At 44.2% G+C, this 69,157-nt stretch overlaps 1 protein-coding gene across 4 annotated transcripts; it reads left to right on the top strand.

The window, feature by feature from the left end:
* Nucleotides 1-29,177: 29,177 nt before the first annotated feature.
* On the top strand, nucleotides 29,178-65,242 carry Ankrd50 (ankyrin repeat domain 50). 4 transcript variants are annotated; one of them, XM_029475187.1, is made up of 5 exons: nucleotides 29,178-29,323; nucleotides 30,014-31,311; nucleotides 51,055-51,284; nucleotides 56,961-60,505; nucleotides 62,009-65,242. In XM_029475187.1, the coding sequence occupies exons 2-4, from the start codon at nucleotides 30,797-30,799 to the stop codon at nucleotides 60,500-60,502; spliced, it is 4,287 nt and encodes a 1,428-aa protein (XP_029331047.1). In that variant the 5' UTR covers nucleotides 29,178-29,323; nucleotides 30,014-30,796; the 3' UTR covers nucleotides 60,503-60,505; nucleotides 62,009-65,242. The 4 variants fall into 4 exon arrangements, with proteins under 4 accessions (XP_029331047.1, XP_021014136.1, XP_029331048.1 ...); XM_021158477.2 differs by having other exon boundaries at nucleotides 29,218-29,323; nucleotides 30,435-31,311; XM_029475188.1 differs by lacking the exon at nucleotides 29,178-29,323 and having other exon boundaries at nucleotides 30,050-30,067; nucleotides 30,435-31,311.
* The last annotated feature ends 3,915 nt before the right edge of the window (nucleotides 65,243-69,157 follow it).

The raw sequence follows: 69,157 nt of genomic DNA, 5'->3' as shown, positions 1-69,157 counted from the left end.
TGTGTGTGTGTGTGTGTGTGTGTGTGTGTGTGTGTGTGTGTGATTTGCAAATCCAGAGAGCTCTTGGGCAGGTGCAGCAGGTGCACCACTTGCCAGGAGCCAAGTGGTTTAGTTCAGTGCTACACAAGATGATGTGGAGCATGGTGGACTCAGTTTCCCTTGTGGCTTGGGAATCTTGGGATCTGAGTGATCTTGGGTAATGATTTAAACTTAATGGAGCTACTTCCTCATCAACTAAGTATTGTTATCTGAGGATAAAATGAGTTCATGTGTGTATGATATTTCAAATGATGTCTACCAAGATATTATTATTTGGTATTATTTATTAAATAGGCCCACTCCAAATTGACATGAGATTCTAAGAGATTCAAGAGAAAACTGTGCCCTCTTATTAACACACATGCCGGGATGTTCTGTGAAATGTCCCATGTAGGCTTGTGTGTTTAAACACAGGGTCCCCTGATGATGGAGCTAATTTAGGAGAGTGTGAAACCTTTTGGGGGGTTGAGTCAGGTTGGAGGAAGTGAGTCACTGCAGGGGCAAAGTCCTGCATCTGAACTGAAAACATACAAGTCGTTTTTTATACTACATACTTCCCAAAGTAGGATGGTTTAACAAGTATCAACATGCCACTTGCACTGCAGTGGGTTTTATAAGTTATCTGGAGATTATTTGACTCATGTGGGAAGAAGTTTATAGTTATATGCAAATACTATGCTACTGGTTTGTATAGACTTGAACATTTCAAGTCTAGGTATTACTAAGAGTGGAATCAATCATCTGTAACCACTCAAGTGACAATTCTACTCAAAATAATGAAAACTTTTTGGGGGGTGCCTTAGTTAGGGTTCTATTGCTATGAAGAGACACCATGACTATGGCAACTCTTATAGAAGAAAACATTTAATTGGAGCTGGCTTACTGTTTCAGAGATTTAGTCCATTAGTCATGATGAGAAACATGGTGGCACACAGGCAAACATAGTGCTGGAGAGGTAGCTAAGAGTTCTTCATCTAGATCAGTAGGCATCAGGAAGAGAGACTGAGTCCCTGGGCTTGACATGGACATCTGAAACCCCAAAGCACCCCAGCCCCAGTGATACCTACTCCAGCAAGGCCAGATATCCTAGTCCTTTCAAATATTGCCTCTTCCTGTAAGCTTACGGGGGTGGGGTGGAATTTCCTTCAAGTTACCACATTTGGGTCTTTTTGCAGAGGGATCTACAGCTTTTTACAAGGCTAACTGTATACTGGGAGAAAAGAAACAATTAGACTTTCTGGGTTCTGAGTTGACACTGATTCTGATAGATTCCAAGAAATACTGTGACCCTCCAGTTAAAGTAGGAGCTTGTGGAGGTAACATGATTAATGGAGTTTTGGCTGAAATACAACTCACCGTAGGTCCAGTGGGTCCCCAAACTCATCCTGTGGTTATTTCCTCAGATATACTTAGAAGTTGGCAGAATTCTCATATTGGTTCCCTGACCTGTGGGGTGAGGGCTATTATGATTTAAAAGGCAAAATGGAAACCTTTACAGTTGCCTCTGCCAAAGAAAACAGTAAATTAAAAACCCTGGAGGAAACTGCCAAAATTAGTGCCACCATCAAGGACTTGAAAGATGCAGGGGTGGCAGTTCCCACCACATCTCCCTTTAACCCTCCTACCTGGCCAGTGCAGAAGACAGATGGATCTTGGAGAATCACAGTTCACTACCAAAAACTCAGGTAGTGGTTCTGATCACAGTTGCTGGACTAGATGTGATATCCTAACTTAAGAAAATTAACACATATCCTGGTACATGGTATGAACTATTGACCTAGCAAAAGCCTTTCTCTCCATAGCTGTCCATAAGCACCACTGAAAGCAAATTGCTTTCAGTTGGTGAGGTCAGAAGGATACCTCTACAGTTTTATCTCAAGGATATATTAACTCTCCTGTCCCAAGTCATAACTTAGAAGGGTTTTTGATTATCTGACTCTTCCACAAAATATTACATTCCTACACTATGTCGATGACATGCTGATTGGCCCAAGTGAGCAGGAGGGAGCAACCACTTTGGACTCGCTAGTAACACTTATGTGAGTCAGAGGATGGAAACATATTCAACCAAAATTGAAGGGTCTTCCACCTCAGTGAGTTTCCCAGGAGTTCATCAATGTAAAGCATGCAGAAATATTCCTTCTAACATGAAGAATAAATCATTGCAACTGTTCCATTCCACCACTAAGAGAGAAGCACAATATTTAGGAGGCCTATTTGGTGGACAACCCATTCCTCACTTGGGTGCATTACTCCAGTGCATATACCAAGTGACTCAGAAAGTTGCTAGCTTTTTGTGTTGCCTGGAACAGGAGAAGGTTCTTCAACAGATCCAGGCTGCCTTGCAGGTTGTTCTACCACTTGGAGAATGTGATCCATTCTGATGGTACTTGAGGTGTCACTGGAAGAGAGGGATGCTGTTGGGAGCCTTTAGCAGAACCCTATATGTGAACAACAAAAGAGACGTTTGGGATTTTGGAGTGAAGCTTTATCATTATCTACAGTCAACTATTCTCCATTTGAAAGACATCTCTGCCTGCTATTAAGTCTTAGTGGAAACTATACCTTTGACAATGGGCCACCAAGTCACCATGTCACCTAAACTGCCCATGATGAGCTGGGTGTTATCTGACCCAGCAATTAATAAGTAAGAAATTCAGCAATCTATTGTCAAATGAAAGTGGTATATACATGATTGGGCCCAATCAGGCCCTGATGGTGCAGGTAACTTACAAGAACATGTTTCCCAAATACCTATGGTTTCTCTACTTGTTACAATGCTACCTGGTGCCAAATGTGCTCCTACAGCCTCATGGGGTATGTCCTGTAAGCAGTTGATTGAGGAAAAGAAGCCTAGGACCTGGTTTGCTGATGGTTCTGAAAGTTATGCGGGTACCACCCAGAAGTGGACAGCTGCAGCACGAAACTCTTTTTTTAGAGAACCCTAAATTACATCAGTGAAGGGTGATCCTCACAGTAGACAGAACTTCAGATAGTACACATGGTATGACATTTTGTTTGGAAGGAGAAAATGGCCAGATATGTGTTTGTTCACTGATTCATAGGATGTTGCCTATGGATTGGCTGGATGATCAGGGATTTGAAAAAGAGCACAATTGGAAAACTGGATAGAAAGACATCTAAGGAAGAAATATGTGGATAGATCTCTCAAATGGATGAAGAATGTTAAGATACTTACACCCCATGTAAATCCTCATGAAGAAGGGACTTCAGCTGAGGAAGAGTTCAGTAATCAAGTAAATAGGATGACTGAACCTGCGGGAAATCAACCTTTTCCCCCAAGACATTCTTGTCATTGCCCAATTGTCCCATGAAAAACGTTGCCACAATAGCAGAGGTGGGGGCTATGCATGGCCTTAATAACATGGACTACTACTGACCAAGGCCAGCCTATCTATAGCTGATGCTGAGTATAAAACCAACATCTGCAGACTTACAGAAGGCCTTCTTCACCATCATGATATTTCACACAGTATTGCTTCTGACCAAGGAACTCACTTCACAACCAGAGAAGCAAGGCAGTTGGCCTGTGATTATGTAACCTTACCACGTTCCCCACTATCTTGAGGCAGCTTGCCTGATAGAAAGATGAAATGGCCTTTTAAAGACATAGAGTGCTAGTGAGGTAGCACCAGCCTAGAGAGCTGGGGCAGGGTTTGAATCAGCATCTAATATAAGGTATGGTTTTTCCCATACCTGGGATCCATAGACCCAGGAATCAAGAGGTAGAAAAGGGAATAGTTCTGTTAGTATCACCTCTAATTATCCACAAGGAAAACTTTGCTTCCTGTTTCCACAACCTTAAGTGTGGCTGACCTAGAAGTTTTGATTCCAGAGGAATAATACTCTTGCCACAAGCCACAACAAACCTTCCATTGAAGGGGAAGCTCAGACTCCCCGCTGGCTACTTTGGGTTTCTAATGCTCCTAAACCAACAGGCTAAGAAAGGAACAACTGGGTTAGAAGGGGTGATTGATCCAGGTTACCATGGGTAAATGATATTGCTTCTCCACAAAGAAAGTAAGAAAGATTATGTTTGGAGTACAGGAGAGCCTTTAGGGCTTCTCTTGGTGCTACCATGCCCTGTGATTACAGTCAATGGGAAGCTACAACGGCCTAATCCATGCAGGATGGCAAAGGGCACAGTACCCATCAGGAAGGAAAGTATAGGCCACTCTTCTAGACAAAGAGCTAAGACCTGTAGGTTCTTGCCAAGGGTAGTTATAAATATCAGCCAAGGCTAAGTGACCAGTTGCAGAAAAGAACACTGCAATTGACATGAGTGTTTCTGTTTTATTTTAAGAATGCATTTGTACAGATATCTGTGTTCTCTTTCAGCTTCTTTGTCATGTGTTGTTACATCAGAATATCAATTGTCATCATATTTAAGTTTGAAATATTAAAATAATGTTCCCCAAGAGACATTGCCACACATTCAAAATTTATAATACATCTTCAATTGTATAACAGGTAATTATATCATGCTAAGTAGACATAATTAGTTAAATATATAATGGCTATTTACACCTGGTTAAGTATATGATGTGTTTGCAATTGTGTGTGGGATAATTAATATTATGTTTAGGTGTTATAACGACCTGGTTATTGCTTTCATTTGGAAATCAATCATTGCGTGAGGAGATATGATTATGTGTCAAGTTAACAAGGGGTAGACTTGTGATGGCTATCCTTGATTGTCAACTTGACTACATCTGGAATGAATCCAGAAAACAAGAACACACATGTAAGATTTTTGCTTGGCTTGAAGGGGTGAATCCACTGCTAGTCTAGACCTTTGAGGTAGGAAAACATGTGCCTTTAATCCAGATCTTGAGGCGGGAAGACACACCTTGAATGTGGGCCATAACTTCTGCTGGAAGCCCATATAAGGGCATGGAAGAAGGAAGCTTTTGTTCTTCGCCTGCTTGCACTCAGCTGCTAGCAAGTTCATTTCTTCACTGGAATTAGAGCCTGTTTAGTCAGGATTCCAGCACATACTGAAGACCAGCTGAGATATCCAGCCTTGGGAACTGAGCAACTACTAATTTCTTGGACTTTCTTTTCACAGCTACCCATTGTTGGATTAGATGGACTACAGACTGTAATTCATTTCAAATCCCACATATATATGAATACATATATAATACATACATACATACATACATAAATCCACTTTATACACACACATGAATGAATATTATATATGTGTGTGTGTATGTGTATAGATAGACAGAAAGATAGAGATTGATTCTGTAAGTTTTGTTACTCTAGTTCTAGAGAACTCTGACTAGTACTTTGGGGTCAGGCTTGCTAAAGAAATGGCTCAGTGGTTTAGGGCACAGTCTGTTCTTTCAAAGGACCACAATTCTATTCCTAGCACCCACGAGGAGGCTCACAAGTGTATGTATCTCCAGTTCTAGGGCACCCAGCACTGTCTTCTTGTCTCTGTGAGCAAAAGGCAAGTATGTCTGCATAGACACACATGCAGGCAAAACATGCAGGTCGATAAAATAAAAAGTTAAAAAACACTTAAAGAATAAAAAGCTAACACTCAAAAGAGCTCATAAAAATAACTTGAGGCAAAGTAAATAATGTTTGCTAATGAGTCTTCCAAAAATGTTGTTATGAACATGTTCTCCAAAAGTCTTATGTTCAAATTCAGCCCTAACACAGAATTAGATACAGAACCTTTATAAGATTATGAGGTCATGAGAGTGGGGCCCTCACAGATGGGACTGGTGTTCTATAACAAGAAGCCAGGTGAGCATTCCTGTCCTTTTGCTGCATTTGAGGGAAACAATGAAATGAGAGTACAGAGCTTGGGAGAAAATGCTCATCTGAGCCTCACATGCTGACCTCTTCATCTTAGACTTGTCCTCCTGTTCTTTATAAACCACCAAGTCTTTGGTGCTTTGTTGTAGCAGTGAACTGATTTAAAAGTCAGGGAAATTGTTACTTGTTAGGAAAAATGGTGAACCAGATAACTGCCAGGTGGCAATACCTATCAGTAGCTCCACAGAGGTACTGCACCTGCCTCAAAAAGGTTGTTTGGAGTGGAGCACATCAATACATGGGGGCAGGGTTGAGTTTTAAGTATATGCATATATTAGAAACTTTATCAAAGACTAAGACTCCAGAGCATGGAAGAGGGAACTTGTTTTAGTGGGTGATAAATAGACAGGTGGCTGTGCAGAAAACATCAGCAACTGTTCTTCCAGAGGGCAGGCTCCAGTAAAGTCCAGAAATAAAGACGCAAACAGAAGGTGGATCCTCGAAGAAGGAAAAACAAAAGAAGCTGAAGCAATATTCAGATAAGAGTCCCAGGGAACAACAGGTAAAGTGCTGAGGAAGACTGTGTTCCTTGGAACTTGGTCCATGTTGCCTAGATACTCAGCCGGATGCTTAAAGGATGTGAGTAGAATATAGAGGATGCTAAAATTAATTAATGTAAGGTCTGTCACCTGCGTCCAGTCACTACAGGCAGTGATCTGGGAGTTGTACTGCCACCAGAGGGAAGCATGAAGAACTCAGGACATCTTTGCAAGACACTTGAAGAGCATATCGATCTAACTCACCACACCACAATTAGGAATACTTCTGCAGAAATGTCCACCTGGACAATGAGAGGATGGAGAGCTTGATTTGTAAATATATTTTAAAGGTGTAGTGTATGCAGATAAAAAGGATGCAAGTCACTGGCAACACTAAGAGAATGTTAACATGTGTTTCTAAGGAAGTGTGTGTGTGCGCGCGCGCGCGCGCGCGTGTGTGTGTGTGTGTGTGTGTGTGGTGTGTTTGTGCATATGTATAATATGTGTGTGATGGTGGTAGAAGGAAAAATCATGACCTTGAGAGGGAAAGTGGAAACATGAAAGGGGCCAAAAGGGAGAGACAAAGGGAAGTGGCACATATAGAATATATTCATGTAGGGGATGTCTCAAAAAAAATAAAATAAATATTTTAAAGGTGTTTCAGACAGCATATGAGTGAAATAATGAATTTTAAAATTATGTACTAGAATCATACAATAAAAGGTATAACACCTAACACATATTTGTGGCTTGAGTAATGTTAATAAATTGTATGGACTATATCACTGTTGGACCTGAAGACATGGCTCAGCAGTTAATATCACATACAGCAAAGGACCCAAGGTCAGGTCTCTGCACCTGTGGGGTGACTCTGAAATTCTATTCCACTTCAATTCTAGAGACACAAGACACCTTTGGCCTCCTCAGCTGTCTTCTCAAGTACACATACACACACACACACACACACACACACACACTTAAAATAGCAAAAGTACATGTTTGTCTTAATTAGGGTTTTATTGCTGTGAAGAGACAGACGATATATCCAAGGCAACTCTTATAAAGACAAGTATTTCATTGGGGCTGGCTTATATTTTCAGAGGTTCACTCCATTATCATCATCGTGGGAAGCATGGCATCATGCAGGCAGACTTGGTGCTGAAGGAGCCAAGAGTTCCAAAGTCAGCCAGGAGGAGCTTTCTTTTCCAGGCTGGGTGGAGCTTGAACATAAGACCACAAAGCCCACCCCCATAGTGACACATTTTCCCCAACAAAAGGCCACATCTATTCTAACAAGGACACACCTCTTCATAGTGCCACTCCCCATGGGCTAAGCATTCAAACACATAAGTCAGTGGGGGCCAACTATTCAAACCACTAAAATGCTCAAATACATTACCATAATAAATATATGATATCAGTATTTATGAACTGTCCCTTCCATCTACTGTCCCACCCCTATTCAGCTCATCTAAATCAGCAGATGACCTTCCTTTAGGATTTTCCCATTCTGGAGTTGATGTGGATATACACAGGAGCTAGTATAGCCCCTGCCATAGTCACAGAGGTATTACATACAAAGGGGCAGGGCACAGCTCTGCTGTGATGACTGCAGCCTGTTGTGATTGTGTGGTTGTTTCATATGTTGGTCTGGTGTGATGATGGGGTGCAATGGCACCTGCCCAGCACATAAGTCCTAAGCTAGGTCTTCAGCACTGCAAGGCAGAAAGCTCTCACCATATGCGAATTAGACTCTAGTTGAATACTTAAAGTAAAACTACACAATCATCAATTAAGGAAAATGACAGTGGCTTCTGTGAAATATAAGGCATAAATAGTATTTGTAGGAGTGGTCCTCAGCAGAAAAGAAATTAAGGAGCAGATGAAGAGGGGACAGAGGGGTTCCTCTAGTGCAAGCCATGTCTTCAACATCCTGACTCTCTTCAGAGAGATATGTAACAGCAGTTAACATTAATGGGATTGACTTTGGACGAGCAAATGAGAGACCTTGATGCTTAGGGAATTTCAGCAGCTGTGGGTTAAATCTACCTGACACACTTATGAGCGCAAGCATGAATCCACAAAGTGGATCCCGGTGAAATCCAATTTCCTGGAATCCACTTAACTCTGGCTTCTTTTTTAAGGGTGCGTTCACAGGTCTATTATTTCCTACACAAGGAGAATAGTTTGAACTAACGACTTTCTTTCTTTGTTTAACTTTATACTTACTAATGAAAATGAGCTTACAAGGGAACATGGAGGAGTTCATTCAGTCATATGTGCAGTGTTTGGTCCCAAAAGTTAGCGGGATATCAATGGATGCCATGTTGAGACTCATTATTTCCCTCCCTGAACGATGAAGCTTCACCCACAGATACTAGTTCTGACCTCTAGTTAAATCTTTCTCTTCATAAAGGGTAAGGTATTTGGCTTCATGCACCCACTCTAGAGATGAACAATCTTCAGTAGTAACATAACTAAAATATTTTCAATTGCATTTTGATACAGAGTGAAATTAATTAAAACACTGTTTATATATCAGCATCATTCTACTGGGGGAGGAGGGTTGTTGCCCTTTGGAAACTAGGTCTTGTGGCAATGCAGCTGACGGTGACCTTGAACTTGAGACTCTCCTCCTGGACTCAGCCTCCCAAGAGCTGGGGTTAGGGGATGGACACACTATTCCACTTGGTTCATCCCAGATTAACAAACTTCTCTGAAGATATGAGAACAATGTATATACAGCAGGAAAGATTACATCTCTTTCTGTTTGTCTCTTTTGCCTTTTCCCAATCTTGTAACTGAATCAACTAAAAACAAAAAGACAAAGAGGTGAAGGCTTTTATAAATAAGTAAATTAAGGAGGAACAACAATATGAACCAACCAGTACACCCAGAGCTCCCAGGGACTAAACCACCAACCAAAGAGTACACATGGAGGGACTCATGGCTCCAGCCACATATGTAACAGAGAGTGGCCTTGTCAGACATCAATGGGAGGAGAGGCCCTTGATCCTGTGAAGGCTTGATGGCCCAGTGTAGGGGAATGCCAGGACAGGGAAGCGAGAGTGGGTGGGTTGTTGAGCAGAGGGAGTGGGGGTGGGACAGGGGGTTTTCTGATGGGGAAACAAACAGAGGGGATAACATTTGGAATGTACATAAAGAAAGTATCTAATAAAAAATAAGTAAATTAAGTTCTGAGCCAGAAATTGAGCCCATGCTGACAATGTTAATATTATATTATAATATTAATTCTGTTGTTAATATTAATATTACGAAAAAGACCAAGAGAATAAAAGGCACACTGGGGAGGCCATGACAGGAGGGTCCTTGGGGCTCACTTGGTAGCCAGTTCAGCTGAATGAATGAGCTCCAGGCAAGGAGAGATCCTGTCTCAAAAATAAGGTGATGCAATCTGAGGCATAAATACTCAAGGTTGTAGTCTGGACTGTACACACACACACACACACAGAGAGAGAGAGAGAGAGAGAGAGAGAGAGAGAGAGCACATACATTCACATATACACATTCACGCACGCACCCCTGACCCATACCATACATAGTCACATACAATCACCTCACCACAGGCACCCCTCAACACACACACACACACACACACACACAGAGGAAATCCATATATAATAAGCTTCAGAAGTCTTCAGCAAAGAGCAGCATCTTTGTAAAGCATCTGCTACTACACATTAACAACAGTAAGCCAACCGCTCCATGGAACAGTAACTAGTAACCTTCCCTGGGCTCCTGTGATTTCCTCCCACCCCAAAGCACTTTCCCCACTGTGCTCTGGTCTTCCCCCGTCCCCTAAGAGCCTTGCTGGCTGGATAGTTACACTGGGTAGTTACACTGGATGACTAACATTGACCTATTTGAACAGTCTAGCACAGTACCTCAAAGTAAGTAAGCTCCCCTTGTAAGCTCATTTTTCTCTCCCCTATCTCTCCCAAAGCCTCATTTGAAATGAATGGATGTTACTGGGAGCTTCTGGTTGGTTCTTGATACACGAGCAGCCATGGCATTAGGAATTTAAATGACTCTCTTATTGTTGGCACTCAAACCTTAAAGAACAGAGTTACAAATTAAACAGGTTACAACAGCAGCTGATAAAGTGTGTCTAGCCTTGAATTCGAGGGCAGGAGTCTGGCTCTCAGGGCCCCCGGGATCCTGTTGGGGCCAAGAGGAAGGAGGGTGTAAGGACTAAATGGATTACATCACACTTAATTTCTCAGTGGGTTTGGCTTACTAAGCATTTGTGGATGGCACCATTTGAAACATGCTTTGAATTGCAGATGTTTTATAGCGTATGCACTATATTTAACTTGTTTCTTTAGGAAACAAAAGGATGCTTGTGAACTGCATGAAGCAGGAAGATTGAGGGGCTGGGAGAGGTCCTCCATCAATAAGACATTTGCTTTCCAGGACTTGAGTTCCATATCTGAATCTATAAGAAAGAGTTGGAAGTGGTGGGTCCCAGCACAATCGTGCTGAAGAGGTGGAGACAGACAGATCTCTGTGGCTGGAGGGTCAGCCAGTATAGTCCACTTGGTTAGTTTCAACCCAGTGAGAGATCCTACCTCACAAAAAGCAAGATGGTCAGTGTTGGAGGTATTTTTTTAACCATTTGAGTTCCTATATCTCTTACCCTTCCAACCTTTATTCCATCCTGATCCCTTCCAACCCCCAACACTAGATAGGAGAGAAAGAATGTTAGATTGACAAAAGGGTTATAGACATCTTAAGATTACTTCCTGCTAGTTAGGCTCATTGTGTCCCCAGGAGCAGGTCCAATCTTCAGAGGCAGGGTATCTCCAACTTTTTCTGGTCAAACAGCAAACAGGAGCAACAGCCTTCTCCGTGTGCTTGAGGCTCTCTCTGGACTCTGATGTTTATATCCTTGCCAGAGTCCCCAGAATTAAACCATCTGCAGCTGGCAATGATCACGCCCCTGCTACTGCACGACGCAAATCATAATCACTTGCTGTGCAGCAGCCTCTTATCCCATACCTGGGATGAAAACAAGTACATATTCACATAACATAACTGGGTTTTTAAAGAAACCAAAACTCTCACTACAGGACAGTGTCGGAGAAACAATAACATGGTCGTCCTCTGACCCCTGTGTACATGCATATATGTGCATATGAATAAGCACACACACACACAGAGAGAGAGAGAAAGAGAGAGAGAAAGAGAGAGAGAGAGAGAGAGAGAGAGAGAGAGAGAGAGAGAGAGAGAGAGAAAGAGAAAGAGCATCACTCTTTATTGTATAGGGGTGGAGGCTAGTCCAGTATAGTAGCAGGAGAGGCTAGGGAATGTTAGATCAGAGAAAAGTCACAGGAGAGGTGATTTCTTGGCATGTATATACTTTTTTGTTTTTTGTTTTCCTGCAAAGTGTAAAGTGAACTCACTCCATCAGTAAAGGAGAAGTAAGTAGTAAAGTATCCCAAGAGTGGAAAAAGTTTTAGACAGATGAAAAGTGGGTCAGGGACTAATTGAGAAGGGTCATGAATAACAGCAGAAACCGGGTGAATAACTTACAGTCACCTCGCCTCACTGGAGACCTGACATATCAGCTGTTGGCGTTGTAATTAAATCCTCATTCATAATATTAATGAGGACTCTTTCAATACGGGTGAAAGGCAAGTGCTAATCAAATAAGGAGTAATGAAGTGGAAGAAGCCAAGGTGCAGAGAGGTGTTTGGGAACCATGTCCCCAATGCCTTCATCCACCCCCACCCCCAGTTCTACCCTTGGGAGTCATTCCTGAAATCTCTTGGGACTTGTCTCACTCAATCTCCTTTGCAAGTTCTGAGCCTGCAGTCAGATACACTGCAGATTCAATCACCCACATGTGAAAATAATTGCATCTGTACCTAACATCGGGCTTCATTCCTTGTCATAAGTCAATGGGCAGTGCTTGGAAGCTACACTGACATACTGTGACGATGAAGAAGCTTACAGTATGCAGTCTCCAGCAGGTTATATGCAAACACTATGGCACTCTCACACACACACCCCCAATACACACACCCCAGAGGGAACCCAGGGCCATTGTAGGTTAGGCAAGCACTCTACCCTTAAGTTACATTCCCAGGCCCATCCATAAACTTCAGAACCTACAATTGAGCCAATCCCTGATAGATATCTAAGGGTGATTGGACTCACCAAGGAGATGGCAAGGGAACTAGAAAAGTGATATCATTGGCACACAAAGCATGACAAGATTGCGGGCATGCAAATACTTAGTACAATCTCAACGGGAGAGCCGAGAGAGAGAGAGAGAGAGAGAGAGAGAGAGAGAGAGAATCCCTAGCTGCACCTTAAATGACATACACGCTTCACAGTGATTCAGTGTGCTATTTAATTTTCTTGTCACGGTGGAAGGGTTATTTTAGCTCATGGCTCCAGACATACAGTCTGTCACAGTGGGAAGGCTTGGTGCTTGGTGGTGGGACTAGCTCCTGCTGATTATGGTGGAAAGCTGCTTGCTCACATTTGGGAATTCAAGCATCAGAGACAGGTGGGGTGGGGTGGGGTGGGGTGGGGTGGAGTGGGGTGTCCCTTCCATCCTTTATACTCTGTTAGGAATCCTAGGTCCCTGCACGGAGCTGCCTGCATCCATGAGTAGGCCTTTTCCACTCTGTTTTCCTCTGTGGAGCAGCCTCCCCAGCAAGTTGCAGACATATTTAACATGGGCCTCATTAGCATCCTGCCTAGAGCTATTCAACTGAGTGCAACCCCAGATAGGGATGACTTCAATATAACACAAAAAGAATAAACTTATTTTAAAATATTACAGTTTTTCTTTTTATAATATTTTTATAGCTTGATTGCAAGGTTCTCTGGAGTGTGAGCTTTGTAGCTAACAAGGTCATGTTGAAATTTTAAAATGATAGGCTGTCCTGAAAAGCTTTCTCCTTTCTCTTCCTCTTCTTCTTTCATTCATTCTTTTCTGAGACAGGGTCTTACTACATAGACCATGCTGGCCTCAAATTCACAAAGATCTGCATGCAAGGCATTTCTCAGTTCATTCAAGGCAGGAAATGGGTATCAGTGAGGAGAGTCAGAGCCTGAGGGAAAAAAATCTAGAGAGAAGGAGCAGTATAGAAAAAGGATGGAGAGAAGAGGAGAAGGGAGGGAAGGATGTAGAAGAGAGGAAGGGAGGGAAGGAGAGGGGAGGGGAGGAGAGGGGAGGGAGAAATCTACTTCCCAGTTGAAGTCCACAGGACCTTGACTGAGGGCTCTGCTTGTGGACGTTGTACATCGTGGTGCGGAGCCTAGTGCGCACCACGATGTACAACGTCCACAAGCAGAGGGGAGGGGAGGGGAGGGGAGGGGAGGGGAGGGGAGGGATTGCATCTCCAAAAGTAACTCTTAGCAGTCTTGTGGATGGCAAGAACTCAGGAAGGATTAGGGTGTTCTCTACATAGACAGCCAGGCCCAGGTGCCAGGCTTCACCCACTGTATTGAGAACTAAAGTGCCCCCAAGGACTTAATTATGTTAATTACATCCAAAATCTTTACTTCTGCAAAGCAGAACATACAGTGAGTACAACCTCAGTTGTAATGGAGAAACGACGATAATAACTTGAAGATCATGGAGGTTTTGAATTCCCTAAAATGTCTTGAGTGCTTTTCTATAACTCCCATCTATAATAGGAGAGTTGTGGACCTCATGTAGCCCATTCAATTTATCCTGGGGCATATAATATATAAATTATCACATGTATTAATAGTATGCTATATTTACAATATACAAAATTGTGCATTCTGAGAGGAAGAGAAAGAGAGAAAGAGAGAGAGGAAAAAAAACTTGTTTTCCTTTAGAGCAGAGATTTCAAGGGCATTAGAATAATAACCATTACTCAATTATTCCCGTCGCTGAAACAGGCTATCAGTATGTTTTATGCTGACAGATTTCAAAACCACAAAATGTCCCATGGACTTTTAAGTTTTGTGAAGTAATCGTTTTAATCACAATCTAAAATCCTACATCTCTGTTCTCATCTTACCTTTTAATTCTAAAAGAAAACCCTGGCTGTGGCTGCTGGCTTGTGGGCCATAATTTTCATTCATGGCTCTCCCTCTGCATGAATTAAGGCAATGGTTATTACCCCTTTTCCTCCTCTAAAGGTGATTTGATAATCACTGAAAGTGGAATAAAGAATGACTTAGTACTTGGCAGCTTCAACGCCTGTCTTTCCTGTAATTCATATTCATTCATCAAGTTACTGAATGGTCATGTGGAACAACTAGATCCTCACAGAGGAAATGCTGAAGAAAATACAGCCTGTATGTGGCTTCCAAAGTGTGGGGTCTGAAGTGCTAAGTGGGTTAGTGCATGCGCAATGCATAGGGAAAAAAAGAAGGCAGTATGAAGTGTTTCCTGGGCGGTGACTCTCCAGAGAGGGCTATTCAATGAGCCCTGCATACAGTAAAGGTGGCCAATGCTAAAACCTGATAGAATGGAACGGCGATCAGTTAGAAGACAGATTGCTCTGCAGTAGTGTAGGCTACAGTGAGGACTGGAAGTGGTGATCCGATCTGGTGCTAACACGTGGCAATGAGGAGAAGATGTCTATAAAAGCCTGGTCGCAAAGGTGATTTGTCCAGCAAGTCCACACATGCCTCTAATCTCAGCCCTCAGGAGAAGGAAGTGAGAAGATTGGGAGTTCCAGATCTGTTCCAGCCTGAGCTACGCAGTGAGAACCTGTCTCAAAAACACAAGGGATGGTTTGGGATGAGTACTGCCAAAATACATTGTATGGATAAAACAATATTCCACTAAGAAAAGAACCAAATCAAATAAAAGGTCCTTGGGTGAATAGGGAGATTTCATATAAACAATAAAGAGAAGAAGGGAGGGGTGTGGGGTAATGCCTAGTCTTGTGATTTGAGCAGCCAAAGGGAGAATGTACCCAAACAGTGACAGCGATCCAAGAGGAAGAACAGATTTGTGTGGGATGAGGAGATATGTTCATTGAGATTACAATGAAAACACCGTGGTGCCGCTATGTTACAGGAGAGTGTTTTTATAAAAGCAACTCTGTGGCTCTCTGGGCTCTGCAGAGCACATGTCTTTATTCAACGAGAGTTACAGAGGAATAAGAATGCCTGACAGAAGAGTAACAACACAGGGTGGGCGGGGTGGGGGTGGGGTTACATGTTGAGCACATATGGCCTCTGCCCTGAAGGAGATCACAGAGTGTAGGAAAAATCACCCAAATAATTAGTGTTGATTTTCTAGAAAGTGCCCTAGTTACAATGTGAGACCAGGTAGGTATGCCTGCTGACTCCATTTCTCAGCAGTGGAAGAATTTAGACATGCTGTAGGTTTGGGAGCCTATGATGAAATTATGGGGATGGGGGTGGGGGTAAGACCTCAATGGTTGGATTAGAATCACACAGGCTTTTTGTTCCTTCAAAAGAATGGTTGACTTTACCCTCCTGGTGACAGGGATTTGATAAAACCTCAGAACTTTTCAAAGAAAGGAGTGAAATGATTTCCAATGAACACCCCTGTAGCAATATGGCAGATGAATTGGAGAAGGATAGGTAAGGAAGACAGAGTTGTGGTTCCCTGATAAAAATAGAAACACCAAACAGATCCCAACCGTGGTGATAAGGAATCAAATGTGGACATGCTTATAGAAATTAGGATGAAACATGACAGGGCTGAATGCTCAGGGTGTGCTTAAGAGTACCGGGAGGCTGAGAATCGGGGAGTGGGGTGAACTGATGTTATTCGGGCCAAGTCTAAAGGCTCTGAACCATATGAGCTAAAGGACCGGATGCTGGAATTCTAAGTCCAAGGACAAATGCTATGGAATGGCTGCAGAGGGTTGTAAACCTCACAGATCCAAGGCCAGGAATTTTGGAAGAAAATTTATGCTTTTCATGGTGGTAGTGGGGGCGGGGGTATCTCAGGACATGGACAAACAGACAGGTTATCCTTTCTGCCCTCTTATTCTGTCTGACTCCAATTCTTTAGATGGTGCCAGATCCTCTGAGCTTGATGTTCCCCTAACTATCTGCCAACTCAGGCACCACTCTCCCCTGGATGTCCCTTCACAGACACTCAGAAATAATGCTTAACCAACTGTCTTGGAGGATTTGTGGTGGTACACACCTTTCTTCCCAGGGAAGGCAGAGGCAGGTGAGTCTCTGTGAACTTGAGGCCAGCCGGGGCTACACAGTGAGATCCTGTCTTGATATAAAATCCAATCAACCCCTTTCTGCAGCTAATTGGAGTTGCTGCTCTCCTGCCATGGCCTTAATTGCTAAATGGTGACATGAATGAAGATAGTGACCATAGTTTTATATGTTCGTGTGTGTATGTTCATGTGTGTGTGTGTGTGTGTGTGTGTGTGTGTGTGTGTGTGTGTGTGAGTGTGCAGGCACATGAGCACATGTTTCTAAACCACATTAAAGGGTTCTAAGATAAAAATCAATTTGCTTTTTCTTTATGCTGATGTTCAACTGATAGCTAAGGGGCTGGTGCCTCTCTAGATCCAGCTGGAAGGTGCACCAGTGGGACTGTAAGTCACTGCATCTCACCACTCCACAGACAGAGTGAAGAAACAAAGCCAGCTTGACTTAATGTCACTGCCAAGGGAAGTACAGAGGTTATTTTTACTAAAAATCTCACAGCTGGGTGTATTTCCTGCTACATATCTGTGTGAACCCGTTACCTTGGTAACCGCTCAGTGTGCTCTGAGCGGTCAGTTAACTATACAGTTTTCATGAACACTGCACTGAACTGTCAGGGTGAATAATATAGCAGTCATCATACTTTGTTATCCAGTCTAGGGAGTGTAGTGTAGGTTTTCTCAACAATGAAAGACATATGCCTGTCATCTACAGGAAAACAAGTGGCAATATTTACTGCTGATGGCAAAATATAGGCTTTCACGCTGCAATAAAAGTCTTGGAATAGAGCTGGAGAGATGAGTCAGTGGGTAAGAGCACTTGCTGCTCTTCCCAAGGACTTGACTTTAATTTCCCCCACACACAAGGAACTCACAATGGTCTGTAACTCCAGTCCTGGGAGATCGGATGCCCTCTTCAGTCACCAGATGTGAACTTGGTGAATGAACAGGCAAAACACCCATACATGTTTTATTTATCTTTGTCAAAGTGGCCAGAATTTTTAAATTGATTCTTTTAATAAAAGGCTACATACAGAGCAGTGTACAAAGTAAAGGTTTCTTTCTGGCATTTTTCTATGTACATGTCATCATGCCTAGTCCTTATCCTTCCTTCTCTGCTCAGGCAGCCTCCTCTCTCTCTCTTTTGAATGAGACTTGTGGGAATCCCAAGATGTGGGTTTTGATTCCTGTCATTCTGTATACTCTATAAGAGAATGTGTCTACCAGCCTCAGTGAGTATTAGCCACATCATAACAATTCAATGTTATGCATTCACGTCTGGAAAAAAACGCCCATCTGAAGTTTAAGGCAGAGCAACTGAATTTATTTTAATATGCCAATAAAACATACTGTGATAGTGCAAGACAGACCAACCAGACTTAATTGAATCAGTCAATTAAATGAATTGTCGTGAACTCAGATCCCATTTTGAAATTTAATGTTTAAGATGCCCCTGGTTGCCAAGTTTTGGTGCAATATAAAGCAAAACATTAATTGTTATATGAAAAAATTATTATAACTCTGTGTGTCTTTTTAAACTACATGTTGAGCTCAGCTTGGCTGTTGTATGTAAATACACGAGTGTATTTCCCAGGAGGCAAAGATCCCAGCTGTCTTTGATTACATCTGCCATTAAAGAGATTTGTTAAGGGGGAGTACTGAAGCCTTCTCATGGTCTTCCCTATTATGGCTTTGAAAAAAAAAACTTTTATAAAATTACATTATTTGTATTAGCATGTAATTGGCTTATGGTTATTTAAACATAATATATTTACACTCTTTGTTTTAATAGAGCAAGTACATTCCCACATGAGCATAGTTTGGAAGCTACATAAACATGATTATTTAATTATGTTAAACTATAAATGTGTGCTGAGGCAAAAAAAATAAAAATAAAAACTTGATGACCCAACATAGAGAATGAAAATAAGAAAAACAAGTGGCCGGCCTTAACAACTTATTCAGTAGAGTTAGATTTCAAATGTCACAGGTGTTCTTTTGACCTGCCTCTCTGGCAGAAGATTCCTGCCCCAGTGGCTTCCAGCCAAGAGAACAACAAACTTGGGGGCTTCTTGCGCTGGCAGTCATCCAGTCCTCCTGTGTCTTCCTTGCAGATTCAGTGTGCCCTGTTTGGTTTTGGTTTCCTTTGTCTTTAGAAAGGCCACACTGCAAAACTATTTACCCCCAACTCTATGATCTTCACTATCTCTACTCCGTATTTCAAAGTTATCATTGGCATTCGATGGTAAACATACTGACTTTCAAATCCTTGTGAAACCAAGGAAGAAGTTAGTGTCAGAGGTCATGGTGCAGAAGAGAGTTGGGCCAGGCAGGCCTGTTCAGGGGACAAGAGCAGAGGTGAACATTTGAAGGTGACCCTCTCCAGAGATGAGAAATGGGATGTGGAATCCTGAAAACCATCACACTGAAGGGGTAATGTATGAGATGGACCAAAAGAACACTGCAGAAGAAGTCAGCTCAACTAGCAGGGGTCTCTCTCAGAAAAAGTGTAATGCTAACATTGAATGCCAACCTGACAAGTTCTGGAATAATGCAGGAGACAAGCCTGAGCACGCCTGTGAGGGTGATTCTGATTGGCTCATTTAAAGTGGGAAGACATTAATAATGGGGAGTACCATTCTTTGGCTTGGGTCCTGGACTGAGTAAAAAGGAGAAAGCAAGCTGAGTGCCCGCATCCATCTGCTTCCTGACTGGTGCTTCTGTTGTCAGGCTTTCCCCACGATGATGGACTGTGTGGGCCAACATAAACCCTTCCCTAAGTTGCTTTGGTGAGGGTATTTTGTTACATCCAGGAAAGTAGCTGATAGAAAGTCATTGTTTGAAGCATCAAGACAAAGCAGGGGGACGGGGGGGGGGGGAAGCCTGAGAATTAGCACATCTGAGGATCATTAGTGACATCTGTGACAGCAGTTTTTGTCAGAAGTGTGGAGGGGGAAACTTGCCAGAACTTAGATGTTGGAAATATTGGAAATATTGAACTTGGCGTAAATATTCTCCAAGATTTTAAGCTAAGGAAAATAGCACTCGTTCTTGCCTTCACTCATCCACCTGAGCTCCTGAGTGCTTTTTGATGTTTGGATTTTGCTCTGTTATTGAGAGACAACAGATGAGTTCTAATATGCAGAGCTGGGCAGTCCCTGGATTCCTTTGCTAGGATTGCCACCAGAGAAAGCAGTGGCCAATGATATGACCTACAGAATGTATCTTCTGGCTCTGGAAACCAGAAGCCTAAGACTTAGGCACCAGCAGGGGTGGCATCTGGCCAGGCCTTGACTTTGGTTTGACAGTGGCCATGTTGACACTGTGCCTTCACTTATCCATCCTTTATTCGAACATCCCTGCCTCTTCTTTTGAGGCTCCATTCCTACTGGGTTAGCGCTTGTAAACACATTTAACTTGAATGAACACCTATAGCCTTTTCTCCAAACACAGCTGGGCATCAGGGACTGGTTGAATTCATTTGGGAGTGAGGGAGAGGGGTCATTCAAAGAAACACCTGGTATTAACTGGCTGCATGTCTGCACTAACCAGGGAAAGTTCTGCTTTCTAACCAGAGAAAGTTCGAGTGAGAAAGCCCTCAGCCAAAGTGGCAGCTTAAGAGGCAAGATGAACTTCAGAACTCATGTTCTGAGGGTCAGAGGCTGTATATGTGCAGTGTGGCTCAGGCAGAGAATGCACACAGTAGAACAAAGCACAGAAGTCACAAAGCAAATACTGGTGACAATGTTGTAGAGGGACTGCTGCAGCAGGGACAGTTACAGAGTTAATAAGATGTCCCTCTTTGCATATGCATATATGCATGAATAAGATGCCCCTTTATGCATATGCATAGATTTCAGTATTGGGTCTCAAAAGTTCTACTTTCTGCATTTCATTGTATTTCATATATTCATAAAATACCCAGTTGTGGTGAAATAAACAAAGGTGAATCCACGGAACAAGGCACACTCAATCAAGATGGTGCCCACCCAGAGACAATGTCTCTGCTCTTCATTTCAAGTGGCGAGACTAAGGCCTCTTGTTCCTTTTAAGATTATTATTTTTCTTATGTTTGTAGATATGCCTGGTGAGCATAAACTCTGTGTATCCAGATGCCCTTGGAGACTTCAAGAAGGTGTTGGGTCCCCTGGAGCTTTAAAGCACTATAGGTGTGGCAGGTTGTTAAGGGGCAATTGGAAACTGATTCAAGCTGGGTGTGGTAGCACACACCTAAAATCCCAACCACTGAGGCTAGAGAAATTGATGAGCTAGAGGCCAACCTGGGCTACATAGTGAAACCTTATTTCAGAAACAAACAACAACAACAAAAAAGAAAACAAAGAGTAATGAGAGGGAGGAAGGGAGGGAGATAATGATGATGATGAGGGGGGGGGAGTAGCGGGATGATAGAATTATAAACATTCTCATCCAGAGATGGGAAACTTAGAAAATAGTTTAAAGCTGATCTGGGGAAGGCCTGGGAACATCCTTTGTGGTTTAGGTTCTAGGCCGCAGGGATTTTCACTCTGAGCCCTTTTCCTCCTCCATGAAAAGTGGTTTGTGTCAGCTGAGTGGTCCTGCCAGCCTCAGCTTCCTGCTGGGATGGAAGGTTTGGAGGCTATGCTATAAGCATGGACAATCTCCTGGGGATGACATATTCTCAATCATATTTGGGGGTTCCTGTGGTTGTTTCCAGGTTTAGTCGTGGAGACAGAGTTGTGTTCTGAGACAGTTGTGTTCTTTGTGGTTTCTGCTGGGACCAGGAGGGACAGTGGCAAATCTACCTAGGGGTGCATGGGTTTGACTGATATCCTGGAGGCTACATTCAGTCTTCTTGATTCCTTGGGGTTTTTACTCTTTCTGGGGTTAAAAAAAAAGGTCAGCCACCCATTCAGTCTTTGTCTGAGCCCCAGTTCTGAAGCTGGGGAATTCCCTCCCGTGCCATCAAGATTCTGATAGCCTTTCACAGTCCTTTCCTAAGCTGCACTCATACTAAAGCAAAGGGCAACAAAGGGGATGGTTTCACCTTTGACACTTGGCAATCTGCACTGCTCTGCATCCAAACTTAGCAAGTCAATGCTTCGCATTACACACAGTCTCAGGAGCTAAGGTCCCTAAGCCTGCCCCCACAATGAGTCATGAATGTCCCTTCTTTCGGTTCTGATAACATGGTCTTCCTTAAGGCCTTCACACCCCTTCTCAGGCAATGCTTTTGTTTGTTTTGCCTTGATTAGTTTTGGTTTTGTTGTTGTTTTAGTCTGTGTTTCCAGTAACCAGCATTCTAAGGCTGTAAGTCTTGTCTATTATTCTTTAAAATGTCAGTGGCTTTTGTTCAGCCTCGCCACCCCACCCCCAGCCAATCCCTCTCATGTATCTGAGAATTTGCTAGCATAGCCTTGTGGTACTGGGTTCTATTGGTTTTCTATGGTGGGCAAACGAGTTAGCTAAGACTCGGCATCTGCTTACATATGGTAGCACCTGCCTATCACCCCACAGTTTCAGCCTGACTCAGATAACTCTAGGTTTATGGAGTTCAAATCAAGGTGCTGGCTGTGGGACTCCAGCTTCTGTTTCAGACTCCTTCCTGTGGCTGGGAGATTTTAGTATCCTAGAGATGTTGTCTTCAGGTCCCACTTCCTGTTGGCGGTTAGCCAGGCTTCCTGCCTAGCTCCCTGGGTCATTGTCCCATGCTTGCCTGTGCCCATTGCTGTTTCCAAGCCAGCAGAGGTGCACTAACCCCTCCTGCTGCCAGACACTGTGTACTCAGAACACTTCCTGAAACCCGTCACGCTTCTGGGATGGAACCTGGCATGTTTCATTTGTATGCAGTATCCTCTTTATGGGCACTCCTTCTGATAATCCTGTGTTGACTAATTGTCATCCATTTGACACAACTGGGAAGAGGGAACTCAACAAAAGAACTGTTTCCATCAGCCTGGCCCTTGGCCATAACTGTACGACATTTCTTGATTGCTAATTGATACACAAGGGCCCAGCCCATGTGTGGGCAGTACCATTCCCAGGCAGTGGACCTGGGCTGTATGAGGAAATTAACAGAGGGCTGGAGAGAGCCATTGGTTGCTCTTCTAGAGGACCCAGGTTCAGTTCTCAGCACCCACAGTCCCAGGAGATCTGATGCCTTCTGTTGGCTTCCTATTGGAGCCCTGCCTGTATGTGGTGTACAGACATACATGCAGGCAGACAGTCATATAATTTTTTTAAAAAAAAAACGATTCAGTTAAAGAGATGGAGAGAGAACTGAACAAAAACGGGAAGTAAGCAAGTAAGTAGCATTCCTTCATGGTTTCTGCTTCAGTTTCTGACTTCAGGTTGCCCTGGCTTCCTTTCAAGATGGACTATAAGATGTAAGCCAACTAAACCCTTCTCTCTCTCAGCTGCTTTTGGTCAGTGTTTACCACAGCATCATAAAGCAAATTAGGGCAGTTCCCTGCAATGAACTTTTGGTTTCTGCCTTGTCCTCAGGGCACACTTTGATTGCAGTGTTTTCTTGCAGCTCTGGCTTGCAGCCTTATCAAATGGTGGCACCTTGTCCTTCTGGACATTCCGGAACTGTGTGAGTTTCTAGTCTGTGCTGTGTGCACACACGCACACAAAGCACAGCTTGTCTCTTATCAATCACAGAAAAGTGCCAGTTGCTTGTATGTGCATGTGACTTTTCTAAGATCTTCCGGAAACAAATAATGAATGCATAGAAGAATATAAGGGATAAAATAGTCTCCATTTATTTTACTTGAAACTCAGCCAAATTAAACTACCATGCATTATGATACACACTCACAGTACCAAGATCATATCAAATAACAAACTTATCTGGGGAAGATACAGCCAGTGCCAACTATTATGTCATATAGTAAATTACCTTTGAAAAACATTTATCTTAATAGGTTTCGGTACATATTAATTTTTAACACTATAAATTAAGTAAAAATTTGACTTTCTTGTTTGATGGAATATTCCAACCAGTACTCAAAGTTTAAAAATTAGTTGATTTTAACTTTCTTAGTTTAAAATAATTTAATCTTCAAAAGTGCCAAATTTATGAACTAAGACCCACTTTCTGGAATTAGCTGCGGATACATGGCTATTTTGTTGGGTGTTGATTTGTAGAACACAGTGCGTGTGTTCAGCTCATGCTCTCCATGTGTATAGCTCAAAATCCCAATCAGGCGGTACTTGCCACCCACAGTTGGCATCCCTTCCCACCCCAATTAACATAACCAGTCCCCCACAGTTGCTCTCAGAGGCACACCTCCCAGCTCACTCTCATGTACATTGACTGGAAACTTGTTAAAGATACTTTTGACGGTTATTTTGTGTAGCAACAAGAAAACTAACAATGTAAATGCAAAATTCATTCGTTCCATACACATATTATACTCATGGCTGGAATTGATTTTATCCCATATTCTCAGCAATGCTGAACTGGGACTGGGACCCAGCCTGTGAAGGCACAAGCGGAGGTTCCCACTTGTGAAGAGATTTCAGCACTTTTCATGTTTGGAACATTTCTATCCCAGATTCTGAGTTATTATGTTTAACCTGTGTTTGTGGATCGCTCTGTGACTTCTCTTATCACTCAGCAGGGTACAGTTCTGACACTATGGTCATTTTGTTAGCCCTGAAGTTCCCGAGGACTCACAGGCTCAGTTGAACAATCCTGGCACTGGACACAGTGTAGTTCACAGTGCTGGAGCTTGTAACATTGGGACATGAGTATTTCCTGAGATGTTGAGCTGGCTGGGACTGTCCTTGCTGGCCCCTGAAGGGTTGATTGCTCTGCATAGCCTCTCAGATTAGGTAATGACTTTCTTCATGATGATTCTTAAATGTGAGCCTTCCTAAGCAGGAAATCCAGGCCTGGAGCTGGTATACTTTCATGTCTGTCACATTCTAATGTGGCCACAGGATACATAGAGAAGACTGTCTAAAGATACCCATTGCAGGGCCAGGGTGCATCTTGACAGCTACCTACGAGACACGGGTGGGTAGCTGGGGTTGGGGCAGGGGATTACCATTTCTGCCTCCCCTTTGAAGAACGAGAATCTTTGCACTTGTAGGACATGTTCCATGTTCTTCCATCAAAGCCACTGCTGACAGGACAGTTTTACAGCCTTGTTGGTCAGGCTCTGCTCTTTAACAAACTCCTTGCTCACTTGGAATTTCAATTTTTGCCAGAAGGATTCTTCACAGCAGGATAAGCTTAGGCGACATTCAATGAAAGTGAAAGGAAATTTTAACATCCACCTAATCAAAAATATAGGCTCCTACCTATGTTGACTTAAGAAAATTATGAATTACATCTTGGTGGCTAGCAAACAGCCAGCCTAACTTTAAACAAACAGGAACACACCACCCAGACACTGCAGCAAGGGCAGGCCTCCTGTGGTGTTGCAGGTCTTTTGGATCATGTGCATCAGCATCATAGTGCACCTCAGTGGGGGCTGTATAGAACAGGACCTGAAGCACCCACAGGAGCCTCTGGAGACCTTAGGAAAATGTCTGCTTTCTTAAGTCTTTTTTTTAAATCATTATTATGTAATAGCATGCATGTGTGTGTGTGTGTGTATGTACATGTAGGTATATGCATGTTACTGAAGGTGTCCCCAGAAGGTAGGATCCTCTTGGAACTGTAGGTTATGAGCCAACCATTGTGGGTGCTGGGAACTGAACCCCAGTTCTCTGCACTCAGCTCTTAACTTCAGAGCCCTCTCTCCAGCCCTGGAGGAGAATGTCCTACCAGATTTGTGACTCTCACAGATGCTAGCTTCAGTTTATTTACCCGGGTGCTTTCTAGCAAGTCATGTTGGTCTTCCTTGTAAAGGCAAGCTACCATCTGAAGTTATCAATGTGGCTCAGCAGATAGCAGTGGTTTTGGAACAAGGAAAAGTGAGGTGTGCTGCTGGGATCACAGACGCCTGAGGACAAGTGATTAAACCGTGTCTTTCATTTCCCTGGGAACGTTCATGTTAACAAATTATATGCAAGCTAATGAAGTGATTAATTTAGCCAGTTTCCTTGCTGTCTCACTGGAGGATGTGGAGCAGACATAATAAAGTTACACAAGTTTACCTTAACAGATGGCACTTAACATTAGTTTCAAATTGGTATAATTCTGTGTGATTATTGCTATGTTTCGCTATGACCATATGGCACGGGCCACATAGGACTCGTGAAGGTCACTTGTTACTAAGCTGCTTTCCAAGGTTCTCAGATATCTAAAATGTGGCTCAGAGGATGCTTGTGATCAGACGAGACTCTTCTGTGAAAGGAAGAGGGTGATTGGAGGTTGAAGTCAGATCATTAAAGCTGCGTGCAAGATCAATGCTTGAAATATTGTTAGAGGACCCTAACTTGAAGTTTAAAAATCCCTTTCTGCCTCTTAGAGGTGGACAAGGGTGAGCTCTAAATTCTCACTACGAAGCCTACTGTGGGTGCAACACTAGGGTCTCCTGACAGTTTATACCCTGTCTAGCTTTACAATCATCTGCTTAACTGTACTTAGAAGGTCTTTACCCCACTGGCCTACCATTCTACAAAACACAACTTCTCTGGGATCTCTCCTGTCCTTTGAGGGAAAACACATGAACCTCTTAGGTCTTACAAGCAAAAGCTACCTTCAGTGTGTTTTCTAGAAGAGGGCAGGCAACAAAGCACCTTCAATATATAAAGTTTATATAGGCACTCCTCTAGAAGGTACTCGGGAAGACAGCAACAACAGGATGTCCCATTATTAAGCTCAGGTCCTTTGAGGCAGTGTTTTAACTAAACTGCCCAGACTGGCCTAGAACTCTTAGTAATCCCCTTGTCTCAAGCTCTGGAGTACTGGAATTCTAGACATGAGTTACCATATCCTTCCGTGGTAAAAATCTTTCCTAAGGGCTCCATTTCTGTTAAGTTCGCTCGCATAACCTATATGTTCCATGCATGTGCAAATAATACCTGTACTAACAGCAACATTGAAAATCATGTGAGATGGGTGTGACACCTTCTTTACTTGACTTCTAGCCTCTGCCCTGTTGAGTGGTGTGTGGCATAATCTATGTAGAATTCTTTAAATCTGTGGGGAAACAGGGAATGCCACTTGGAGTAATTTCTTCCCTAGCCCATTCCACAAGAAAATCACTTTTCTTTCTAGAATGGTGAGCTATCTAAAACAAAATATAACTTCACAGGAATGGCTTGTGCTCTCTTCTCTCTCTCTTCTCTCTCTCTCTCTCTCTCTCTCTCTCTCTCTCTCTCTCTCACACACACACACAGGCAGTGTGGCTATATACTTGTGAACTTGTTCTATGCTGTGGTCAGCCACTGTCTCCCACACTTGGGACCTGTGCAATGTGTGCCTTCCTGAGATTCAGTGGGAATCAAATGTAAGCTCTCTGGAATATATGCAGTAAAGACCATGTCATCTGGCAAGGAAGCACACATGAGGCAGGGTTCTTCAAATCTGTGGCATAAGCAGAAAATGCCCAACTCCTTAAAGCTTGACTTTGTGAATAAGCCCCAGATCTACGCCAGAGCACAGACAGAAGTCCTCTACATTTTCAAAACAGTGTACTTAAACTCTCTAAAATCTCAGCTTTGATGTTTGTGGCCTCTACCTGCTGAAATGACTGAAATTGGGGCTTAGATAAAAATGGATATTTTTCTCTGCCACAGAAAAGAACAAACATTCTTTATTGTAAGAGTATAAATACAAAAGGATCAATTTGAAATTTTATTGTCCTTTCTAATACCTTAGTTGGTAGGTGAATTTTGGGTGGGAGGTGCTGATCCTAACTTGATGAAACTTTGTTTTATATATAAATTATTAAAATGGAAGCAATATAACTTTGCAGCATATAAATCTGCTTAAAACAATAATATAAACATAAAATTTTAAAGTATGAGCTTGTTTTTCAGCCATAGTTATTGAAGGATATAACTGTGAATATGGATAAGAAACAATCTATGAAAATATTCGGAATGAAACATTGTAGTTTTCAAATAAAGAAATTTGAAATGTAGACTACTTTATTTACCCAGTTTGCTTTGAGCTAAATAGGGACCTCACCTCTAATAGGGGAACAAAAAAAATTCAATAAAACATAAATTAAAAGAACAAATTAGTGTACAAGTGTCAAATATGTTTGAAGGTGTGAACAATTTATGCAACTCTGAAGATTTAAGAACATTTTATTAACAAAGTAATAATAAGGAAAACTATTTTTAAAATGTCTTTTCTAAGAAAGATGCCAGTTTCTTCTGTTAGAGAAAATATGGCTAAGAAATTAAACACTGTGTGTGAACCAGCAGGCTTGGTGGCACTCAACTTTAATCTCAGCACTCAGTTGGTGAAGGTAAACAGATCTCTATGAATCTGAGGCCATCTTGGTCTACATAGAAAGTTCAGGCCCTCCAGGGCTGCCTCAAAGCAAACCTAATGTATATATCAAAAGTATCTACTAATATTAATTCTAGTAGTTAGGTGATTAATAAATATGAACTTGATAAAATTGTATGTAAGCTATTGTTAGTTTTTCTATTAGGAGAAACAGAATGACAGGTGAATTGTGAGCTATATATAAATGAAAAATTAATATTCAAATGGGCCTGAAGATTAATGACAGTTATAGCTTATGATAGTCTTTCAGCAGGCACGATCCATGCCTTGTAATCCTAGCACTTGAGAGGTAGAGGCAGGAGGATAGCCAAGGTCAAGGCTAGCCTATGCTACATACAAACACTGCCTGTTAAGATCTGTTTCATGTCAACGGGGATGGCCTACTAAACCAGGTTTCTCTACCTTCTGGTCCAGGTCAAAATTATTCCGTCAATTAACTTAGCAAGTAGATTAATGGAAACTATATATACAGAATAAATTATAGCATATATTAAAATCTCTCCACTTACCGACTTGTCCTATGCTATTAGAGACACAGGCTAAGTAATGACTAACGCAGTTTAAGCAGAAATCAACCCAAATTTAGCTTTATAAAAATCAGCTTCATGAAGCTCTGGAGAATACTCTTCTTCAGGTTCACTTGCAACCTGGACAAGGTGCCAGGTACTACAGGTGTAGGGAGTTAAGCAGACACGAACTAACGCCCCGCCCCTCTGAGTCGCCTTCCTAGAGAAGCACGGAGCCCGATGCAGTTTAGCTTTCTCGGAAAAGCCCAGGAACCACCCGCACAAAGCGGCCACGAACCCGAGATTGGGGGGCGGGGAGGGGAAGGGGATAGGACGCCAACCCGCACTGAGTCACCCACCTCACAGCGACCAGGCTCTATTCGGGTGCGGAGGACAGGGGCGGAGCAGGGCGGGGCCGTGGCGCGTGGGGCCTGAGAGGACTGGCTGGGTAGATGAGGCGGGGCTATGGGCTGGGCGGGGCCTGGAGAACAAAGAACGATTGGGTAGGACCTGCGAGAGGCAAGCCAATAGAGTGGGGCTTAACTAGGAGGGGCGGGGTCTACGCGGGACGTGACCTATAGGAGGGGCGTGGTCCTTGAGAGGCGTGGCCTGAAGGCAGCGGGGCGGTATTGGGCGTGGCCTGTGTGGGGAGGGCCCTGTGTGGGTGGGGTTTGCGCGGAGGGCGGGGCTGTGGCTCCGGCTGAGACAGTCTTTGCGCCGGCGGCGGTGGCGGCTGTGGGGGCTGGGCGGAGCGCCGCTGTGCGGGGCGGCCGGGCTGGCGGCGGCCGGGAGCCGCAGGCGGGTGCGAGGAGGAGCGCACCGGGGGCCGGGACGGCGGAACGGTTGCGGGGATCCCGGGAGCGTGGAGCTGGAAGGACTGAGGTAACCGCGGGCAGCAGGCCGGGAGGAGCGGCCTCTGTAGCGGAGCTCGGGCCGGGCGGGTCAGACCCTCTTTGGATTCCCGGGGCTGGAGGCGGCGCCCGTGGCGGGACCTGGGCCGCGCCCTGCTCGCGCCGCACCGGGCAGCACCTCGTTCCGAGCCTTTGTCTGTCAGCTGAGCGGGGGCTGGAGCGGCGGCAGAGAGCTCTCGGGGAAGCAGGCGTCCTCCTGGGCCTGAGTGGGAACTGCCTGCCCGGGCTCAGCCGACCTTCTGCGGGAGCAGGTCCGGTGCAACCGCAGCCCCTTGCTTCCCTTAGGGTCTGTAAACTATCAACAAAGAAGCCCCGCCGGACGGGGTGCCTGAGCTGCCTCAGTGGCGCTCTTGCACAGCTAGCTACACTGTGAGGGCTTTCAGGCTGAAATCCAGGGTGTTGCTGTAGGTGGCATAAAGTACCATTTTGTTTCCGTTTCGACAGTGAGGCTTTCAAAATCTGGGTTAATTCTGTTTAAAAAAAAAAAGTGTCTTAGAAGCATACTCATGGAGGAAGAAAAAGGTATAAAGAGGAAAATGGGTTTATTTAGGGGGTAAGCATGTATGTAACTTTTTGAAAGTGCTTTCTGGGGGTGAGTTGTAACGAATAGGTTTTAACGTGGTGTTTTGGACTAAAGACATTTTTATCTGCTTCATTTTAGTTTGGGGAATTTTTGACTACCTGGGCACAGGAACACGGAGGAACCTGAAAACAGGTCTATTAAGAATCTGTCATCTCGAAAAATGTATTTTATGAATGTTTTCCATTAAGAAGGTGTCAACAGAGGTTTGCGATTTTTGCCACATAAGAGACTCTAATTTGAAACAGTTCCCTGGCTGCGGTCAGATGTCTCAAACTGGCAAGAACTAGGCTCTGGGCTCGCAATGCTCATCCTTCAGCGAGAGAGACACAGCGCTACCTACATCCTGTCTAAATGCAATCTCTCTGGTGCCACTTAACGTAATGGATGGCTTTTCTGCATCTCGTTCTCAGATAGAGCACTGAGGCTTGCTTGCAGTGAGTGCTGTGGGGGCGTTTTCTACAGATCCATCAAGCACTGGCTATTCTCTTCTGTTTTCCAGATGTGTTTTCTCATTTGTGTACTTGAAGCATCTACCATCACATGAACTCCAGATTGAGCCATAGAGTTCTGTGACCCCAAAAGATACAGGAATGGTGTTGCCCAGCTTCCGGACAAGCCATTTTTACATCCTGCTGGACAATTAAGCAAATACATCCTTTGCTAATTAAGGCTATGGAACCAAATAAAGACGTGCACATTCCTCTGCCAAATGAACTCCGAGACTGTTGAATTTCACGACAACTGGTCATTCCCAGTTAACTCACAGATAAGTTATGCCCAAATGGATGTGAAACCTGTGGTAATGTATCCAAATCCTAGCCCACACTGAAGATTTAAACAATACGAAACCAAACAAAACCTATGATGACTAATCCTTGGGAAGAGAAAGTCTGCAAAATGGCCCAAACGAGTCTGCTGCAAGGGAAGCAGTTTTACTGTCGGGAATGGGTTTTCCACAAACTTCAGCACTGCCTCCAGGAGAAATGGAGCTGCTGTTCGGGTACAGCCAATGCACAGTCCCTCGTTGGCAACGCTGGGAATAATGCTAGTGCCATCTCTGGAAAGGGGGCCTCCTGGGGCGTGTTGCTGGTAGGAGGGCCTGGCAGTGGGAAGACGGCCCTGTGCACTGAGCTCCTGTGGCCAAGTTCGCCCGCCAGCCTGCAGAGAGGTCTGCATCGCCAGGCTTTGGCTTTCCACTTCTGCAAAGCCCAGGACTCAGACACTTTGTGTGTTGGAGGGTTTATCAGAGGTCTGGTAGCCCAGATCTGCCAAAGTGGACTCCTCCAAGGTTATGAGGACAAGCTAAGAGATCCAGCCGTCCAAAGTCTCCTAGAGCCTGGAGAGTGTGAGAGGAACCCAGCGGAAGCATTTAAAAGGTAACAGTGGGAAGGTAGCCATGCTTGCATTTGTATCCATCCAAGTCTGAGATCCCTTGACTACACTATACTACTCAGTCGTTGGACTTAGATCACGGTTTGTCAGTACACATCGTTAGTTATACAAAAGAGAACCAAGCTTAAGCTTGTATCATTGCATAGTGTGTAGCTTAAAAGTGAGCCTTAATTTTGCTGACTTAATAACAGAATGCTGCTTTCTTCTACAGTGCCTGTAGATGGTATGGGGTATTTGTAATAAGATGCAGCAGTTAGCTGCTGGGACTCTGGGGTGGGATTTCAGCAAGGCTAGCTTTTGTCATAGTAGTATTGATAGTTTCTTTAAATAAGAAGTGTACTTTGTCTAAAACAGAGTCCTTAGGAAATTTGCTCATGTTGTGGGATTTATTATCTTATTAACTAATAGAAAAGTTGAGTGACCTATGGTGATATTTATAAAATAGCGAACATTTCAACTATCTTAAGTGTTTTGAGTGATGAAGATAACCCATTTAAGAATCTCTATGAAATTGGTGGGTGGAAGTGAGTGTGTTGCTTTTGAAAATGGTTTCAGATGTAAAACTGCATTCCAGGAAATGCCAGTCCTTGGAGATACATTTAGTTTGTCAGTCTCTTCTCATTTAGAAGTTGGCATATTGTCCTCTCTGCCTTACTTCTGCTTGAGTCTCTCATCTCCCTATGTACCTGTTTCTCCACACTGCCTAGTTCCTCCAGAGCCAGGTGTGTGTTCGGTTCTCTGCGCTCTGGTGCCGGAGAGGTTTGTGTGTCTGGAGGAGGGATTTGCAAAGTCTCTCCCGAACCAATGTTTGTTTTTATGTCCTGAAATCTAAAACTTGTACAGGTGATACTGAAAGTATTTGATAATGATAGTAAACATTGTGGTGGTTGCTGTGATGTGTGTTACAAATGTTAAGGCATGTAATTTTCTTAAGGATTCTGTGATGTGGGAACCTTTATTCCATTTTCTTGACAAGGAAACAGAGAGACAGCAGAAGGAAATTATCTAAGGTTATATAGGTTGCAAAGTTACATAATGATATTTTATATCTACACACACATATATATATGATATTTACATATACTTATATGATATATATGTATACATATACATACATATATGTGTGTATCTATCTCAGATACACACAGATAGATAGGTAGATAGATAGATAGATAATTGTAACTAGAGTTTGAAGAATTTGATGAGTAACAGTTGTGAGTGGAGAAGTGGAGAGCCTGGAGGTGTGTGTTTAGTACCATATTCAGATGGCCCATAGAGTAACAGGAAGAGTGGAGTTTGAATAGAAGATGCCCCCATAGACTCATGAGTTTAAAAGCTTGATCCGCAGCTGGGCACAGCCCCGAGGTGGGGCCCAAGTAGAGGAAGTGGGTGACTGAGGGAAGGTCTTGAATTTTGTAGCTCCACCCCATTTCCTCTCTACTCTCTGCTTTCTGACTGTGGACATAATGTGACCATCTGCCTCCAGTTACTGCTGCCATGCCCTTCTCCCCTTAAGTTGCTTCTTGTTGGGTATTTGATCACAGTAATAGAAAGTCATCAGTACAGGGAATGTGACCAGGAGGGTAGTGACTGAGAGGTGTGCTGTTATTCTAGACCTTTAAATGAGTATAAACGCAGTCCAGGAAGACACTGGACAAGTCTTCTGTTAGCCATCAGATTCAGGGCAACTACTGCCTGGAAGCTGCTGAGGAAATCAGGACAAGCCTGTGACACAGACTCAGCCAGGTTGTAGGTTTGGTAGAGGGCACCCTATGTGAATGCTTTGCATGATCAATGCTGTCACCTGAAGCACTGCATAGGGGCTGTACATAAACACCCCTCTCCCCTTACTGCCTTTTCTGAAGGGAACTATTAATGGTTAAGGAGCCAGGTGTAATTTGTTTTAAATGATTCCATAAGCTATCTGAGTGATGTCATAAACAATCACTTCTAGAATATAGAGCCTGCTACTTGGGAGTTCAAACTCTTGTTGGGTGACTGTATGTATTCTCATCCCAAACAACTTTTTCTTCATAATAACATTAATTTTCCTGAAAACATTCAGGGCATTTTCTCTCATTTAGACATCGGTCTGTAACTATTTTTTCTGCCTGTTTGGAAGTTTTTAACTAATTGAAGGGATGGAAGCCAAGTTAGGGCCTTGGATGAAAACCATACCCACACTGCCCTTCTGATGGACAGGGGTGCCAGTCCCTTGGTGGTGCCACCTATACTTCCTGTGTGTCTGCTTGCTTGACTTTCTCCCCAGTCATCTAACAAGAAGTAACCCCTGAGCTCCTCCATCTTGGGTCTCCCACCCTTTAGATCTGTAAGCCGAGTAGGCCATGGTTTATACACTTCCCACTCTGGTATTTTGCTACATCCGTACAAAGTGGACTTAAGAGAACCCACTTTAAGTGAACTCTTTAGAAAAATGTATTGGAATGTGTGTTAGATTTGGACATGAATAGACACCATTCAACAGGTCACCCAGGAGAGGACTGTTGTTTCTAAGCAGTTACTTTATTTGGGGAGAGTTAAAAGTAGATAATTAAGGGGTATGCCCTATTTACTAGTTAGGATTTCTGTGATGAAACATCATGACCAAAGGCAACTTGAGGAGGAAAGCATTTATTTTCTTATGCTTTCATATCACTATTTATCAAAGGAAGTCAGGATAGGAACTCAAACAGGGCAGGAGCCTGAGGCAGGGGCTGCTGCAGAGACTACGGAGGAGTGCTGCTTACTGGCTTGCTCCTCACTCATGGCTTGCTCATCTGCTTTCTTATACAGCCCAGGACCACCAGCCCAGGGATGGCGCCACCTGCAATGGCCTGGGCCCTCCCCATCCATCATTAATTAAGAAAATGTACTATACGCTTGCCTACAGCCATCTTATGGAAGGATTTTTTTCGACTGAGGTTCCCTCCTCTCAAATGACTAGCTTGTGTCAGGTTGACATAAGACTAGCCAGCACGGTGTAGAAGTAGGTAATTGATAAAGAGTTAAATGAAACAGAAATGTAAGCCTAGAGAAGTAGAATTATCCTTTTTCTTTTTGATAAAATCAAAGCCAGCTTTTGTAACCTTGCTTAACGTATAAATCTTGGTAATATCAGTGTCTTCGTGAATTCACAGGAAGCAGGGCAGCAATCTACACTTGATGAAGAAAAAAAGGCTTAGCTGGAGAACTGGCTGAGGAGAGACTCAGTCGTGAGCTTTTTCATCTACTTGACTTTTGCCCCTCGGTTTTACTTTTTATCTTTTTCCTTGTATTCTACTCTCAGCCCTTGGCTAAACTGTGCAGTACTGCTGCTTAAATCTTACACGAGATGATGTATGGCTAATTTTATTGCAGTGACTTTTGATCACATGACAATGCCTTTCCCCTCAGACATGGCATGCTGTGTCTCAGATGTAGTGGTCTAAAGTACCCTTCTCATTCATTCGTTCACTCATTCATTCATTCATTCATTCAGAAGCAGACAGTGAGAGCTGTGCTGAGTTCTGGGTTGAGTTGAGTTAGAGAGAAAGCAGTGTGTGGTGCAGTTGCAGTCCTGCCTTCAAAGAGACTAATCCCCATTATGGTTGGAAAACTGTGACAGTGCTCATATGGCACACTGTGGCTCATAGAATTATTTCACTTATTGAAGAGACAGAGAAACACATGATTGCTTGTTTCTTTTCATTTTACTTAGTTTGCAGTTAATTGTATATATTTACATTTTTTCTTTAAGTCTATTTTTGTGTTACTCAAAGGAAACTAAGATTATTACTGCTTTCATTTGTATTTGTGCTGAGAACTGATGACTGATTTCTTTCATTCTGTTCTCCTCTGACCCTAGGTTTTCAGTACAAAGCTGTGTCCTTGCCTTCAACATGGCTCCTTCTCTAGTGTTTAAACAAGTAAATCAGTGCTTCCTGTCAGTTCTGTAATCATGAGCACATTTCAGTCATTTCTGACCAAATGGTAACTATCTCTGTAGGAAGTAAGGCCTGGGGGTGGGAGGTGGACAGTGCTTCAGGTCTCCTGTGTGCTTTAGAAGCAGGTCAGAAGCTGTCCTTTCACTAGGCTACAAACTCCCAGCTAGGCCTTCAGGGTCTCTTAGATTTAGGTGGACACAGAGCTCAGAAGCCCTCATCTCTATCCCTGCCTTTATTTCTGAATGACACTCTGCAGGTGTCCCTTTCTTTCCCTCTGGTATCTCAGATTAAGTGTAAATGGATTAGAATTGTGAAGAAATATTGAAGATAGATGAATGGCTGTAGGTACTTAGAATTTACATGAAGGGCTATGGACTTGCAAACGAAGATCTCAAGCTGAGAGATCAGTTCCTACCCCCCAGCCAACAGAGCAGGAGTCCTAGTGGGTCTGCATCTTCCTGGTGCTTTCATCTGTCACCTCCAGCTTCTTACCTGGGCTCTCCTAACTCATTCAGGCATCCTTTGTTCCCCTCTCTCTTCCCCATCTCCATGACATCATTCATGCCTGAGGAACTTTTCCTGCCTACTGTAGTGCTTAGTTAGCACTTTGCATGATGTCAACAGATGCTAAGTAATTATCATTTAATGAATGCAGAATGCTGCTTGCCTATCTAAAATATTCCCTAACATAACTGAAAGGCTGAAGCCTTTGAATGAGTAAGAAAAATGAAATGTTTTATTGTTAAGACTGATTCTAAATGCAGAACAGACTAGTGTGGTGATTTTTAATTTATTAACCTGCTGTGCGAATTGGCATTAATCCAGATAATTTGGTGGCAAGATACCCACCTCCCATCTCTTCAACAGAGGGCTCAGAGCAGAAGGCCCACTCTCTTGTTCTCTTGTGTGAGCTCATGGCAAAATATTCTTTTTCCACCACTTGTCTTTTATAACTTATACTGTGTAGGATAATTGTCATTTTCAACCTCTTTTAAAAGTATTTTGAAAATTTAAAATATGTGCATGTTTATATATATATATATATATATATATATATATATATGCATCAGAACAAGTCGTGAGGTCTCTGGGAGCTATAGCAGTAGGCAGTTATGAGCCAATAGATGTGAGTGTTGGGAATCGAACTCGGATCCTCTGCATGAATAGTCCTTTTTCTTAACAGCTGGCTACACCACCTTTCTATCCTCTTCATATTCCATTCTCAAGTATTTTTAAACTGAAGGAAGATCCCTGTTAAGATGTCTTTTTGTTCACTGTTTAAACACAGCAAAACCATAATTTCATTTACAAAACTTTGCAAGTGTCATTCAGGCAAAGACCATCTTCACCTTTTACGCTATCATTTAAACTATTTGTGTATGTATGTTGTGTTTATTTACTTATAAAAGCATTCGAGTTATATATAGCATATGTTTGTTAGTGGCTGTGTGCACATGAGGTGTCCACAGAGGTCAGAAGAGGGAATTGGATCCTCTAGACCTGGAACAACAACTGAATGTGAGCTGCTGTGTGAGTGCTGGGAACTGAACTCAGTCGGAAGATCAGTGAGCATCCTTATTCCTGAGCCATTTCCACAGCCACCTGATCATCTTCCTCTAGGACAGCTCTCCATTCTTTGGAGCCTTCCACTTCCTTTCAGGTTTATCGTCTTGCTCCAAGCTGGACCCTGAGTGCTGAGTGCCTGCAGTGCTCTCTGTATGCATTACATGCTCTGCTTACTTCTCTTCCAAGGTTTCTTTCTTTTTTTCTTCTTTTTAACACTGTGTGTGTGTTTGTGTGTGAGAGAGAGAGAGACAGAGACAAAGACAGAGACAGAAAGAGAGAGAGAGAGATGCTTTACATATATACACACATTTAATAAATAAATGCAAAACCCCAACAAATAATAAATGCAAAAAACAAAACAAACAAACAAACAAACAAAAACCTACAACAACAAGTGTTGCAGATACCATCCAGAGATATCTAAGTTGATACATGCCAAGGAATGAAGTAGGAAAGCAGGTGAAGACTTTGTTTTCCAAAATTAAGCTGCCATGTTTCTATAAGAGCAGAAGGCTTTGTCTGTGGAGGTGAAGTAAGGTGATTTATAATGCAAGCCATTAATCCAAGCTGAAGTGTTTCAGGCCTTGGACTTAACTGTGCAAAGTGTAGAGTCTCCATGTCCCATGTTCAAAGCCAAGGCTTCCTTGAAGCCCTGTGACATAACACAGGCATGCTGCCAAACATACCCTGGATCTAGTCTAAATTTTATGGTGGGCTAATTTGGGGTTTATTGTATATTCAGAAATCAAAGTTATGTTCTAAAAGTTATGGAACCCCATATGGAGTTGCAATCCACAACTGAAGCAACTGAGTTCTAGAGCCATGTCTGTCTTCCGTTTTCTCAGGATTGAGGCCTGTGCCATGGTGGCAGATGTGGCCTGAACAGGGCTTCAGTTCGGCTTTTTCTCTGGTGTTTCTTGCCATCACCATGGTAACGGAACTGTGGTGCGAGTGTGCTCTGGTTGCCCTGCTGGCCCAGAGATGATGGCAGTTAAGGAGAGACAGGATCCCAACTGTAACCTGACCCCATGCCTGGAGTAGATAAAATATACACATAGACACAGGAGAGAGTGTACATAATTGTTATGGGAAGGTATAGACCATAATTATGAAAATAACTGCAAGGCTAAGAAGAAAGGAGTATTTCAAATGGAAGTCATTGTTTGCATTAGAGATCTGGGAGTCTCAGAGTAGTCAGTGTCACTCATCCATTCACCCAGTCTGTCAGCAACTTGTTCTACCTCCAAGATGAAGCCAACACCTCCTGTGTCCACTTCCCACCATAGCTAAATCCTATGTTGCCAGAATTACAGCAGCCTCCCTGGACCGTCCGAGATGGAGTCATGTCATAGTACTTCCTCACTTAGACATGCCAGCCCCAGCCGCTCCTAACACCAGTAGAGGAAAACCGAGCACTCCTGGGTCTCCTGCTGGCCATGGCCTCTGACCTTGCCCTGTAATACTTTGACCCTCTTCCTTGCTTTTGAGTCACAGTGTCTTTATCCCATTAGATTATGTTACAGCCAACACATTTTTCATGGCTGTTCCTCCTGGAATCACTTCTTTGTAACTTTACCTCCTCAGAACCTTCCGAAGCCTTCCTCCTCAGACCTTGTCCTGTTTTCCTGCAGTGCCAGTGCTCATGCTTAGGGTGTAGCACCAGGTAGCCCCCTCCCACCCATGCCCACCGAGATAGATATGCCTCCTCCCTCAGCTGGCCCCACACCCCACCATCCCACTCTGCTCTTTAGTCCTCAGTGATCATGTGAGATCGGGGGTTATTCTGTCTAATTTTAACTTTGACTTTCTCACTACTTTTTTGAGGGAGTACAGTATGTGGTTGCTAAGGTTAGAATATAATAAGAGCCAACCACTATTAAACTAGTAGCCAACTACTTGTTTTAATATAAGACATTCTAATTTTGGCCACGTCGATATAATTTTTATTGTTTAAACCACATTCAATTCTGAAATACTTCGTTTTTGTGTGAGAAACAGTTTACACCTATAACTATAGGTATTATAGAGTTGTTGATGATCAAATCTCTTTTATACCATCCCCCTGCTATAGCCAGAATATTCCTATATTCTGGGGGGATGAAAGTGAGAACAGCTAAGGACTCACTGTTACTCTCTGAGAGGTACAAGGCCTGAGATGTCTGGGATCTTATAGAGGGACAATATGGACTGTGGTGTACAACCAGAATCATTAAGCAATATCTTAGTGTGTGTGAGTGTGTGTGTTTCTAAAGATTTATTTTACTTTTCATGCATATGTGTATGTGTCCGTGTGAGCATATGCCATATGAGTGTAGACATTGAAAGAGACTAGAAGAGGGAGTAAGATCAGTTGGCGCTGGAATGGCACTGTGAGCCAGTTGATGTGGGTGCTGGGAACTAATATATACAGCCTTAGCTATTGCAGTGTTGCTGAGGCAGCTGTTGTACTTTGGTTCATTCATTTCTTTGAATTCATATTGGGTGGGAGGAACACACCAGGTCCTGTCCTAGGGCATGCAGTTAACAGATGAGGCAAATATTCTCTTTATTGGCTTATTTTTGCTAGCTAGCAGAGGTGATTAGTGAAGAAATTAAGACTATAGGTAACAGTGTTTAATAGAAAACCAACGCAGGGCAGGAGCTAGGGCTGGGAGAGTGGAGGGTTGCTCTATCACATATGGCTACTTAGGATGTTTAGAAGGAAATTTGACCGGAGCTTCAGACCCAAGAGATACCAAGTACAAGGTCATAGCCTCAGTAGGAGTCGGTTTAATGTCTAGGAACACAGAGACTGCAGAATTGAGAATAAAGGACTATTTCTTCTGCAAGCGTCACAGGGGCAGACAGTGGGAGACAGAAACAGCTAGAACCCTGAGAGGCCTTTAGATAGTTGCAAGGACATTAGGTTGGTTTGTATGGTTTTGTTTTGTTTTGTTTGGTTTTGTTTTTGTTTTGTTTTTTGAGAAGATTGGAAGTCATGGAAGCTCTTTAGACAAAAATAATCTGACTTAAGGTTTTATAAGGTCACACTGACTGGTGTCCTGAGAAGAGGGTAGCTGAGCTAAGACAAGGAAGGCAGTAAGTGGCCAGTGTGGCCATCCGTGTGCAGGTGCTGGTGGTTAGACTTGGGAGAATGGAGAGCCCAGCAGACATGTATTCTGAGTTTGGTTTCAGATTGACCTGAGAGCTTGTTGGATGTGAGTAATGACAGAAATAAAGCAAGATCTGCCTCTTGGGATCTTGGATTGGAAGCTGGCAGGCTGGAATTTTGAGTTACTGCAAAATAGAGGCTGAAGGGAGGAGCCCAGTGAGGGCTGGAAGCTGGAGGGTGCAGTTCTGAAAAAGCTGAACTCCAGCATCTAAGCACAGAAGGCGAGCAAGCAGTTCAGATTCAGCCAAAGCTTGCCTGGGATGTTGCTGGCTTCTAAGGCTACTAATGAGCAGGCAGAGTAATAACATGGGGCTCAGAACTTGACGGGGTTTCTGATTAGGGGTTGTTAAAGCATGAAGAAGGAATTACTGCAACAGGGCATAGGGCCATGCACAAAGTGTCAGTGGTGAAGTATTCCTGTGAGTTGAGGATCATGTGTGGGAGTGAGTGGCAGGTAGATCATCTCCATAGCATGAGAAAGCTCCAGCCACTGGCATTGTGAATGAATGCTAGGGCTTAGTACCTGGGAGACGGAGGCATTTCTGCAATGCAGGGCTGACATCTAGCAGAATGCTGGAGAAGCTTTGGGCTCGTGGACTGCTTGCAGATGGCAGAGAAGAAGGGTGAAAGGAGTACTAAAGAGGAGATGTGCTGCCTGATTTGTGGGAGATTGGTGGAATGTTGGCAATTGTTGTTGAGTAGGTGCGGTTGGTAGAATCTGAAGAACAGACAGACGAGCAGAGGGAACATTTCCAGCTAGGGTGTGAATCTGCCCCGCATGGCCGTGGTTAGAGGAAAACTGTGGAGCTGTGAGGCAGAGTAGGCTAGTTTGGAGCTCTCTAGTGAAGTTGTTGTGTGACACATGCCTGTGCTTCTATGGTACTGTGTCAGATGGTATGGAATGGGTCCAGAAGCTAGAATGCTGAAAGTACCTGGGTTATCTATCAGGTCTGTCTATCTATTGTGTCTTGTGCCAGTAGGTTACTACTCCACATTCCTATGTTTTAAACATGTTTTTATTTGTATGTGTATGTATATCTGAAGTCAGGTCTTTAGATCTGGCAGCAAATGCATTTACCCATGAAGCCATCTCACCAGGTCCATAGTAACTACTTTGAAGATTTTATTGAGCTAAAGAGGTGACTCAGCAGTTGAGAGCACTATCTGCTCTTCTACAGGACCCTGGTTCATTCCTAGCATCCACCTGGCAGCTCACAACCATATGTAATGCTACTTGTAGGGGATCTGACACTTTCCTGGTCTTTTAGGCCCATACATGGTGTATATACATGTACTCACAAAACATTCATGTACATAAAATGGGGGAAAGAGGTTTGTTCTTACTTTTTGATTATGTGTCTGTGTGTCTGAAGTGGACTTTTGCATTTGAAATCAGGAGATGGTTTTGGATTCCCTGAGCGAGAGTTACAGACACCAACATGGTGATGTGACCTATCCTCTGCAAGAATAGCAAGCACTTTCCAACACTGAGCCATTCCTCTTACCTCTTAACCTCATAATAAATTATTTAAGTGTGTGTCAGTGTATTGACATGTCACATGCCATTGACATGTCACTGACATGTAAATCATGTGTCAGTTGGATGAGTATAGCAGTATCCTGATAGTGCCTCTCATCAGTGAAGGCCTTTCCATCCTTGGGCCAGCAATGCTTTGGGACTCAGCTGCTCTGGGTTTCTTTGTGATCTTTGCCAAACCCCTCATGCACTTGTCTTCTTTAGTATAGTTTGTCTCACTTTTGAACTGGTCCTGGAGGAATCTCAGCTCCTTGAGGCTCAGAGGTTCTGCTCTTCCTCAGTGATGCTTCGATTAGCTCTTGTAACCTCCTGCCCTTTCCAGCCTCAGATTCCTCCAGCTCTCTTGAGTGTTGCTTGTGTTGAAAGTAAGCAGAGTTCTCTTTCCAGCATGTGGACTGAGCCTTCCAACTGGCCTGCAGACACACTTGGCCTACTTTCTTCAGCCCTTTAAACACCATCCAGAACTTAGCAAACACACCTTGGGGAAAACTAATCTTGTGTGCTGAACTCTTCAGATTTGCACTTTGCTCTTTAAACCAGACTGGACTGACCTTCACCAGCCCTGTGGGTTTGATTCCTAGCAGAGTTTCTTGGTGAGCCAAGCAGGTTTTTAGCCTGTGTCTGAAAACAACAATATAATTTTTCTAAGTCATTGGGTGGTGTTGTAAATGACTTCTCTTTAGACATCAGTACTAGGTCTGGTCTCAAATGGCCACTCTCTGGCCATCCTGCATAACCTTTATACCCATCTTCTGTTTGGATCCCCAGACTCTCCATTCTGTTTGCTGGCTCCCCAGGCCTTACCATCTTAATCCTCAGTGTTCCAATGAGAGTAGCAATTTGAAAGTTAAAGTCACTACCCCAAGTTGGTGTCATGTTTTCTCTGTTCAGCATTGAAACAGAGGTGTTTACAGTCAGCTCCTGGCTTCGTGAAACTAGCTTTGCTCTCTGTAGGTCCAGCGAGTCTCTGGCTGTCACTGCATACCTGGAGAGGTTGGGCTCTATTCACTCAGAGCTGAGCTTCTGATGCTTGTGTGTCTTTTTGCCTGCTGTATGTTCTTTATGCTTTCATATTCCATATTTACCTTGGTTAAGATTTCAGAAACCGGTCTGACCTTGTTTTAGTTATCAGCTGGTTGTTGTTACTGTTGGTTCAGTGAATGAATAGATAGTATTTAATCCTCAACTGATTTGAAATAGCAGCTACCACTATCATCTTCTTTCCCCTCTTACAAATGCCTTAATTTATTGGATGGGTGATTTTCTTTCTAAGAAAAGAAAACACAATCAAAGTTTGTTGTCCCAAGAAAAGACAAGATGAAAATTATTGGTAATTTTATTTTCTGTAAATAAATAAATAAAACCTCTCAGAAAACAATATTTTTATTAAAGTCTGGATTTTTTTTTAAAGAATTGAATAATTTATTAGCAAAATGACTGGCAGATATGTCAGTATGTAGTCCAAGATCATTTAGAACATGCTAGATCTAGCATTTCTTGCTACATAAATGACCTTCCCACATGTTAGGCTGGGGAGCTCCACCATTGAGCTAGCCCCTTAGCTCTTATATGGATAATCCTCGGACACTGACTTTTGAAGGGAGGAGATAGACTTGAGACTCTAGGATTGGAAGTGTGTAGTCTCACACTCTGTAAGTGGCAACATCACAGTGACAAACCCATGACAAAACCAGTTCAAAAACAAAGGCTGGTTAGGCTCACAGGCTTTGAAGTTCTAGTCACTGAGTGAGGGAGCCCATTATGCTTAGGTCTCTGTTCTGAGTGGTGCTATCCAGCAGTGGTGGAGCATGTTCAAAGCACAGGCGCTGTCCTTATGACTGAGTATTGAAAGAGAAGACAAGGCCAGCGTCCCAGTGACTTCTTTAAGGGCATGCCCTGGTGACCTGAAAACCTTTAGCCCTGGAATTTAGTGTCTTGTGTGGATTTTGAGTGTTAAATACTTGAGGATCTTGGTTCTTTATGCTCCCCTGGAATCATAACAGCTTAGTTTTAGTACCTGTCATGCAAGTCACTCACCATGACACATGTATGGAAGCTAGTGGACTCTCATCGCCTGTCCTCATTTTCCCATTTGCCACTGTGCACTCCAAGACTTCAAACTTCTGAGGATTCTCCTAACTCCAAGTCCAGGTTTTCTTTAGAAGTTTTGTGTTTCGAGGTACACACTTCACATGGGCAACAAGTACTGTACCCACTGAGCCATCCCCTTCAGCCCTATAATTCAGAGTTTTCGATCACACATTTTTAAGCAGAAATGTGACAACCTGCCTGTAAAACCTCAGTCATGGGCCACTCATCACTGAAGCAGTACTTTGCTGAAGCCCAGAGAAAGAAAGGCTCAGGTGTGAGTGTTTAGAGAGGTGTACATATCCACAGGGTGAGGCCATCAGGAGCAGATGCATTCATGTTCTGTATCCCTAGGAACTCTCTGGCTCCTCGTCCTCATCCCTCCTCCTGCTCATTTTTGCTTGTCACAGTCTTGAGCCTGAAGAGAGTTCTGTATTTACGGAGTAGAATCCAGTAATACTATTATGGAGGAAGCAGAGTTAATACTGAGACAGTGTGATTTAGATGCGTGGGCTCCAAAGTATTGTGCCTGCCCCACTTTCCACTCTCTCATAGACAGAGGTCAGTGACTTTAATGTCTGCACACCCCAGTTTAGTAGAGGATGGTTCTGGTATTCTATTGTATATAAAAATACCAGGAATTGTTTAACAGCACAAGTGCTGAGGGGATGGAGGTTGTCCTAGTGAGGATTGCTGTTGCCACGATATAACACCGTGACCAAAGCCGCTTGGGAAGAAAGGGTTTATTTCATCTCACACTTCTAGGTAAGTCTATCACTGAGGAAGGGCAGGGCAGGGCAGGAACCTGGAGGCAGGAGCTGATGCAGAGGCCGTGGAGTGGGTGCTGCTTACTCGATTGCTCATCATGGGTTGCTCAGCCTGTTTTCTTATAGAACTAAGGGCCAGCAGCTCTGGGGTGGCCCCACCCACAGTGGACTAAGTCCATCCCTCTTCTAACAGTAATTTAAAAATGCCCTGCAGATTTGCCTACAGCCATCTTAAGGAGGCAGTTTTTCCGTTCAGGTTACTTCCTTTCAGATGACGTTAGATGGTGTCAAGTTGACATAAAATTTGCCAGCACAGGGAGCCTCACTATAGTCTGTAACCTTTTAAAATATATTTGCAAAGTTAATGCAACCTACGTGAAATAGTTGTAGTCATTTGACTTAGGCTTTGTTGTTGTTGTTGTTGTTTTTTGGCTTGTTCCATTTTTAGCTACTGTTTTTTAGCTGCTGTCCCCCACCCCAATATCTGAGTATGTGTTTTTGTAAATGCCATTTAAACTAAGTGTTCACACACACACACGCACACACACACACAAATTTCTTTTTCAGAATTTGGATTTTCCTCCTCAGCATTAGGGTAGCAACACCGCTCAAGGTCCTGCCAGCTGTGGTTTGTACCTCAGCCATGTCCTAACACTGGATATAAATGTTTGTCAGAAGTGGAGGAATCGGATCACTCTGCTTCGGCTTTATTGAAACTGGACTCCCGGAGTTGGCATGGGTACTTCTTAGAACATTCCTTGTGTCTGAGAAGGTCAGGTCTCCACTGTGACATGGACTGTCACAGTGTCACGTGACAACCCTGCCGAGTCCGTGGATCACAGATGCCCAGCAGCTGGGTTACCTGTTTGGAATACATGACGGTGCTTATCTTTGTAGGCTCAGGGTGTTCTCTGGAAACATTTTCATTTGTGTTTCCCTAGAACCTAACCCTAAAAGAAATCACAAAATGAGCTGTTTTCCATCGCTGTGGAGAGGGGTGATCTCACAGCACCCTGTAGAGAGGGACAGCTGGTAGAAACAGGTTGTGTAGGTCCAGGCATGGAATCCGATTCAAAGTAGGTAAGAGAGTAACATGTAAGTGGCTGCAGAGTAAGCCCTGTGTTGGGATGTCCATAGAAAGTGTAGTAAATGGATAAATTATAAGGAATTCACTTCCATGGTGATGGATGCGGAGAAACTGCAAGGTGTGCAGCTAAGAGGCTGGAGACCTAGGAGAGCTGACCTGAGTCAGGGCAGTGGGTGGTGCAAGTTCTCATTGCAAAGCTCATTTCCTAAAGACCCAAACAGATGAGTTTTTGAACCTGAAGAGAGAAGTAAAATGATACTTCTACTCAGGCAGTCACACAGTTAGCCATCAGCTGACTGAGGGAAAGCCAACCTTTGGGACCTTAACCTCAGAAGCATCCAGAACAGAAGACCATGTGTGGGCATCCTGCGGCCCAGGCAAGCTGACACATAAAGCCAACCACCACAAGCCCACAGGAGCTGAGTGGAAGCCAGAAGTGAGTCGTCTGTGCTCACATCTGGGAATGAAGACACTGTTCTGGAGTTGTGGGTATCTTATTCTTGAGTGTTGTGAGGATTTTATACATTTTGGATAGAAATCTTTATAAATAAATTCTTCAAAAATATATTAGGCCACTCAGTCATTCACCCAGCAAACATTCATAGGTGATCCTTCCGAAGGGTGAGCTATTGGGAGGGCAAAGGTCAGTTCACCTAAGCATCCTTTCTCTTCCCTAGGGATCAGGAAGGTAGATGCCACACTACCAGTTCCTTGGTGACCTGATTAGTCCCAGTTGTTGAGGGCTTTTGAGCAGTGTGTGTTTGCAGCACCCTCCCTGTGCCAGGTTGCAGAGTAAGCAGTTCTATCCCAAGCCCTCTGTGTGTGTATTTGAGCTGAGCTCTGGGGATAGAGAAGAAAGTGAGCATGGTAGCAGGCATATGAGGAGGATTCTGGCACGAGAGAGAGGGTCTGTTCAAAGGCCCACAAGCAGGCCCGCAGAGTTGGAGGGAATGGGCAAGCAATAATTATTGGTCAGGGCCTGGAAACAGAAACCTGTGGTTGGACTCAGCATGCTGCCAGGGCAGTGTGGACCTTGTAGCTTGAGGGGTAATGATGGGATTGAAGGCCCTGGCCAGGCCAGCCCATGAACAAAGGGCTTTCTGTTTAATGACTTGCTCAGCATTAGTGTGTGAAGAGCAGAGTCAGCTGCAACTGAGAACTCAGACGCCCACACCAAGGGACACGTTACCAGGAGAGATTTATTATATTTTTCTTGCATATTTTATTGTATATCATGTTAATTTTTTTGGTTTGCATGCAGTAACAGTGACTCTTGTACAGTTGTATGGTTTTGATGACTATCAAGTCAGTGGTATAAAGCAATCCTGTCACTTCCAGAATTCCCTGTGCACTCTTTGGACTCTTTCCCACATCCAAGTTCTAGACCACATCCCTACAATCTTTTTTGGGAACCCATTTTGATATACTAAGACACAAAGCCTTTTGCATCTTGGTCCATTTTCTTGGAAGGCAGGTGATCTGAATTCATTAGCCTGCTGTTTCTGTTTCCTTTTTGGTTGGAGTGGCACCTTCTTGTGTGATGTGTGCAGTGTGTTCTTTTCCCAGGTTGCATAGGTCCGTGGGTTTATACTGCAGGGTGGGTTATCAGTGGAGCTGAGGAAGCACTGAGGTTCATTCAGATGCCCACGGGACTGTGGGTGGTAGATACTGAGAACAGAGATCTTTGGTGCATCTGATAGATGTGTGCTTGAGGGGCTGCTGAACTAACCTGCTCTACTGTTTCTTTGTTGTTGTTTTTTAACCAACCTTTGCGTTCACAGCAGACAAAGTACTAGATAGGGCAAGGTGCAGTGGTCAGTGTACAGTAGGTAGGGTAAGGTGCAGCAGTCAGTGTACAGTAGGTAGGGTAAGGTGCAGCGGTCAGTGTACAGTGGGTAGGGTAAGGTGCAGCGGTCAGTGCACAGTAGGTAGGGCAAGGTGCAGCGGTCAGTGTACAGTAGGTAGGGCAAGGTGCAGCAGTCAGTGTACAGTAGGTAGGGTAAGGTGCAGCGGTCAGTGTACAGTAGGTAGGGTAAGGTGCAGCGGTCAGTGAACAGTAGGTAGGGTAAGGTGCAGCGGTCAGTGTACAGTAGGTAGGGTAAGGTGCAGCAGTCAGTGTACAGTAGGTAGGGTAAGGTGCAGCGGTCAGTGTACACTGGGTAGGGTAAGGTGCAGCGGTCAGTGCACAGTGGGTAGGGCAAGGTGCAGCGGTCAGTGCACAGTAGGTAGGGTAAGGTGCAGCGGTCAGTGTACAGTAGGTAGGGTAAGGTGCAGTGGTCAGTGTACAGTAGGTAGGGTAAGATACAGCAGTCAGTGTACAGTAGGTAGGGCAAGGTGCAGCAGTCAGTGTACAGTAGGTAGGGCAAGGTGCAGCAGTCAGTGTACAGTAGGTAGGGTAAGGTGCAGCGGTCAGTGCACAGTAGGTAGGGTAAGGTGCAGTGGTCAGTGCACAGTAGGTAGGGTACGGTGAAGTACTTGATGTATAGTAGGCTTGTTAGATGTCATTATTTTGTTTTCTCTTTAGACTGTAAGCATCCAGAGAACAGGCCTTTGTTCCTTAAGGTCCCCCTGAGCCTCGAAGGTGATCTTAGCAGATCTAAATAAGTACAGTGTAGTCTGAAAAATAGATGGCTTCATTGTAGTGTTCACTGCTGCAAGGAAAGGTGATGAAATTACTACTTTACAGTCTTTCAGACTGAGTATGGGTTAGACCTTCTCCACGCGTGGATCTCCTGTGAGAAATGTTCATGGAATACTTTTTATTAGCTGCTCTTCTGCTGCTGTGCTAAAACGCCATGAGCAAAGGGATCCTGAAAAGGGAGGGTTCTTTCAGCTTACAGTTGTAGTCCATCATGAAGAAGTCAGGGCAGGGTCTGAAGCAGAAGCCATGGAGTAGTGCTGAGTGCTGGCTTGTTTCCCAGACTTTCTCCCAGGATTGTCTGCCCAGGGCACACTCTCACTTCAATCACAAATCAAGGAAATGCCCCCACAGAATTGCCTACAGGCCAGTCTGATGAAGGCCCTTTTTCACTTAAGGTTTCTTCTTCTTGAATTAAGCTTAGCTTGTGTTAAGATGATAAGAAAATAACCAATAAATACTATTAGCCCTTGTCAACTTGACACACAAACATATAACTATTAAACCATTACCTTTTCATTTCCGTTTGTCCCCATGATGTCATTTTACTATTTGCAACGTGAACCAATGTAACTAAATATCCTATAGTCTTTTTTCTTTTTTCTTTTTTTTTTTTTAAAGTCTAGCACTTTGAAAAGTTCAGTTTTTAGGTTGGGTTTTAGGTTGGGTTTCTGTTGCTGTGATGAAACACTATAACCAAACAACTTGGGGACAAAATGGCTTATTTGACTTAGATTTCCATATCATGGTCCATCACTGAAGGAAGTCAGGGCAGGAGTGCCAACAGGTCAGAAACCTGGAGGAGGTGGGAGCTGATGCAGAGGCTATTGAAGAGTGTTGTTTGCTGGCTTGCGATCACGGCTTGCCAGGACTACCAGTCTAGGGGTGGCCCTGCCCACAGTGGGCCCTGTCCTCATCAGTCACTAATTAAGAAAATGCCCTACAGTTGGATCTTATGGAGGCATTTTCTCAATTGAGGTTCTCACCTTTTAGATAGCTCTAGCTGTGTCAACTTGACATAAAACTAGCAAGCCCAGAAACTTTGGATTTTTAAGGAGACTTGGATATTTTAAAGAGACTGAATGTGCTAGTCAGTTTTATGCCATCTTGGCACAAGTGAGAATCATCAGAGAGGAGGGAGCCTCAATTGAGAATGTGCCTCCATAAAATTGGGCTATAGTCAAGCCTATAGGTCATTTTCTTAATTCATGTGGTAAGGTGTAGTCCACTGTGGGTGAGGCCATTTTTGGGCTGGTGGTCCTAGGTTCTATAAGAAAGCAAGCTGAGCAAGCCTGGGAAAATCAAGCCGGTAAGCAACACTCCTCCATCACCTTTGCATTAGCTCCTGCTCCCAGGTTCCTGCCCTGCTTGAGTTCCTCCACTGCTTTTGATGATGTATGGAACTGTGAGTGAAATAAACCCTTTCCTCCTCAAATGGCTTTTGGTCATGGTGTTTCATCCCAGCAATGGTAACCCTAACTAAGTCAGTCTCATAAGTGAGTACCTGTAAAAACTACGAAAACAATAAACAAACAAAACCCTCCAAGAATTAGGGCACAGGCACAGATCAACACAAAACCAAACTCCAGCAATGTAGATAGCTTAAAGTTCATCTGAGACTCACAATTTTCTGGGCTCCAAAGAGTCGAGGCATCTCTACTACTCCAGCTCTGTCAATGCACAGCATACTCAGCTTGTCTTAGTCTCAGGCTTGTTCCCTTCCACAGCTGCTGCTGTCCTTGGTGGTCATCTCATGATACTGACATCTCAAAAATGCTGAGGTCTCCATTGCAACCTTTACCATAGTCTCTCTGAGATGTTTTCAGGGATGATGACCCTGCCACATGGTGCCAGGATTCATCTCTACATGGCCCCTTTAATCCTGGGGCTTTTTAAGGCAACTGAGGTTGTACCTTTATCAATGGCCTCTTCTGGCCTCTCACAGTGCCAAGCCTCAGCTGTTTTCTATGACCCTTTATGCCTTCAAAACCAGTACCATGTACACATTGCCAAGTTCAATTGCTAGCACCCAGGTACAGACTTAGCCTACTCTCCACCACAGCTTATGTGTGCTGACCCTGAGGGAACGCTTCCCAGAGACTTCACTGAGCTCAGTGATGCTGGTCTCTCCTTTATCACAGCTGATTCTTCAGCTAGCCAGTATCTGTTGTCAAACTGATTAGCAAAGGGAAGGTTTCATGTTAGTAGTTCTGGTCTCTTGGTATCAATGTCTGTGTTATTTAGGTTAATATCACTGTGATAAAGACCATACCCAAAAGCAACTTGAAGAAAGGATGTATTTCATCTTACACTTCCCTGAAGCATCATTGAGCAGAATCAGGACTAGAACTCAAGGCAGAAACTGACTCACAGATCATGGAGGGGTGCTGCTTACTCACTTGCTCATCGTGGCTTTCTCAGCCTGCTTTCCTATACTTCCCAGGAGCACCCACCCGGGGGGCACCATCCACAGTCCTCCACTTCACTGATTATCAAGAAAATGCAATACAGTCTTGCCCACATACCAATTTAATGGAGGCATTTTCTCAGTTGAGGCTGCTGCTTCCCAGATGACCCTAGCTTGTGATAAGTTAACCAAAAACCAAACAAGGGCAATAGGTTTCTTTCTCCTATGGTGTCTGCAAAGCTTAACTGCCTTTCTGTATTTAGCACATTCAGAATCATCTAATCATTTTATTACTGACTCAGAACACCAGGAAGGGTGTTGAAATCCAGCTTGATCCAGTTCCTAACATCCTTAATTATGCTGAGTCACAGCACACACACAGGCGAGTGCGTAATACAGTGCACACTGTACTATGGAAGCTGATGCTTCTAGGACATGAATTACATAGAAGATACATTTTTATCTGAAATCTCTTTACTTTTATAACATTATAACTAATCATTTGAACTATGAATTCCATTGCCCTCTCTGTGACATTGACCTGTTTTGTGACTGTCTTACAGGTGTGTGCTGCTCCCACTCCTGGGGATGAAGCCACCCCCGCAGAGCCTCTACCTGTTGGTTGACTCCGTGGACGAAGGCTGCAATGTGGTAGAAGGGGAGCAGACATCACCCAGCCTCTCGGGGACTGTGGCAGAGCTCTTGGCTGGTCACCACGAGTTCTTTCCCCCATGGCTCCTGCTTCTCTGCTCTGCCCGAAAGCAGAGCAGAGCTGTCACTAAAATGTTCAGTGGTGAGTGTTGTGTCCTGGACACAGAACTGAACCAGGAGGGGTTCTTGTTGGTAAACAAGTCCTTGGACAGAGATCTGAGTGCTACAGAAGCCTTCTCAGCCTCTCGCCATCCCCGCACCTTAAGATCATATTTAAAATAAGGTGTGGTGTGCTTTAAAACCGCTTACATTGGCTTTTCCAAAAACTCTTTCCCTGAGCTGAGGGGATAATTCAGTGAGTAAAGTGCTTGCTGTGCAACCTGAGAACCCCCATACATAAACAACAACAAACTCAGCGAGGTATGAGCACACAAACCTTTAATCCAGTGCTGGGGAGACAGAGACAGCCAGACCTCTAGGGCTCACTGTCCCACCAGCCTAGCCAATCAGGAGTGACCCCTAAGGTTGTTCCTTGGTCTCTATAGGCACATACACATGCCTGAATGTATATGTATACCAAAACGGTCTTTGCCTACTTCCTGTAGTAAGACCTAACTTAGTGATTAATTAGCTGTGCCGTTTATCAGTAGTTCTATGCACTTAACAGCTCATTAGTCAGTAAACCAGTATCTCTACAGTGGCTCCTGAAGTCCTGTGGCAGGTTTTCATATGTGAGCCTTTCTTCATGACAGGGCTGAGTAGAGCTCTTCGTATAATCTAAGGGCAGCTGCAGCAGTATTTGTGTGAAAGCTTTGGGTGAGCATGATGGTCGCCAGTGCATATGGCAGCTCCTTTGATGGGGGAGGGTAAAGGTGGTCTCCTTCTCTAAGTCATCTGGTAGCATCAGCTCATTTTATGTTCTATACACATTATGAACTTTTTGAATTCATTTTTAAGTATGTGTGGGGGCATGTGCACTTGAGTTCCTCATCTTGTCTAACTGGAGTTACAGGCAGCTGTGAGTGGCCCAGTGAAGATGCTGGGAATCAAACTTGGGTCCCCTTCAAAAGCAGCACATCTCTAAGCCCAAGCTATGTCACATGTTTGCACAAATGAGTCACTATAGCATGTGCACATTAGTGCTTAGACTGTCTGAGTGACCTTGGGTTGCTTGCCTAAGCTCCTGCTTCCTGTCAGTAACGTGGGGTCCTGTGAGGCGAGCTATGCCCAAGGCATGGTAAGGGCTCTAATTCTAGTCATCTCATTCTCATTTGTTAATAAAAATCAGTTTTGACCTGAATTTTTAGTATTGCTTATAAGCCTGGGTCTTTGACTTTATCTGCCAGGTGTTTATTGTGAACACATTTTGACTAGAGATGGCACCTCAGTTGAGGAAAAGATTGGCCTATGGGACATTGATCGAATGATGTGTGAGGGCCCAGCCCTCTGTGGGCAGTACCACCTCTGGACCAGTACTCCTGGGCTGTACAAAGAAAGCAGGCTGAGAAAGCTTGGGGGTGGGGCCTATGGGGCGGGGCAAACCAGTAAGCAGTGTTGCTCCATGGTCCTTTGAGTCAGCTCCTGCCTTGAGTTCCCTACATGATGGAGTACAAGGTATAAGATGAAAGAGCCCATTCCTTCTCAGGTTGCTTTTGGTCATGGTATTTCATCAGAGCAGTAGAAACCCCGAGGACGAGGACAAACCTCCTCGTTGTGCTTTCCCTCCTCTGTCCTTTGGCAGCAGGTTGGTGTGTTCTCACTGCAGGATGATCATCTTCAACCTAAAACCTCGAGTCTAAAATGCAGGAGCTGCTTGAGTGCATCCAAGGAGAACTCCAGGGCAAGATTCTGTTTTGTGTGTTATTTAAAATATTACCCAAGCTTTCAAGCTGTGTGGATAAATGTGCATGTGAGACAGATGGGTTTTGTACTTAGAGATGGTTTCCGTTCTTCTTATGTATATTCAGATATTTCAAAATCTGAAACATTCCAAACTGCTTCCGGCCCCAGGCACTTTGGATGAGATACTCACTCAGTTGCCAGAGTGGCATGGTCAATGACCCTTTGTGCTTCAGGCTACTTGTAGTCACTGGGTGAGGCTGTGTGTCCTTTGGACATGGGTCACTTGTGTTTGTTACAGTCTTTCATACACACACAGTGATGTCCATGCCTGCCTCTGCCTGAGGACTCCCTCTGGTTTTCTTCATCCATGTTGCCTTGTCTGCGGTATAGGTTTGCACACAGTACTGGAATGTCCATCCCTCCAGCTTCTCACCGTCTTCCCACTTCGGTCACAGCTCAAATAAGACACGCACACACAGACTATGTTTTCCATTCTTGTTTATTTGTGCCTTCCTTCTACATAGTCACATACCCACTCTGGTTTTATTTTCTTCATGGAGCTAATACCACTAACATTTGTTGGGATTTCATGTGTATATTTAACTAATTATCCTCTCATCTAGGATACAGTCTCCATGAAAAAGGGTCCTGACTGTGTGGGCCTAGACTTTGGTCCTGTAAGGATTCTGACTGTGAGAGCACCTGTTTGTAAGCATGGGGTCAGGCCCCTGTCAGGGCACCGACTGTGTGTGCACTCATTTGAAAGCAGAGACTCAAACCCATTTGTTTGGCCAGCATCAAGGAGTGTCATGCCCACTGAAATATTTTACCAAAAATAGAAAAGAGGTTTAGTGGGGCCTGGGAAGATGGTTCATTTGTCAAAGCACCTGCTCCAGAGCCCACATAAAAGAGCTGGGTGTGATAGCCTCCCTGGCCAGGCGGCCCCGCCTCCATGGTGAGTTCCTCAGAAGGCTCCTGTGGGCCCTTCCCTGGCATGAGTGTGGTGCTCAGTTCCATCCCCGGGACCCAATAAATAAATAGGGTCATTTTCAGAGGTCAGGGTAGTTACCTTGCTGGTCAGTGGACGGTCTTGGTTCCATGTGTTAGTTCAGTTTCTCCCTCAGGAGCAGCAGCTTAATCAGAGCTTTACCCGTGCTGGCCCAACTGACACTACTGAGCTACACTATAAACTAAACCTTCTGCTCTCATTTCTGCTTTGTTTCTGCCACTAAGTCTTGCCTTGGCTGGAATGGGCCTCAATCTGTAGATCTTGAGCCTGTGACAGTCTGCCTGCTTCTGCTTCTATGGAACTAGGATTGTTGGCACAAGCTGCCCACCCCATATTAAACATATAATTTTTACTGGTGTTAAATATAAATTCTTAGTAAATCAACATCACTCTTTAGCTTTGGGAAAGATTTGCTTTCGAGTTGTAAATATTTTGTACCCTTCTGCACAGCATCAGTTCCACACTCTTGGACTTCCTCCTCCCATCTCTGTCAGCATCATGCAAAGCTCCGACTCTGACCCCATTAGTCACTAGTCATGATGAATGACTCAAGCAGCTTTCGTGCTTGCACTTAACTCACTTATAAGGTAGGAAAACCTCCATCACAGTGCACAAGCAAGGGGTGTGTGTGTGTGTGTGTGTGTGGGTGTGTGTGTGTGACAATTTACATCCCAGGGGTAGCCCTTGCCCAACATTCAGAAGCCCTGGGTTCAGTCCCTGGTACTGTACACACACAAGGAGAGCTGTCTCAATGGCATTTTCTTTTGCCCTCTTCAGAGGCATCAGGCCTGGCACTGTGGAGGCCTATCCCAATTCTGGTTTTGTTATCTCAAGTTTTCATCAGATGACTTTAGTTAATTAGCTTAAATTATAGATATTTCTGCATAATGGGTTGTAATCTTTCACATAGATCAGTCTGTGTGCACATCACTTTGGAAACTTTAAAACACTATTATATACCACTTTATTAATCTTTATTAGCGATAGGCCTAGAACTTGGTGTGTAGCCCAGGCTGACCTCAAACTCACAATCCTCCTGCCTCAGCTTCCCAGGGATTACTGGCATGCACCACCTCACCAGGTAAATTCCTTTGTACCTTAAACTGTTTCAGTGACTTTGTAAAGCAACAAAAAAGAGAATATATAGGAAGAGGCTTGGAGGCCAGTCATCTCTTCAGGCCGGGATGTGGGAGGGGGCCAAACATTCCTGGGGATGTGCTCAGCCTTTCTTTAGGTTGGAAGGGTTTGTTTTCTGTTATCAAATTAAAATACTTAAATCTCCAATTGTCAGTAAAGAGCCTGGACCAAGGAGATGCCACTGGCCTAATTATACTTACAAAACTCTAACACTGTTTAAGTACAGCTGCTAAAGGAAAGCAAAGTGTTCTTTAAGGGGAAACAGCATGAAGCGCACACATGGGTTTATTAGGTAGCTGGGTATTCACCTGGGGAAGAAAAGTCCCACTGAGCAAAAGCAGACAAGGCAGGACATGGCCAAGGCTGTGCTGTGGAGTGCATTCTGCCATGGCCAAGGACAGGGGAGAGAGTAGACTGAGGGCACACTCAGTTCCATACCCACCCTCCCTGGAGGTCAGAGCCCTTTCCAGAGTTTATCTTCTCGAGTGGAGAATTTAGGCATTGTGGGTGCCTGTGTGCATGTGCTGTGGTTATAGATCCCACAGTAGAATGGTAGCTTTGCACATGTGTTATTTTATTTTGCTTTTGTTGGCAGAACGTGCTTTTCAAAAATTTCCTTCAAGTATTTGAAGCTTGGGTTCAGATGTTTGTTTTTCAGTTATATTCTTTTCTGTTCTGTTGGTCAAGGAAGGTGTTGGTCACCTTTGACTTACCCACGCTCACCGAGCCCTGTGTGGCCCACCTTTTGCTCCTAATCCCCAGCAAGCATGGGATTTTGTACCCGCTGTTGTCACAGCCTCCATGGTCCCTTCTGGAGTGTGTCTTTTCTCTAAAAGCTTTGCCTGCAGCCATGCTTTGCTCTGCCTGTGACTGATTCTGGAACGTATTCTGAAGCCTTGACGAGTTTATTTGTAGCTGCTTCTTCCATGAGGCAAACGGTTACCTAACAAATCCAGCTCTGTATACTAATGTTCCTCTGGAAGATGCTGCATAGTCCTCTTTGAAAAACTTAAGAGTAGCCACCACTGGTGCATTCTTTAGCTTTGGTTGAACCTTTTTAGTAAGTGGCTTTATTTTTACAGATCTAGAGTTTTACAAACATAATTTGGCAATTTGCATCTTAATTGGTTCCAGTTATTTCCTAACAGTCTGAAATTTAATTATTTTAATTTGATATCATAAAGCACTTTGTTTTTTTTTTTTTAAAGATTTATTTATTTATTATATGTAAGTACACTGTAGCTGTCTTCAGACATTCCAGAAGAGGGCACCAGATCTCGTTGCGGATGGTTGTGAGCCACCATGTGGTTGCTGGGATTTGAACTCTGGACCTTCGGAAGAGCAGTCGGGTGCTCTTACCCACTGAGCCATCTCACCAGCCCCAGCACTTTGTTATAATGTGACTGGTATTCTGTTTGGATATAAACCACTCACATTAAACCTAATGTATGGTCAAGGGGATGGGTGCAAAGAGCTGTAGTTGTGGGAAAAACAGTCCTACTTGTCTCTCACAGACTTGCTCAGGTATATCTGCACAGGGTACTTCTACAGCTGGGTATGTCTGTCTGATTCCACTTAGGGCTTCTTGTAAAGGACTTGAAATGGGCACCACACTGCAAGAACAGATATTAGCCACACTTGTTGGTAGGAAAATGAAATCATTGCTTTGCCATTTATATGTTTTTATATGCAAACTGCTTTGCATACTAGCAGGTGTAGGTAGATTCTCTTATTAGTACTAATCCATGAGTCAGGTATTTGTATTGGTTCACCTTCTTCACACATATGCCCCCCTCTACTCTACTCACTCAACCGGGTCGTCTTCCGCAGGGTTCCGGAAGATCAGTTTGGATGACCTGCGGAAGGCGTATATCGTCAAGGATGTTCAGCAGTACATCCTCCACCGCCTGGATCAAGAGGAGGCACTGCGGCAGCACCTCACCAAGGAGACGGCCGAGACGCTGAACCAGCTGCACATCAAGAGCAGTGGGTGCTTCTTGTATCTGGAGCGCGTGCTGGATGGAGTCGTCGAGAACTTCATCATGCTTCGGGAGATCCGTGACATCCCGGGAACTCTGAATGGTCTCTACCTCTGGCTCTGCCAGAGACTTTTTGTCCGAAAACAGTTTGCCAAAGTTCAGCCCATTCTGAACGTGATCCTTGCAGCCTGCCGGCCCCTGACCATGACAGAATTATACCATGCTGTGTGGACCAAAAATATGTCTCTAACCTTGGAAGACTTTCAGCGCAAGCTAGATGTCCTCTCAAAGCTCTTGGTGGACGGCTTGGGCAGCACCAAGATCCTGTTTCACCACAGCTTTGCCGAGTGGCTCCTGGATGTGAAGCACTGCACCCAGAAATACCTGTGTAATGCTGCAGAAGGACACAGGATGCTGGCCATGAGCTACACCTGCCAGGCCCGGAACCTGACCCCGCTGGAAGCACAAGAATTTGCCTTGCACTTGATTAATTCCAACTTGCAGCTGGAGCCAGCCGAACTGGCTCTGTGGATGATATGGAATGGTACCCCAGTCAAAGACTCCCTGTCCACCTTGATACCCAAGGAGCAAGAGGTGCTGCAGCTGCTGATCCGAGCTGGTGCTCATGTCAACAGCGAGGATGATCGCACCTCCTGCATTGTCCGGCAAGCCCTGGAGAGAGAGGACTCCATTCGGACTTTACTGGATAACGGAGCCTCTGTCAATCAGTGTGATTCCAATGGGAGAACTCTGCTGGCCAATGCCGCATACAGTGGCAGTCTGGATGTTGTGAATTTGCTTGTCTCCAGGGGAGCCGACTTAGAGATCGAAGACGCCCATGGGCACACGCCACTCACTCTAGCTGCTAGACAAGGGCACACAAAGGTGGTTAACTGTCTAATTGGGTGTGGAGCCAACATCAATCATACAGATCAGGACGGTTGGACAGCCCTGAGGTCTGCTGCTTGGGGCGGCCACACCGAAGTGGTGTCGGCCCTGCTTTACGCTGGCGTAAAGGTAGACTGTGCAGATGCAGACAGCCGAACTGCTCTGCGTGCAGCAGCCTGGGGTGGCCACGAGGACATTGTCCTGAACCTGCTACAACATGGTGCCGAGGTCAACAAAGCGGACAACGAAGGGAGGACTGCACTCATAGCTGCAGCATACATGGGCCACAGAGAGATCGTAGAGCACCTGCTGGACCACGGCGCAGAGGTCAACCACGAGGACGTGGACGGCAGGACAGCCCTCTCCGTGGCTGCGCTCTGTGTGCCTGCAAGCAAAGGGCACGCGTCAGTCGTGAGCCTCCTGATTGATCGAGGGGCTGAGGTAGATCACTGTGACAAGGATGGCATGACCCCCCTGCTGGTGGCCGCCTACGAAGGTCATGTGGATGTAGTGGACCTGCTGCTAGAAGGAGGAGCAGATGTCGATCACACCGATAACAACGGGCGGACGCCCCTTCTGGCTGCAGCTTCCATGGGGCATGCTTCCGTGGTCAACACGCTTCTGTTCTGGGGCGCAGCCGTGGACAGCATCGACAGTGAAGGCAGAACAGTTCTCAGCATAGCTTCGGCACAGGGGAATGTGGAGGTGGTGCGCACTCTCTTGGACAGAGGCTTGGACGAGAGCCACCGAGACGATGCTGGCTGGACACCTTTACACATGGCAGCTTTTGAGGGTCACAGGTTAATATGTGAAGCTCTCATTGAACAAGGTGCTAGAACAAATGAGATTGACAATGATGGGCGCATCCCCTTCATTTTGGCCTCCCAAGAGGGCCATTATGACTGTGTCCAGATCCTGCTGGAGAACAAATCCAACATCGATCAGCGAGGCTATGATGGGAGAAATGCATTACGTGTTGCTGCCCTGGAAGGACACCGGGACATCGTGGAGTTACTCTTTAGCCATGGGGCTGATGTGAACTACAAAGATGCTGACGGGCGGCCCACGCTTTACATATTGGCCTTAGAAAACCAGCTGACAATGGCGGAGTATTTTTTGGAAAATGGTGCAAATGTGGAGGCCAGTGATGCGGAGGGAAGGACAGCGCTGCACGTCTCCTGCTGGCAGGGTCACGTGGAGATGGTGCGGGTACTTATTGCCTGCCATGCAGATGTCAATGCAGCAGACAATGAGAAGCGCTCAGCCTTGCAGTCTGCGGCCTGGCAGGGCCATGTCAAAGTGGTGCAGCTTCTGATAGAGCATGGCGCTGTGGTGGACCACACATGCAACCAAGGAGCCACCGCCCTCTGCATCGCAGCCCAGGAGGGACATGTGGATGTAGTGCAGGTTTTGCTGGAACACGGTGCTGATCCCAATCATGCCGACCAATTTGGACGCACTGCCATGAGGGTGGCAGCCAAAAACGGGCATTCTCAGATCATTAAGTTGTTAGAAAAATACGGTGCTTCCAGTCTGAATGGCTGCTCCCCTTCCCCTGTCCACACGATGGAGCAGAAGCCTCCACAGTCGGCACCGTCCAAGATGCAGTCTCTGACTATCAGGTCCAACAGCTCTGGTGGTACTGGCGGAGGAGATCTGCAGCCTTCCCTCCGGGGCTTGCCCAATGGGCCCGCTCATGCCTTCAGCTCTCCGTCAGAGTCTCCAGACTCGACCGTGGATCGGCAAAAGTCATCCCTGTCCAACAATTCTCTGAAAAGCTCAAAAAATTCATCTCTGAGAACAACGTCCTCCACAGCCACGGCTCAGACGGTGCCCATTGACAGTTTCCATAGCCTGTCGTTCACGGAGCAGATCCAGCAGCACTCACTGCCTCGCAGCAGGAGCAGGCAGTCCGTCGTGTCCCCCTCGTCCACAACCCAGTCCTTAGGACACAGCCATAATTCTCCCAGTAGTGAGTTTGAATGGAGCCAGGTGAAACCGAGTCTGAAGTCAACAAAGTCAAATAAAGGAGGCAAGTCAGACAACTCCAGCAAGTCTGGGTCAGCTGGGAAGAAGGCTAAACAGAATAACTCCTCACAGCCAAAGGTTCTAGAGTATGAAATGACTCAGTTTGACAAAAGGGGACCTGTTGCCAAGTCTGGGAGTAGCCCACCTAAACAGACGCCAGCTGAATCTCAGTGTAAAATCGTGGTCCCTTCATCTCAGGACAGCAGCCGTGCCCAGCCGCAGTTTCTCATCCACCAGCAGAGCGGTGAGCAGAAGAGGAGGAATGGGATAATGACGAACCCCAATTACCATCTGCAGAGCAACCAGGTGTTCCTGGGCAGGGTCTCCGTCCCTCGAACCGTGCAGGAGCGAGGGCATCAGGAGGTGCTGGAGGGCTTCCCCCCCTCGGAGACAGAGCTGAACCTCAAACAAGCCCTGAAGCTCCAGATTGAGGGCTCTGACCCCAGCTTCAACTACAAGAAGGAAACACCCTTGTGAAAGGTAAGATGCAGGGCAAAGCATAAAGGAACCAAACTGTCACTCCTCTTCCTTAAAATGGCCCCTGCTTGGTGCTCTCAAGGCCCTTCAGGCTCCTCTCCCTGTGTATTCAAGGAGCTCATCCCAGTGGTCTGTTCAGTGTGAGTCCTCCAAACTCCAGCACCTATCCAAAGCACTTGCATAACACAGGATCGATAGATCCATATACAGACGCTCAGATCAATGATAGGATCGCTAATAGGTAGTAGAAAGTAGATAACTGATAGCTATGCCGATATGTAGATAACTAATAGACATAGATGACAGATTGGTAATAGATGTGTAGATACACGGATGATAAGAAGATGATAGGTAATAGAGACAGTGGGTGACAGATGATGTACAATAGATGATACATATATACATAGATGTGTAATCTATTCTTTATCTCCTCTCCCTTTTCCCCCTCAAAGTGTTACACTGAGTGGGATATGTTTGTATTTGATGCTGTGTTTGTGTGCTTTGTACATGGTCTAAACCTGTGGCACTCTTTCAGTAAAAATGTATTGGATAAGTAGATGAATAGATCAATATATCATTTATTAATCCTAAATTAAGAGTTTTATCCTGTATTATCATTCCCGTCTATCAGGAGATTTCTGATGGAAAACAGGGTTGTTTTCTACATATTCCTTGTTTGGTTTTGAAGCACTGAGCTGTACCTAGTGGTTAGTTGCTACATGTTAATTCCACATTTCACCCAGAAACAGATCATGGATTTAAATTAGTAATCAAGTCTTATTATAATAAATAAAAAGTCTTGAAAAAGTCTAGTAGTGTTGGCATGTAATATACACAGGTGCTGGACCATGGTGAAGGGTGTGGATTTATTAAATTTACCTATTTACATATTTAGGGGCAAATATAGATAGCATATATTATGTTCAGGTCACTAATATTCCATATTAACTAAAACCATTGTTATCCTCCCCTCAGCAGAGGCTTCACTGCATAGGTAGAAGTGGGTGGAGAAGTAGCAGGTGCTCACGTCTGCACTGGGGGCTCCCTGAGAGGCAGGCACTTAAACACCTTGTCTGAAGTACAGTGACTTTATAGAGACCTGACTTCTGGTAACAGTAACACACACAGGCAAGCTAGCATCTACATCTCTTTTTCCTCTTGTCTTTGGTGGTACAGTTTAAATATCATTATCTTTTATAAATATATCTTCTAAAATGTAAGGACGAATGGATGGTCAATCAAGATTACTTCTCCAGACTCTTGGTTCTGGCGGTGTAACCCCTCAGCTCCTAAGATCTCTTGTAAAGGGGAAAGACTGCATCTACATCAGATACATAGGATATAAGGTCAAAGTTGGGAGAAAAATGAATACTGTGTATGTATTGAAATTGTTCTTTACATACTAAAATGCATAAATAGTAAGTGGATAATAGTATATTATTTTATAAGGTCTTAAAACTGTCATAAGAAAAGTGTAGAAATTATTTTATTTTTTATTTTTTCCAGGTTCCAGTTGTATGAAACAGAAGGCATTGTGGTTGGAACAGTCGCTCAGCTGCCAGACGGAAGCCAGACGCCTGAGGGCGTGCTGCTGAGACTGTGACTCCCTCCCGCAGTACTGTGTCCTGACTTACTGTCATGTGCCTACCCAGTAAGGCTGCCCTTCTCAGCAGAGCCCCCATGCTGAAGCAGTCTCCACCACCCCGAATAAATGCAGATGTAAACTGCAGTTCCTCCATACAACCAAACCCGGTTTTGAGTATTTTCCCATTTGGTAAACGTGCATGTGCCACGGTCAGGTGTCTCCGCAAAGGCAGTGTTCCGTATTTATTGTTTTCTGCGTTGTGGTGTGTACTCAGTCCCATCGCATTGTCTGGTATGCCTGGTTCTTGTGTATTTAATAGATGTTACTCAATAAAGCAATTCTTGCAACTGTTTTCTGTCCACTAACCTTCAGCATTGGATAAAAACAAGTGTCTGTGTTGATGCCACACGGAGGTGAAAAATGACTTTGTGATGAATTTTCCACGGGGATCAATTCTGGTGGTGTAGAGTCACTCGGATAGTTTAAATCTCCCATTTTCCCAATCAAGGACCGTGTGTGTCAGGCTTAATGTGACAGAGCAGGCACATGCCAGCCACTCCAAATGCAGCCACTATGTGCATTCACAGAGGCTCTGAGCCATCTTCTACCTGCCTGTCATCCCACCTGCAAATAGATGGACCATCATTCCGGAAGCTTGGACATTCTCAGGGACAGAGCAGTCAGTGCCTGGGGGCACGTGTCAGGCAGAGACTCCAGGTCCAACTAAGGATGATGCTCTGATCCCTGAATCATTCACTGGCTGCCTTCGACTCCTCCAGCTAAATGAAATGTAATCTATCATTGTAATTGAATGCTCACTGCTCTGAGCTGTTTCCACTTGCCAGTTACTGCATGATCAAATTAGCCCCAGTCAGAAGCAATTGGGTCCATGTGAATGGCTTGGTGGAATGGATGTTCTTTGAATGTACAGTGTGCTGTCTATCACAAATGATACCAGGAACCATCAGTCACAGCACTCATTTTGTTATTTGATAGAAGTGATGGGCCTGCACTTTTCTAGCCACAAACTCTTTCCTGTTTTCTTCTTTGCACAATTGCACACAGGATGTCTGGATGCCATGGTTAAGGGAGGAATGTGGAGCAGCTTAGATGGATCGTGCAAGCATTTGGCAGGATGATTCGGAAGCCAAGGATGGTTTGATTCTTGAGTCCTGTTCATCTCCCCAGCCTTGGGGACTCGGTGCTCTCCACGTGCTGTTGCTAAGGGGAAATGGGGAAAGAGAATTTGGAAATTGAGCACAAAACCATTGCTACTACTGAAAACTTTGGAATGTTTTGGTGAGAGGCCAGTGATGGTCACTGCATGTGGAGGGCACAAGGAGTGTTGTTTGTGGAAGCTCAGATGCGTAATTGCTTGCAATGCGTGTTTCTCATGGAGAGAAACACTTTGAGTGTTTGTGGAAGCTTTCCCTTGCCTTGTGTTTTTCAGTGTCAGCCAAACTCATTTCCTGTGTGTCATCTGTCAGTCATAACCAGGGTGAGGGACAGTTGATGAACTCACTCAAAGTTAAGGTGACGAGCCGGTTGATGCTGACAAGTCAAATGTGAATGTTTCAAGGATTGAATTCTTGTCCCTATGGGACATTGATTAATGACACTTAACAGGACTCTTGGAAGGCAGCCTTAAAAGTGTTTCTGAATCTGTTGATAAGTGTGCTCACACCCTGTTACTGGAAACAGTGTGACTCCTTACACACTTAGACACATTTACCGTAGAAGAGGAGCCTCCAACTTCTTATTAGGTGTATTTTTTTTTAAGAAAGATAACCCAAAAGCTGCCAGTTTTTCTATTCACTTTGAATTATTAAGATCATATTTATTTAATTTTATTATTTTGAAAGTTGCACCTTGTGACCAAAGGGCAAAGACAAGGCATTAGGGAGTTGTGTTTCCAAGTGTCTTTGTGTCCATCTTTATAAGTGTGGAACAGATGTTAGGGGAAAACCTGTTGGAAAAGAGGTTCTCATAAGTATTCCTTGGGGTTTTTTCCCTTTTGTTTTGTTTTTATTATTAACTGAGTTAAAGTAGAACAAAAACAGTTTCTGGCGAGGACCAGGCTGACCAGGGTGCTGCCGCCAGCCTGCTTGCTGTACTTGGTCATTTTGGAGTGAGGGAGGGGATAGGACCACAACTGGGAAAAACAGTGACTTCTGCTCTATTACAAAGATAAGAAACGGTCCCACAAATAAAAATAATAATAATAAATGGCTATTTTTGAAATTCAAATATTTAAATTTTGTAAATCAACTGTTTAGGACGTCATGTGTTTGTAACATTTTTTTTTGTAGTGACCCATTACACCCCTTCCCGAAGGTCAGTGACCCTGGTATGACATGTGGTGAAACATCAAAGAAGTAAGCGTCTGAAGGGGTCCAGGAAAGTTTGGGGGATAAGAGGACCGGGAAACCGGTGCTCTGTGGTATACAATCCATCCTCTCCCACCCCTACCAGATTCCTCAACCAAAACCAGTCCAGTACTTCAGAGACAGGAACAAGTCCTCCCGCTGTTTGGCTATGCAACTGTTCGTTTTGCTTACTCTGCCCTCCGTCAACACTTTCCACAAATGTAGTTGCAGACAAATGCTTTCTTTCTGTTGTTCGCTCTGTGTGGGGTGTGTAAATAACCTAAAATGTACATTGAATTTCACAGTGTAAAGTTTTATTTTATTCCTTGTATTATATAGTATGCGAAAACATCCCGATGTACATGAAGTGCAGAATAAATCTATTTGCTTTACAGAAGATGCCTTGGTTTAATTTCGTCTTTTAAATAGTAGCATGTGCTTGATATACTTACAGTAAGATGTTTTTTAAGTTTATAATTTTAAAAACCATTGAAGGAGAGGGAGATTAAAACAACAACAACAACAAAAACACTGTCCAAAGGAGGCTAAGAGGCAAGATTTAGCCTTTATCTCCTGTGAAGCTTAAATAGTATTTGCCTTTCTGTTCTCCCTCTCCTCTGACAGAATTCCTACTGTATCTCACTGTCAGCTTCTTACTGTGACCCTGTGACCTGTGTACACACGTATGTGCCCCTTGGTTTTACTACAGTCTTAACCCTGAATATTTTTTTAATTTTCTGGAAAAAAATGAATTGTTTTCTAAATAAAAGTGTGCTCCTCCTTTGGTAAGCCTGAGTCCCTTCTCTGGATATTTGTTTTCCCCAGAAGAACCCAGTACTGACCATGCATGTGTGTATAGATACCATTCATTTCATTCATATGTACATATATCAAGTGTGTGTGTGTGTGTGTGTGTGTGTGTGTGTGTGTGTATTCTGTTCCGCCCAGGGGAGGTTTCTAAGAAGGCCAGCAGTTATTTTTCCTTCATGACTTTATAATTTAATGGAATTCCCTAGGGCTCATAATTTTCTGCAGTCATTCACTTACTCATATTTTTGTACACTTAATAGGTTAATTAAAAACAAACTTATTCTAAGCAATTTTAATGTAGGAGGTGTTTGAGCAGCAGTAAGATATACTTAGGGATTTTAAGAACATTTGGTCAAGTAGAGTTCAGCCAGTAGGCAGAAGAGACAGGGACTCTTCAGAGGCTTGGGCAGCATTTTGATCGATGCCAGCTTACAGTGAGATACGTGCATGAATCACATTGCTGCATTTAAGGGAAATTTTATTATGTAGTATATGTACTAAAGTTACCGTGAAGATCTGACTGCCAGTCACTCCATCACAATATAAATAAAAGCCAATATGAAAATAATTCGGGGGAGAGGGAGCAAACACAGAGATCCACAGCCAAACATAGGGGAAGTTCAGAGTACCCCACAGAAGAGGGAGATGAAGGACTGTAGAAGCCAGAGGGGTCAAGTACACCAGGAGAACTCAGCCCACAAAGATCAACTAAGCATGATTCTTAGTTCTTACAGATTGAAGTGGCAGTCACAGCCTGCATGGGTCTGTCTAGGTCCTCTGCATGTATGTTATGGTTGTGAGCTTGGGTTTTTGTGGGAGTCCTAACAGTGGGAGTCAGGGATCTCTGACTCCTTTGCCTGCTCCTGGAACCCTTTCCCTCCTACTGGGTTGCCTCCTTCAGCCTTGCTGTGAAGGACTGTGCCTAGTCTTAGTGCATCTTATGCCAAGTTCAGTTGATATCCCTGGGAGGCCTGCTCTTTTCTGAAAGGAAACTGGGGAAGAAGGGATCTGGGGGAGAGGGGCAGGGGGAGTGGAGGGCTGGGAGGACTGGGGGACTGGGAGGAGAGGCTGCAGTTGTGACCTATTATTATAATGAGAGAAGACTAAAAAGGAAAAATAAAAGAAAATTTAAAAAAGGTAATTTGAAATGGGCCATGTTTAGCTTTCCAATTTCTTTCAAGTTTTTTTTTTTTTTAATGTGTGAGGGTTTATATATATTTGCCTATGTCTGTGCAGCTGTGTTTGCATGTGTGCATTTTTGTATGATCTTGTATGTCTGTGGAGGGCCATGGTTAGTGTCAGGAGTTTTCATTGCTCTTTATTTTATTCTGAGGCAGGGTCTCCTGAACTGAACTCAGAGATCCCCAATACTAGCCAGCTTACCCCAGGGGATCCTATCTATGCCTTCTGACTGCTTCTAGGGATTTGAATGGGCCCTCGCACTTCAGTCGCAGGTGCTTTATCTACTGAGCCATGTCCTTAGCCATTTGTCATTTTGTAAATGTTAAAGAAGTAGCCCATTGTTGATTAAATGTACAGCACTTTAAAATCCACTTTCCATTGGCTACCCATTTCTGTTTGGAGCCTAGGTTTTTGCATCATGAGTGGATGGATTTCTTTTTCATAAGATGGACATACTGGGTCTTAGGGCATATGCCCACTAGCAGTTTTACTAACAAGTGCCAGTCTTCTGAGGCGGTTTTATCCATTTCTACCCCACACCAACGCTGTACAGGAATCTGTCATTCTATGTCTTAGCCAACAGTTGCCTTGCTTGACTTTCTCCCCCCACACTACCCCCACCTTTGTTTGATTGTATATTATTATGCATTGATATTTGAATTTTTCTCTGTCAGGGATGGTATTAAGCATTACATAAAATTATATTAGGATATTATAACTTGGAGAACACTCAGCCATGGTCCCCCCTCCCCCAAGGCTCCTTTCAATATGTCCTTTGGGTGATATAAGCAAATGTGACAAGTATCTTCTTGGACTCTGCCCTCTTGCTCTAAGTGGCATACGTTAACAAAAAGAGACTCATTTTTTTTTCCCATGTGAAGGGTCTGATGCCATTGTCCTGTCTTCCTCTAATATTTTGGTTGCACTGAATCAGTGATGTAACCAGCATTGTTGAGTAGAGTGATCATTTTCCAGGATGTTGTTTTAATCTGCAGCTTTTCACCAGCATCCTTTGTTGGGCGTTACCACAATCTGTAGCTCCATGAGTTCTCATAGGATATTGAGAGTCCTTGCATCTTCTTCTTGAAGCCTGCCTTAATTTCCATTGGTGTAGTGTGTTTCCATAAGAACCTTAGAGAGGCTTAAGCTTTGATTGCCAACGTTTCCTTTTATTTTTCCTTTTTAGTCTTCTCTCATATAATAATAGGTCACAATTGCAGCCTCTCCTCCCAGCCCTCCACTCCCCCTGCCCCTCTCCCCCAGATCCCTTCTTCCCCAGTTTCCTTTCAGAAAAGAGCAGGCCTCCCAGGGATATCAACTGAACTTGGCATAAGATGCACTAAGACTAGGCACAGTCCTTCACAGCAAGGCTGAAGGAGGCAACCCAGTAGGAGGGAAAGGGTTCCAGGAGCAGGCAAAGGAGTCAGAGATCCCTGACTCCCACTGTTAGGACTCCCACAAAAACCCAAGCTCACAACCATAACATACATGCAGAGGACCTAGACAGACCCATGCAGGCTGTGACTGCCACTTCAATCTGTAAGAACTAAGAACTATGCTTAGTTGATCTTTGTGGGCTGAGTTCTCCTGGTGTACTTGACCCCTCTGGCTTCTACAGTCCTTCATCTCCCTCTTCTGTGGGGCACTCTGAACTTCCCCTAATGTTTGGCTGTGGGGCTACCTTTAAATTCATTTTAGAACAGAGAATGACCTTGATCCTCCTGCCTCAGCGTCCCAGGCGCTGGGATTCTAGATATATGCCACCATGCCCAGCAAGTTCAGGGTGCTTTGACAAATCTGATATACTCACTAGCATAATTGCATTGAATATTTTCTGAGCCTCCCAAGGCTCATTGCCCCTACAATGTAAGCAGCAGAGTTGTGGGCCATTATCAGCATGGTACCTGCTTAGGCTTCTCTGCAGACCAGGATTAATGCAGTACTGTCTTTTCTAATGTTGTCCTTCTTGTGTCTAAGGAAAGTAATATACTTGTGAGAAAAGAGACCATGTAAATTAACCATGTGCTTTTTCACATTTGATGGTGCTTTAATAATTTGGCTACCATATGTCTCAGGGAGGCAGAGTGGAGCAGATCCCTGGGGCTCACAAGACAGCCGAGCTTCATTCAGGAGCACTGAGACAGTGGGAGACCCTGTCCAAAACACAGCAAGAGCACCAAAGGAATGCCACCCAAGATTGTTCTCTGTTTTCCACTCACTGTTACATAGCTGTACACATCCACCCACACATACATGCACCAGCACACACATGAACACATACAAGCACACCCTATTTCAGTAATGTAAGCCCTCACACACAGGCACACACATGAACTTAAACCAAATGTTTGCCATTGTCATTATCTGTCATAAAGTTGCAAGCTTCTGATGTGTGCAGGTCCAAGGACACTGTAAAGACTGTGTATCCAAACCTGAGACTGCCAGCTTCCATGCAGCCAACCAATGGTCACACTGGTGCCTGTGAACAAGCACAGTTGTTCATTCTACTGAATCAGTATGAAAGATCCCCTTTGGGTGAGGCTCATGCCCAGAAGAGAAAAGAAAACTATTGCCCGCGCTTTTGTTCCCCCTGGTAAGAACACGCTCAGGGCAACCGGAATCTTCTGCAGTACAAACTTTATTGCTTACCCCATCAGGAGCCAGTGGAGAAAGGAGCCAGAGAGAGAGCCAGAGAGAGCCAGAGAGAGAGCT

The sequence above is a fragment of the Mus caroli genome, chromosome 3, assembly GCF_900094665.2.
Source record: "Mus caroli chromosome 3, CAROLI_EIJ_v1.1, whole genome shotgun sequence".
Classification (NCBI taxonomy): Eukaryota; Metazoa; Chordata; class Mammalia; order Rodentia; family Muridae; genus Mus; species Mus caroli.
The sequence above is the reverse complement of the archived record's forward strand: the minus strand, read 5'-3'. Positions and strand labels throughout refer to the sequence as shown.

What these genes read in the sequence shown, in the direction of transcription:
- Ankrd50 (XM_029475187.1), top strand. Translation starts at nt 30,797, where the DNA reads ATGATGACTAATCCTTGGGAAGAGAAAGTCTGCAAAATGGCCCAAACG. An exon ending in CCAGCGGAAGCATTTAAAAG is followed by an intron (nt 31,312 to 51,054) that starts GTAACAGTGGGA and finishes ACTGTCTTACAG; the next exon opens with GTGTGTGCTGCTCCCACTCC. An exon ending in TGTCACTAAAATGTTCAGTG is followed by an intron (nt 51,285 to 56,960) that starts GTGAGTGTTGTG and finishes CGTCTTCCGCAG; the next exon opens with GGTTCCGGAAGATCAGTTTG.